Source organism: Salvia miltiorrhiza, chromosome 2 (genome assembly GCF_028751815.1).
Source record: "Salvia miltiorrhiza cultivar Shanhuang (shh) chromosome 2, IMPLAD_Smil_shh, whole genome shotgun sequence".
Taxonomy (NCBI): domain Eukaryota; kingdom Viridiplantae; phylum Streptophyta; class Magnoliopsida; order Lamiales; family Lamiaceae; genus Salvia; species Salvia miltiorrhiza.
Genome location: NC_080388.1, coordinates 3,202,669 through 3,274,167, shown reverse-complemented (window position 1 = coordinate 3,274,167; position 71,499 = coordinate 3,202,669). Strand labels below are relative to the sequence as shown.

At 36.6% G+C, this 71,499-nt stretch overlaps 6 protein-coding genes and 1 long non-coding RNA gene across 19 annotated transcripts; all 7 read left to right on the top strand.

Annotated features, from left to right (window-relative positions):
* Positions 1–3,528: 3,528 nt before the first annotated feature.
* On the top strand, positions 3,529–8,325 carry LOC131012655 (uncharacterized). Its single transcript, XM_057940644.1, has 6 exons — positions 3,529–3,665; positions 3,778–3,942; positions 7,013–7,142; positions 7,212–7,520; positions 7,606–7,707; positions 7,794–8,325. The coding sequence occupies exons 2-6, from the start codon at positions 3,785–3,787 to the stop codon at positions 8,064–8,066; spliced, it is 972 nt and encodes a 323-aa protein (XP_057796627.1). The 5' UTR covers positions 3,529–3,665; positions 3,778–3,784; the 3' UTR covers positions 8,067–8,325.
* On the top strand, positions 4,332–6,557 carry LOC131012656 (uncharacterized). 5 transcript variants are annotated; one of them, XR_009097410.1, is made up of 6 exons: positions 4,332–4,715; positions 4,872–4,967; positions 5,071–5,547; positions 5,962–6,021; positions 6,162–6,258; positions 6,354–6,557. It is a non-coding gene; the product is annotated as an uncharacterized LOC131012656 (long non-coding RNA). The 5 variants fall into 5 exon arrangements; XR_009097411.1 differs by having other exon boundaries at positions 4,350–4,715; positions 4,851–4,967; XR_009097412.1 differs by having other exon boundaries at positions 4,350–4,715; positions 4,915–5,547.
* A 17,243-nt stretch (positions 8,326–25,568) lies between the features above and the next one.
* On the top strand, positions 25,569–27,303 carry LOC131007842 (F-box protein CPR1-like). The gene is made up of 2 exons (XM_057934756.1): positions 25,569–26,635; positions 27,057–27,303. The coding sequence occupies exons 1-2, from the start codon at positions 25,569–25,571 to the stop codon at positions 27,301–27,303; spliced, it is 1,314 nt and encodes a 437-aa protein (XP_057790739.1).
* Positions 27,304–36,001: 8,698 nt separating this feature from the next.
* LOC131007840 (uncharacterized) lies at positions 36,002–37,216 on the top strand. Its single transcript, XM_057934755.1, has 2 exons — positions 36,002–36,914; positions 37,014–37,216. The coding sequence occupies exons 1-2, from the start codon at positions 36,002–36,004 to the stop codon at positions 37,214–37,216; spliced, it is 1,116 nt and encodes a 371-aa protein (XP_057790738.1).
* A 355-nt stretch (positions 37,217–37,571) lies between these two features.
* Positions 37,572–40,456, top strand: LOC131012654 (F-box/kelch-repeat protein At3g23880-like). Of its 8 annotated transcripts, none has more exons than XR_009097407.1 (3): positions 37,649–38,100; positions 38,370–38,390; positions 38,549–39,048. XR_009097407.1 is itself a non-coding variant. In XM_057940643.1 (3 exons), exons 1-3 carry the CDS (start codon positions 37,862–37,864, stop codon positions 38,931–38,933), a joined length of 774 nt encoding a protein of 257 aa, XP_057796626.1. In that variant the 5' UTR covers positions 37,652–37,861; the 3' UTR covers positions 38,934–39,048. The 8 variants fall into 8 exon arrangements, 4 of the variants coding, with proteins under 4 accessions (XP_057796623.1, XP_057796626.1, XP_057796624.1 ...); XR_009097405.1 differs by having other exon boundaries at positions 37,652–38,100; positions 38,208–38,791; positions 38,868–39,048; XM_057940643.1 differs by having other exon boundaries at positions 37,652–38,147; positions 38,370–38,791; positions 38,868–39,048.
* Positions 40,457–57,322: 16,866 nt separating this feature from the next.
* LOC131012653 (peroxisome biogenesis protein 22-like) lies at positions 57,323–62,789 on the top strand. 2 transcript variants are annotated; one of them, XM_057940639.1, is made up of 9 exons: positions 57,323–57,638; positions 57,978–58,205; positions 58,285–58,332; positions 59,232–59,288; positions 59,375–59,476; positions 60,326–60,391; positions 60,712–60,813; positions 61,826–61,939; positions 62,026–62,789. In XM_057940639.1, the coding sequence occupies exons 1-8, from the start codon at positions 57,546–57,548 to the stop codon at positions 61,928–61,930; spliced, it is 801 nt and encodes a 266-aa protein (XP_057796622.1). In that variant the 5' UTR covers positions 57,323–57,545; the 3' UTR covers positions 61,931–61,939; positions 62,026–62,789. The 2 variants fall into 2 exon arrangements, with proteins under 2 accessions (XP_057796622.1, XP_057796621.1); XM_057940638.1 differs by having other exon boundaries at positions 61,826–61,944.
* A 3,096-nt stretch (positions 62,790–65,885) lies between these two features.
* LOC131012652 (uncharacterized) lies at positions 65,886–69,222 on the top strand. The gene is made up of 9 exons (XM_057940637.1): positions 65,886–66,355; positions 66,558–66,605; positions 66,930–66,989; positions 67,569–67,652; positions 67,774–67,878; positions 68,197–68,310; positions 68,411–68,511; positions 68,616–68,727; positions 68,915–69,222. Exons 1-9 carry the CDS (start codon positions 65,936–65,938, stop codon positions 69,041–69,043), a joined length of 1,173 nt encoding a protein of 390 aa, XP_057796620.1. The 5' UTR covers positions 65,886–65,935; the 3' UTR covers positions 69,044–69,222.
* The last annotated feature ends 2,277 nt before the right edge of the window (positions 69,223–71,499 follow it).

Here is a 71,499-nt window from a genome sequence, read left to right as displayed (position 1 = left end):
TCTCGGCCGCTGGAAAGGCACAGCAGCGCAACCACGCCGCCGCTCCGTCGCCTCCGCCTCTCCTCCATGGCAGATCCGCCGCCGCCGTTCAACGCCACGGATGTTCACGGCCATCGCCTGGCCGTGGAAGAGCACGGCCGCCGCCTGCCCGCCCTGATTCTCTCTCTCGGTTTCTAGATCTCTAGATCGGAACAGGGCATGCGCCCTCTCTGCCGGAGTCCAAGCCAGGCCGCCGTCTCTTCGTCCTCCATCGCTGCCGTTCGTCGTCGGATTCGCTGTGAGGAGCCGAGCACCGTCTCACAAAGGTAAGCCCCGGATCTCCCTATTCTCATTCATTTTAAATTAAAAACTGAAACTCCTCTTTTCCCTTTCTTGGCAGATCGGAGACAACGGCAGGTTCACCGCCGCCGCTCCGTCGCCGGCGACGAGCCACCGCGGCTGCCGCCTCCCTCTGATTTCGACTCCACACACACAGTAGGTTCAAGCCACAATTTAGTTCACAAAATAGCATAGGATTTTGAGCAGAAATCAAATACTGTAAATGCTTATTGAAATCTGAATTTCTTTTCTTGAAACTGAACTAGTCTATAATTTCAGTTCATATGTGCATATGTAAACATGTTGTGAAATATTAGAACAGCCGTATGAATTGGTATGAATTGGTGGTTCCCTGAGGGTGATGATACCTTGAGTAGGTGGATAATAGTCTCTGCAGATATTGTATATCACAAAAAATTAGAAATCAATTTGGGAAGAGAATGGAAAGATGCAGAAATTTCTTTGTTGCATTACCTTAAATTGGCTGTGAAATTGGGCTGCAGTAGTTGAAAATGGTGGTGTGAGAATGGTGAAAGTGGCTGTGGTTTTAAAGAAAAATGGGGTGGTTTGGATGGATGAGGATCGTGGAATTTTTTTCAACTTACAGGTATGAATACTTCAGCTGGTATGTAAGACTGAAGAATTTCCTTCAGCATGCGTTCAAAATTCTTCAGCATGCTTTAGGATTCAGCATGCTTAAGATTATTCTAATTAAAATATCCAAGAGATTAATATATAATTATAAGGTTCCAACTCATTTAAATACATTAAGACATATAAGCCTAATTCTTATTGAAGCATAAAATCCATTTGAGCTTGCTTCTAACATAAAATAAATTCTCATGGGCTTAAGTAAACAATCGATAAAAGATTCATATTTAACACTTCAGTGTTAAATTCTCCACAATAAATTAATGGACTCAAAATATATTTTGAGTGCATCATCTATTGAAAATAAAAAAAAATAAATCATCACATATATAAATTATCAAATTCATATAAGTTCGTATTTTATTAATGGAAGCTGAACTCTAATTACCATAATAAATCCTTAAATCAGTAATTAAAAGTATATAATCCTTAATAAAAAGTCGGGTCATTACAATATTCAATATAAATATTAAATTAAAGATTACGAGAAGATTTTTAATTCAATGCAAGATTGGAAAAAATGAATTTGAAATGATCGTCTAAAATGTCAAAATTAATATTTGATATCTCTCTTATTTTTAATACTATTGAACATCATACTCTTTTTTATTTTGTTGGTGAAAAAATAAGTAGATACCATTTTTTTCTTTCAAAAAAGTTTTCATGATTGTTTAAGTATAATTATCTTAAGTTAAAATAATTTTAAATTGTAATGCAAAATAAGGAGAAGAAAATTTGTATAATTTTGATATGAACTTTTAAATTAAAATGTATTATATATATCTTAAAATTAGAATTTAAAGTATTAAATAGATCTATTTAATGTCTGACGAATTATTTAATTTTTATATAAACATTTTTATTGTTATTTTTTTATACTATTCGTTTTTTTTTTCTAATTTTTTTAATTAATATTAAGTTGTTTAAATATGAATTTTTAATAATAACATTGTTTGGACTTTAAGAGCTGAAAATTGTTACATTAAATTATAGTAGTTATTAGTTTTATTATATTGATGATGTAGTTACTAGCTCAAAATGAAATTGACTTAAATTATTTAATTTATAATTAATTAATTTTAATTATTATTATACAATACTCATTAAATTATATAAATAAATATTATACTCTTGAAGTTGATAATATTGTTATTGTACACTATTTTAAATTAAATACTAATATTTAAATTAACATAAACCTTTTTGTTACCAAGAAATCTAACTCATAATGACAATTTGACATTTTTACATAATTTTAGATTTTAAAAAAGGATAAATATACCATGAAGTATGCATAGCACGAGATGGTATACTAGTTACACATAAATACATATACTTTCACTCCATGGTCCAATTATCCTCTTCTAAATATATAGTTTATGTTTGAATTTAATACCTTTTTCTCATGTTATTTTTTGTTTATTAATAGAAATATTGGATTACAAACAATTTATAATATTGCAGACACTACAACAACGCATTCTACGCTCGAGTTGGTGGGGTGAGCAATTCGGAACTAAACAAGCTAGAACTCGAGCTACTTTTTCTGTTAGATTTTGATGTTACTGTTAGCTCTCGAATTTTCGAGAGCTATTGCCAGCATTTGGAGAAAGAAATGCTCTGCAACGATCTTGTCGAAAGGCTACCGGCGCCGGGGATAACCATCTCCGTTGACGATGTCACTGAGATTTCTGTGGGAGACGCACAAACTTCTTCACCACCCATCCTAGTCGATTCATAGATAAGATAACTTGCTTTGATTTTCTTTTTCTTATTTTTGCCCTAATCTGTAAAATATGCCATATTTTTTTCAATTGAGCTGATTTACAAAAGTTGTAATAGTTGTGTACCCCCTCCATCCACGAAATGAGTACCCATATTTTCTTTTTCGTCCGTCCACGAAATGAGTACCCATTTCCCTTTTTGGCAAGTGTACCCCACACATTTCTTTAATTAATACACTAAAAAGTGGGACCCTTAAACTATATCACTACAAGAAATCGCCAGATTAGCTACTGAATTTAACTACGGAAATTATTCCGTAGTTAATTAGTGACGGATTACTAACGGAAACATATTAATTTGATCGATTTTTTAATTAATTTTAAATATTCCGTTATTAACTGTAGCTAAATAGCCGTTAAAATATCCTGGGCGTTTGTTGGAGGTTGTGATTTTGGAGTATCCTGGGCTACCAACCAAAAAAACCACTTTGTTCAAGTGTCAATGGTTTGACCCTTCTCCAACTTGGACATTTGTGGATCGAGAATTCAAGTTGGTTTCCATCAACCAAACTCATTTATACAATAAATATGAACCATTTGTCCTAGCATCACAAGCTATTCAAGTTTATTACTGCACATACCCAAGTAAAAATGTGACTAGGCGAAACTGGTTGGCAGCTTGCAAAGTGAAGGCAAGATCGCTTGTAGAAGTTTCGAGCAATGAAACTTCTTTGCCTTTCCAAGAGGAGTTGTTTACCCAAGTACATCATACAATAATAGATGATGATCCGATTCCCGTTCATCCTGATGGTGGCTTGGTAGACATGGTAGAGGATGAGGATGGAGATGAAGATGCAATTCATGAAAGCATTCTGGAAACATCATCCTCTGAAGCCGATGATTTAGATGATATAGAATAGTTATTATTTTGTTAGTTCTTGTCAACATTTACTTGTCTGTTTCATTTTCAAGGTACAATGCATGTTATTACTAAGCAATCATTTTCTCTCTATTCTTTTTATGATCATAATAATTATTAATTATTATATCGCTATCATATATCACTATCATATACCATTTTTAGATAGAAGATGAGTAGTACTGCTTCGCATCCCACCGACTCAGACTCGACTGAGTCTCGTGCTACTGAGACCCGTGCTACTGAGACACACGTTTCTGAGACGCAGGCGTCGGCAGTCCGTCCAGAATTAGCACCTGACGGTAGGCAGATCTGTTGGTTGGAAAATGGGTATGTATATATGTTCACTACAAGAATTGAGCACATAGACAACACTAAATAGACAACATATTTTAATAAATGTGTTGTCAAATATTATATAGACAACAATTTTGGCTAATTCCGTTGTCTATTACCTTAAAAAAATATGGCCATAGACAACATAATTTGAAAACTGTGGCCTATTACCACTCTTAGACAACAGATTTTAAATTTGATTGTGGATTAATATAATAGACAAGTGATTTTAAATTCTATTGTCTTTATTCAACATATATAAACAATTGTTTTTAAAAAACTGTTGTGTATTATATCATTACACAACATAATTTTAAAACAATTGTGTATTTTAAATAAAAAAAATAAAACTTAAAAAAAAACTATAGGGAAGTTAATTTTCTATCAAATTTACTGCATCTCCCCCTTGCCCTCCCCCTCCCCCTCAATCGTCGCTGCAAACTTTCCAACCCCCAACCGCCGGCCGCCACCGCCGGCACCGCGTAATACCCCTGCTGTCGTGGCCTCCTTCACTAGCCCAGCGCCTCCACGATTCACCCTCTCTCTCTCTCTCCACGAACGGTTGTTCGCCTCAAACTGCCGCACCCGCACAGCCCCATCCGCCGTCGCTCGCCAGCTCGCCGTCCGCCACCATTACTGTCGGCATCAGCATCGCACTACTGTTGCCGGCACACTCACGCTCGGTGATGGCTCGGCTCCAGTATTGGCTTCAAGGAGGACGACAAGCTCATTTTATCGGATCCTTCTATTCCAAGACCAAAGCATTGGTCAGATTTCTTTCTACCATTTTTAATTACTATTAATTTCCTTTAGGTTTGCACGTATAATCTATAGATTTCCCAGTCCTAGATGTTTCTGAGAAGAGAATGATTCATGCAATAGCAAAATTGAAATTCGTGTAGGTTTATGCTCCTAATCTACAGGTCTTTGCATTTCTTCTGCTAATTTTCTTGGTGACTCGGGCAGATTCACTACAACAAAATCAACCTTTGGGGATGCTTTTATGAGGACTATATCAGGTTAAGAGTCCTATTTTGTATTTAATAGGACTCTTGTTCAAAACTATCTTATCTAATCTTCTCACTACTATGAATTATACCTATTTCTATGTTGCCAATGCAGTGAAATAGGTTATGGTACCAGACATGGAACCTAAAGTTTTTAAGGTGAGTGGATGTTATAGATTTAATCTGCTCTTTTTGGATCTAGCGGAGTAATTATCTTACCTAATAGATAGCTTTTGCATTTTGGTGACTTGTTATTTCTGCACTTTCTGTTCATTTCCATAATGGGGAATGTGTAATACATGCTAATTTTCTTTGATTCACAACATGCGCTGCTACACTTTATCTACAGAGATGCCTTGGCTGAAAATGAGCTGATAGCATCTAGTTCTTGTTCTACTCCTTTGGTAGCTGACACCTTAACTGCGAAATTGCTAGTTGCAGCTGATCATTATGACTTAGAAAGACTCAAAAGTATATGTGAATCTCATATGTGCAAAGATATATATATGGCGTCGCTCCACCGCCGTCGTCACCCTTGCTGGACTCTGTTTCTCACAAGCTTTTAATAATCAAAATCTTCGACCTAAATCAGGTATATAATCAATCTCTCTTGTATTCCCTTGTAAAATTCTTGTGGTGGATCAATCCACTTCCTATGATAAAGACTGTCGAGACGAGCAGTTCATAGAACATTCAGCTCATATTGTTGTTCCCATCCAAGGCCGAGGGCATACCTTCACTGAGTTGATCAAATAATTATAAACATCAATCACTAATGCATATGTATATTAAGGTATAATAGCACACTATTTAGTGTGAAGTTAGTAATCCATCTTAATATTTCGAGCTTGTAAAGATGGGTACTTCTTCACTCAATTCAAATCATAATAGATTCCCAAGCCTTTTAACTTTGCTGAATGTACTGATCTTTTTAGCTTTAATAAATTACTAAGGCTATGCATTTTGTTTTAATAAATTAACTTTTGGACCTTTTAATTAATGACAGCGAGCTGGGTGCCATGGTAGCTCATTAGCTGTTATGAAGAAATCATCGAAGTTTCTACTTGTAAGTAACAAATATTCTGACATATTTTGATTCCTCGCACTAAGGTTCCAAATTAACTTGCTTCTAAAATTCTTGCCCATTATTTAAATATTAATTATTTAAAATATTTGGCACATTGCTTACTATTTTATTTTTATTAGTTTTCCTCAATATTTTACTCTTAAGAAGAAGTCGATGAAGTTCGGAGAGAGGGGGCTGAGTTTGTATATTAATTTGTTGATAAGAGCGATGATGAAGGTACATTTGATATATATTTCTTTTGATTTGTTTATATTTAGAGATTCAGATGATTTTATATCTTAAAGTTGTCGTATTTTATTTTGTTCATGCAGGTTCAAACTAGTTGGATGGTTGATTTGTTGGATGATTGGTGGTGAATGAAGGCGTAACTAGTTGGAGATTTTATTAGAGCTTTTTTTTAGTAGATAAATGAAGGCGTATTAGAGACGATAATTGTGAATGTGAATATTAGTGGTTTATAAGTATTGTTTAATTATAAGTGGTTTATGATTATTGCTTGATTGTTTGATATTTAAGTATTTTAATTTTGTCATATATATTTGTATTATATAACAGGGATTTAAATATATTAGATTTTTTTTTTAAATTTTGTCATAGAATAGACAACTAATATTATTTGTTGTCTATAACCACTAGATCTATTATCTATATTATTATAGACAACATATAAAATATGTTGTCTATTGCCTTCCATTTGTTGTCTATATTTAAATAGACAACATATAATGTATGTTGTCTATTACCTTCAGTTTGTTGTCTACCTTTAAATAGACAACATAGAATCTATGTTGTCTATGAGCACCCTAGAATAGACAACACCGGCCTCAACAACAGACCTTTTCCATATAGACAACACTAATTATATGTTGTCTATGTGCTAAATTCTTGTAGTGGTTTGTCGAATTAAGTAAAATGTTTTGATATATTTAATTTGAGTTACTAATATTGAATTCAATACTTTATAATTCAGCATTTTGAGGCCGACTGAGAACATCCGACGTACAACTACTTCAAGCTTTCAAGGCTTCATAGATCCTGAAGGCGTCAATTGGAAGAGTTTGTCGCCCAGCACCATAGACATATATTATGATGAGTTTAAGGTATATTATAGTAATTATTTAGTTTAGATATCATTAAATTTATACTAACTTCAAATTCAAATGTTGTAGAAAGCTTTTACATGGGATGGGGAAGTTTACAGCTCGGACGTCATTCGTAAGACATGGATCTCACAAGCTAGGCATGCTTATAAAAATTTTGTCCATGGATGTAAGGTTATTATCGATGAAGGGAGCAGACCTCAATTTCTTCATAAAGACATTGTTACAAAGTGGAAGGAATATTGGGCGACACCTGAATTCCAAGTTAAGTCGCAGCAGGCGAGCAAGAATCGTCGATCTGAGCATGCTGGTCCAGGTACAGGGATATCTATCCACTATGGAGGCTCTCGCAGTGCTATTAGTCATGCTGAGCATGTGGTAAGTTATTGCAAACGTGTTTTTATCTTTTTAAAAAATTCAATAATTCAATAATTTAATTTTGAATCATCTTTCTTTATTACAGGCTCGAGAGAAGAACATTTCTATCGCAGATGCACATTATGATACTTTCATGAGGATGCACTTTAAGAAAGGACAGTTCGATGGACGGGCACAGACTCAGGGTGTAAGTAATATGAACATTTTAATTATTCTAAGCATTTAATTCTATTTTATCACATTTTAAGTTGTTTGTAATGCATCTAAATATAGCTTGAGATACATAGTCGAGTCGAGGAGTTACGCTCTACTCTTGGACGAGATGTCACTCTAGATGAGGTCAGTCAGATCTATAGGGAGGTGGTGACGCTAGATCCGAAGGGGCGTAGACTCGGATTGGGCATTATGTCTCAGATGCGTTCCACTGGTTCGACGAGCACTCATTCGACGTGCTCGTCTCAATTTCCTTCAGCAGCAGTCTCAGCTCAGATTGCACAGCTCCAGACAGAGTTAGAGCAGACACAACAGAGAGAGGTTACTCTATAAGCTACTCTACAGGCTGAGGTGCAGGAGCGACGACGAAAAGAAGCAGAAATGGAGACTAGGCAGTTGGAAATGCAACAACAAATTTCTCAGCTTATGAAATTCTTCCAATCATCCTCAGGGTCGTTCCCCCGTTCCTCGTCTCCACCCTAAATACATGTTTTGTACTTATTATATATTGTTATTAGATTTTTATTTAGATGTTTATGAATTTATTACACTAACAGGTATCCTTTATGATATTTTATTAGTTTGATTTTGAGATGATTATTAATTTAAATATTGCATTGATTTTGTATTTATTAGAAAAAGGTTTTACTGTGAAATAATAAAAAAATAAAAATAAAAAGTATATATATTGCTACGGTTTTACTACTGAATACTAAAAACAATGTAGGTATGTAGCTACGATTTTGCTACGGAACAGAAAAAAAATAAAAAAATACTATATATAGCTACGGTTTTACTACGGAAGGTTAAAAAAAATAAAAAAATACCTATATGTAGCTACGGTTTTGCTACGGATTATTAAAAAAATATAAAAGAAATCTATATATAGCTACGGTTTTACTACGGAAGGTTAAAAAAAATATAAAAAATACCTATATGTAGCTACGGTTTTGCTACGGATTATTAAAAAAATATAAAAGAAATCTATATATAGCTACGGTTTTACTACGGAAGGTTAAAAAAAATAATATGTAGCTACGGTTTTGCTACGGATTATTAAAAAAATATAAAAGAAATCTATATATAGCTACGGTTTTACTACGGAAGGTTAAAAAAAATAGAAAAAAAAACCTGTATATAGCTACGGATTATTAAAAAAAATGAAAATAAAATGTGTTTATGGTTACGGTTTTATGACGGAATGTAAAAAAATTACAAAAATGAAAAAGTAAAATAACGACGGTATATTCCGTTATTAAACCGTTGTTAAATTTAACGACTGAATATTCCGTAATAGGTGAACAGTACGACCAAGCATATCGCGACGCTTGTCATTCTGTGGTAAATTTTGAAATTTCCGTAGTTAATCATTTTTTGCTACGGTTTAGCTACGAAATTTTCCGTAGTTAATTTCAATTTTTTTTGTAGTGTATTCACACTACACTCCATATATTTCTTAAAACTCGTGCCGTCCACAAATGGGTACTCATTTCTTGGACGGATGGAGTATATTTCTATCATTATATATAGTTAATCAAATAAAGTTTGTATTGACGATTTATTATTAGAATAAATCTAGAGTAAAATTTTGAAGTAGCAAAAATGAAGCATAAAACACAATTTATGGCCACACATTGAATTTTTTTTTTTGGCTATTTTTATTGATTTTGACGTTTTTACCCTTAATGAGGCGGACCGGGTAGGATCAGGCACGCGAGTCGCGTGCCGGGTCGGGTTACACTATGGCACTAATAGTGTCATAAGTGCCAAGATTTTACTTTGATTTTATTTTGGATTTCCGTTGGTATTAGTGCCATAAGTGCCAACGAAAATCCAAAATAAAACCAAGTAAAATGATCCTTTTGGCACTTATGGCACCAATAGTGTCATAAGTGTCATACGTGCAACACAAATACAGAAACAACAACAATAGAATCAAGAAATCATAAATGGATAATCTAAACCCTAAATGAAACATCTATACCCTACGGGGAAGTGTTTAAAATGGTTCTTTTGGCACTTATGGCACTAATAGTGCCATAAGTGCTAACGGAAATTCAAAATAAAACCAAGTAATAAAATGATGCTTATGGCACTTATGACACTATTAGTGCCATAAGTGCCAACGCGCAGCGGGCGCTGTCTTTTCCCCGCGAGAGCGCAACTCACCCATAAGCTTCCAGCGGCCGCGCAATCATCCAGCGATCGCGCAATCACCCCAGCAGCCGAGTAAAAAGAGCAAATTAGACATACCACCTAATTAATGACCATATTTTGATGTTTTAAGATTAGGGGCCAAAAATTGATTTTTAATCTTCATTATGGCCATTTGACTACATTGTTTCTTAAAATAATACACACTAAAAAGGAAACAAAGTGAAAGAGCCGAAAAAAGGAAGAAAAAATAAGTTAAAAAAGCAATTTTCAAATCAAACGGATTGAAGAAAGAAAAATATTGCTTCCGTCTTATTATTATTGGTCTATTTTTTTTTATTTGATTGTCCCATTAATATAAGTATGTTTCTATTTTTAATAATAATTTTATATTTATACTATAAATAATATGGTCCCATACATCTTCATTCATTATTACAATAATTTTATTTTTCTAAATACATGTGCCCTATGTGATGCCCCGCTCTTTTAAATACATATTAGATTAAATATGTGCATTAGTTATAAAATTCTTTTAATTATTTATGGTGATTATTTTGTTCAGATAATATTATTTCAGCAAAAGTCTGTATAAGAGATACAGAGCTGCGATTTAATATTCAGTCATGAATGAAACCAATAATTAAATTTATTGGTTTAACTATACGTTTGAGACTTTGTTTTACCAGTTTATTGATTTAATCAATATTATTAGAAAATTTAGATTTATAACCGATTTTATAAATCGTGTTATTTAAATCAAATTGCTAGAATTATAACTTGAGATCATATGCATAATAATTTTATTATTTCGCATTATATGAGTTAAGGTATTAAGTCGCGAATTAATTCCGACTTTCACGTATTAAATCTCAAGATTGAGGATTTAATTTATATAAATACGACGAGTATTTATTAAACGAGAATTGGAGAATTATTACAGGAACTAGGAGAAACTAGATCACGGCACTACACGTATGTCTCGATTTTTCATCCAACACATCAATTCCTACACTATTTCCTACACTATTCCCTACACTATTCCCTACACTATTCCCTATACTATTCATCTTCCCCTCCAATACACCATTACTGCATAAGGAGATTGTAAAGATTGCAGATTTCTTCCTGTAGTATATCTGAACTCCATCACACCCCAAAGTCTCCTGTAGGAGAAGAAAATCACGCCAATATCCACAATTTTCAAAAGCTTCAGCACGCCGAGAAAGAAATTTCACGGTAAGATCACAATTGTCAAAGGATGTAAATTTTCAACGATCAAATCTTCAAAAGTTGCAACTCCAGGTACCAAAATTTCCACCATTTTGATTCTGTTGTCTGCAGAAACTCCTCTATAAATTGAGGAGAGTTCTGCAGAAGGAAGAAGTGCAGCGAGCAAGAGAGAGTTTAGGAGATTTGTTTCTTTTACTTGCAAGAGCTCAAGTGAGCTCCCTTCGCCGGGCCATTTCTTCGTCGACCGGCCACTAGGCTCTGAACCGAGAACGTGTACTCGTTCCTCCATCTTTAGGCTACCAAACCCAACAATCGAAAGGCCGAAACCTTCTCTATATTTTCCCGACCAAAGGCCACAATATCCTTCGGAGGCCAACGTCGAATTCCCGACTTAGCCACCGGCCAACTTACGGCCTTCGTTTCTCACTATCCTTACGACGAAAAAGGATCGAGAAACCACCGTTGTGTAGCCTGATCTATCTCGCACGAGGAAAACTAAGTCGTAGACCTTCGCGGCTAAACCCCATCGCGGAACGACGACCAAAAAAAAACCCCGGCGAACAACTTCCATTAGTGCTCACTTGGACAAGGGTAAGTTGACGCCCTTATTTCGATGCATTCCCGTTTCTATTATATTATGAGAAATTTCTGGGGTATAGATGGGAGTGTGGTAAATATTCGTACAAAGTTTCATATCATTTGAACTTCGTTTACTACCCTTTTAAAATTCGAGAAGTCTACTGCCCGTATCTGCTAAAACTGTCGTGAGGCAGATGATTAAGTTAATTATTTCAGTAACCATATGTTGATATTTAGCTCTCAAATTTTTATTCTATGAAGATATATGTGTTAGCTATCTACATATAAAATTTGAGCTCATTCAGGTAACGTTTGCTATTTTTCAAAAATCTGGACTTTCAGTTGGCAGAAACTGCCGAATCTGGTAGGCGATGGGAAAATCGCTATATCTCTTAAACTACTTGGAGTTTTTCAACATACTTTTTTTTCAATTAAACTAGACTCAAAGAGGTTTCTATTGATATAAAATTCGACTCCATACGAGTTCGGAGTAAAAGCAGTTTATTAGTTGAAGTTGAATCTATACAGTTTTGTTGAGATTGAAATGTTTCTAAATAATTCTTATTAAGGATTTTAAAGTTTTATTGTTGATAAAATATCACTTTTAGTTTATAAATGAGCTATTGAGATATATAAATATTCTGAGAAAGATTTCATGAGAACTTGTTGGTAAAATTATATTAGATGGAATAGTTGATAAATGAAATATTAAAGATTTATTAATTAAATGGTTAAAATATTAAAATTATTAGATCTTCTCGAAAATTTCTTTTATAGTTAACTCCTTTTATTATTTTAAAATATTTTTACAAATGTTCCTAAAATCTCACAATGAAATTTTCATCAGGAATTAATATTTAGAATTTATTAATGACTTATTAGTTCTTTTAATAGTAGCAATATATATATATTGATTGGCATTATTAAATGGGGAAAAGGAAAATATTTTATAAATTATTCTTTATTTATAATGGATAAATAAAGGAATAATATAAAATGGGCTTTCCTACATCCTCAAAGGTACATGAAGTATTTCGATAAAAGAAGAACGATTGTATATGAGTTAGATACAGTCGTTTAAGGAAATATGGGTAGTTAGAGAAATGAGTGAATAGTGATTCACTGCATTTGTTGTTATCTTTTCTATTATTCACTCGAACACATGTTTCGTGTTATCAAAGGTTCAAATAAACAAAAGCGCCTGAGTAACCTATCGCGCTAAGGAAAGAGAATCATTGTCTTAAGTAGCAAAACACTGCAATCAGGTAGGCATTACTTTCATATATATCAAATGAGTTTAACTGTTACGTTCAAGCAAGTTATTTCATGACAAAATCTTTAATTGAAGTTATTTCAAGTATTGTCTTGCCATAAAATGTTTTAATTTCAGTATGATATCTATCTGATATGGCTTTGCCAGTTATCATGTAATCGAATTCGGGTCTTGAGCAGTTGATAGCTATCCTGCCTTGGCTAGTGTACACCAGTGACCGTGAGTCATCTAGCGGGTTGGCCGGTCAAGTGACCGTGAGAGGTGGCCACCTCTCCGGCACACAGATTCAGATATGATAGATTACAAAAGAACTTAGTCTGATCAGACGAACTTTAGAATCACAAATGAATTTAGTATGCTTAGGGCCTTTTTAAGTAAAAACCCTTGGTTATACTATTGAAATGGCATGACAATTTACATTTATTATGTATGTATATGATTTTCGGCATATGTCTACTGAGTACTTTGTACTCAGCCCTGCATGTATTTCTAAATGTGCAGGTTGAGCAGTGATGAGTGATGATGGGGTGTCGTGCGGAGCTTTGTCATATTTACTAAATAAACTCTTGGCGATACATGTCTTCATACATGTATCACGTTCTCATTTCCGCTGCGAACACTCAGTTATGATGCAGTTTATCCTATTATGTTGGATTGTCAAATCAAGTTATTGTATAAACACTTAAATCGGATACTCATGACCGATTACTCGTTATTATCTATATATATGTGTGACTTATTCTCATATGATGTCTAAATCTTAATTTAATTCATTTATAATTATTTATCACCCCTTTCTGTCCCCTCTCCTAATTTCCCTTCCCTAGTCACGGTTTCCCGGCTTACCTATCCTTAGTTAAGTCCGGTCGTGACAGAATGGTATCAGAGCAGTTCGTTTGCTCTGAACCCAAGAGTTATCCCAAAATTTATTCTTTACTGAATACTAGTGTTAGAAAGGTCAGTTGACAAAAGCTCAGCACCTCATCACAACATCCTGCTCAACAGAGAAACAGAGGTAAATATTTATTAAATGTTGAGAAAGTTGTATTTTCAAATGTTTGTACAAGTGCTTAAATCTCATGCTATATGATTGAGTAGATTCCTTGATGAACTTAGATGCGTTAGAAATGTTTGATCACTCTTACAAAGAACATAGAAGCAAAACATATACATGAGTTTAGTTATCATTCATTACAGTTGAAATGAAAAACACAATAGAAGAAAGAAAATCAGGCGTCACTCGAGGATGTATAAAGATAGAGACATGACGGAGCGTGTCACTCATGATGATACGGGCATAGTCCGAATTGTTCAAACATATCAACTATTGCTTTACCCAATAAATTTATTTATTATATAGCTCGTAGTGACAAAAGTGCATTGAATGATTTACTATTTGTGCAATGAGTTGAATCTCTTTCAACCCTTAAAATTTCAATACATATGTAAGTATTGGGATTATGACTGCACGATCTAGGACTTGTGAATTATTAATTATGCATAAGTCAGAGATTAAGACCAATATTACTTATGATATGATCACGACTTGTGTTGTTAATACATGAGAGTAATTAGAAACCTACTGCTATAATAACTTATTATGAGTTTAATTATAGAACGTCATTCTTTCAAAGATGGCAAGAACACGACGCACCGCTAGAAAGCAAATGACGAGGCGACCAAGTCCTGAAAGTATCCTCAGGGAATACCGAACCTACACACGTTGTTGGAGAGATGACCTAGGAGAGTTCCTCGCCCATTATTATCGACTGTGGAAAGCTGCACATCCCCATGGAGCCACTGGTTATGACGGGATCATGCGCTTGATCTTATTACTTCCACCAGACTGGCAGGGATGGGCTACAGAGCTCGCAGGTGACTACGTACACACTGCAGAAGAGTCGTTTGATCCAGAAGGCGATTTTCCACGGTTCATCGCAGCAATTCACTACACCTATGATGCCTTTGGCAGAGCATTCAGGGGACCATATATGAGGCCAGGAGACCTTGCTCCTGTTGGAGTTCGTCCGGAAGAAAGGACCCCACTTATGCCTACTCAGGCTCCTATAACAGCAGATCCACCCATCCCAGTGCAGAGTGTTTCCCCACAACTGTCTGTTCTCGGTCGTCGATGCCGAAACGACTTCGAGGCCGGGACATCACGTCCAAAAACCCAAAGGAAAGAGACTCCACCACCCCAATCACCAGTCGGTACACCCCCGATACAGCCACCTCCACCAGGGGAAGAGGACCCCATTTACAGTGCGGCCATGAAACAATTAGAAGAAGTCTTGCGTCAAGCACGCGAACTTATTGATAAGGGCAAAGCCCTGGCATGCACTGACAACGATGAAGGTGAGATCTTGCGCCAGGCACTCAAGACTGCTGAAAAGGGGAAGCCCCAGCCCACGATGACACTGGGGGAAGTAGGAAGAAAACTCCAGGCAAGGCGAGTTGGAAGCCACTACCTGCTCAGCCTTTTTCCCTTAAGAAGGGTGCTACGACCTCCGATGCAGGAACGCCCTGCAAGGATGTGGTGAAAATCCGACTTCTCGGTGGTCGTGTTCAGCTCGGGGCAGAGGGTGAGGAAACAGAGGACTACTACCTGGATATCGACTCCGAAGAGGATCCGGAGGAAGACCCAGAAGAGGATCCGGAGGAAGACCCAGAAGAGGATCCGGAGAAGAGCAAGTCTGCTAGCTCCCATGGATCGATAGTCTAGGGCAGTTGTATTTGCTTGTATGATGTATCTCGAACTCGTGGGTTGTAATATTCATCTATCTAGGAAGTTGTTACTACAGGAACGGTAACTACCTATGGACCGTTCTATAACTCCATATTATTCGAAGAGGCCTCTATGAGGCAGAATCTTTAAGTACTTATATATAAATTCACGCCTTCAGTAAATTCGTGTGTTAAGTACTTATTATATTTCGTTGATTTAAAAGTTTTGCATACGATATAGCTAGTACAAGGAATTGAAGAAGCAATGAACGAGTGTTAGAATACATCTACCATGTACTAATAAACATATTATATTGACTTATCAGAATGCCACCAAAGAGAGGACGTCCAAGAGGTGGGAGAAGAATCCCACAAAATGATGAAAGAGGTCCAGAACCAGGGCCAGAACCAGAAATAGCTCCACAACCAATACGGCCAGAACGTAGAATAGAGGAATTGTTTTTACGTCAAAACCCACCTGTATTCAGCGGTACAGGAGATCCAGCTGAGGCTGAAACTTGGGTGCGTGCAATCGAACGCATCTTCAACTTTCTGCGCTGCACCGACCAGGAACGTTTAACCTGTGTATCTTTCCAACTGACGGGATCGGCTGACTTCTGGTGGGAAGCCAGAATGAAGACAATGACAGCTGATCAACTAGAAAACCTCACCTGGGAGCAGTTCAAGATTGGGATATATGATAAATATATACCCAAAAGTTACCGAAAGAAGAAAGAGATGGAATTCTATAACCTGAAACAGGGGAGGATGACGGTTACACAGTATGATAGGATGTTTTGCGACATGTCCAGATATGCCCCAGAACTAGTTGATACAGACGAGAAAATGGCTGAAAAATTTTGTGCCGGTCTGAGGCATGAAATCAGGATGGCTTTGGCTAGTCATGGAGGGTTGTCGTATACTGAATCCCTCAGTAGAGCTCTAGACATTGAGGCAGCAATGCCATGGGAATGACCAGTGGCAACACCTATGCCACCACCCCCACAAGCCCAATCCCAGAACTACAAAGGGAAACGAAAATGGGAAGGCAATTACAATGGCCAAACTGAGAAGAAACCATGGCAGGGACAACCACCCCAGCAACAGGGCTTTGGAAGGCAAGTTGCTCCTAATCAGGCGGGGAACAACCAACAGAAAACTTCACCCTGCCCAAAGTGCAACAAAAACCATGGTGGAATCTGCAAGGCTGGCAGTGATAGTTGTTACATCTGTAACCAGAAGGGGCATTATGCAAATCGTTGCCCAAATAAGCAACACGGGATGAGCTTAAGGCCAAACCCACCATTCCAAGCCCCACATCTGAGAGCTATCCAAGCGCTACCCCAGCCACGTCATCTGCAATTGCCGCAGCCTCAACAATCACATCAACCACAGCTGCCACAACCACAGCCACGTCAGCAGCAACAAAAGATGCAACCGTATCACGCAAGAGCCTATGCTATCAAACAGAACCAGCCCGAGAAAAACCAGGGAAACCTGGCAGGTATGGGCATGCTACTCAACACACCTGTTGTACTTCTGTTTGATACGGGTGCTTCACATTCTTTCATTGCAAGTGCATGTGTGGACACCCTAGGACTCAAAATAGAAAGATCTAATCAGGACATGAGTATCTCTTCACCAATAGGAGAAACAATGACAGTAACGCATGTTTGCTCGAACTTAGAATTGAACATAGGATCACTAGAGGTCATAGCAAACAACGTATATGTTATACCGATGTCAGACGTTGATATAATCCTAGGAATGGATTGGCTAGCTGAAAACTACGCTACAATCTTATGCAAGGAGCGGAAGATCTCTTTCAAATTTCCAGAAAAAAAATGCTTGGGAATTTCACGGGACAAGAATGGGTAGGAGAATACCAATTATATCCACCCTACAAGCAAGAAAGATGATGAATAAGAAGGACTCTCATGCATTCCTCGTGTACCTAAACGGGAAAGCTGAGACAAAAAGAGCAATTGAAGATGTGGATATCGTACGAGAATTCCGTGATGTGTTTCCAGAAGACTTGCCAGGATTGCCACCTAATAGGCAAGTGGAATTTACCATAGACTTAGAACCGGGAGCGGCGCCAGTATCAAAGGCACCGTATAGGATGGCTCCAAAAGAATTGGAGGAACTAAAAATTCAATTGCAGGAACTACTGGACCTAGGTTTCATCAGACCTAGTGTATCCCCATGGGGAGCACCAGTTTTGTTTGTCAAAAAGAAAGATGGCACCTTGAGAATGTGCATTGACTATAGAGAGCTGAACAAGCTAACACTCAAGAACAAATATCCTTTGCCAAGGATAGAGGATTTGTTTGACCAACTTAGGGGTGCGAGTGTATTTTCAAAAATCGACTTGAGATCTGGCTATCATCAACTGAAGGTCAGACAAGAAGATATACCCAAAACAGCTTTTCGAACAAGGTATGGCCACTACGAGTTCGTAGTTATGCCATTCGGGCTAACAAATGCACCAGCTGTATTCATGGATCTCATGAATAGGGTTTTTCACCCCTACTTGGACAAGTTCGTCTTAGTGTTCATAGATGACGTCCTCATCTACTCCAAAAATGAAGAAGAACATAAAGAGCATTTGAGGACCACTCTACAAACGCTAAGGAATGAACGACTCTACGCCAAATTCAGCAAATGCGAGTTTTGGCTGAGAGAAGTCACATTTTTAGGACACATCGTATCATCAGAAGGAATCAAGGTAGATCCTGCCAAAGTGGAAGCAGTACAAGAATGGAAGTCGCCAACAAATCCAAACGAGATCAGGAGTTTCTTAGGATTGGCTGGCTATTATCGAAGGTTTATTGAAGGATTTTCGAAAATAGCAAGGCCAATGACGCAACTGCTCAAGAAGGGGATCAAGTATACTTGGACGGACGAGTGTGAGGAGAGTTTCCAAAAACTCAAGAAGATGCTAACTACTGCGCCGGTTTTAGCAGTCCCCGAACCAGACAAAGAATATGTAATCTACACGGATGCGTCCAAAAATGGACTAGGTTGCGTGTTGATGCAAGATGGCAAGGTAATAGCATATGCATCACGACAACTTAGACCTCATGAGTTGAATTATCCGACTCATGATCTGGAACTAGCTGCAGTAGTACATGCATTAAAAATCTGGAGACATCACCTATATGGAGTTAGGTGTGAGATTTTTACTGATCACAAAAGTCTGAAGTACTTTTTCGAGCAAAAAGATCTAAACATGAGACAAAGGAGATGGCTCGAATTAGTAAAGGACTATGACTGTGGTATTAACTACCACCCAGGCAAGGCTAATGTAGTAGCCGACGCATTAAGCCGAAAAGTCTCGTCAAAATTAGGACATCTTCTCACGAGAGAAGTTGAGCTTATAAAAGAATTTGACAAGATGAAGATAGAAGTGATTAAACCACCTGGAACTATAGCAGGCGTTGTTGAGACAATACATAGTTTAAGAAAAATGGTGCTAGAAGCACAAAGAAAGGATGAGAAGATGGAAAAATTACGGGAAAAGATAAGATTAGGAGATCTCAAAGATTTCCAAGAAGCACCAGACAATGCCATACTCTTTGAAGGAAGGATATGCATTCCTCAAGATGAAGAACTTAAGAATAAAATCTTGAGCGAAGCCCATGATACCCCTTATACTGCCCACCCGGGAAGTACTAAGATGTATCAAGATCTAAAAGAGAATTTCTGGTGGGAAGGAATGAAACGAGATGTAGCCTCGTTTGTTGAACGATGTCTTGCTTGCCAGCAAGTGAAAGCCTTACACCAAAGGCCTTACGGGGAACTACAACCCTTGGAGATACCAGAATGGAAATGGGATGATATAGCAATGGACTTCGTCACAGGATTGCCAAGATCCAAGCGAGGTAACACGGCTATATGGGTCATTGTGGACAGACTTACGAAGTGTGCGCACTTTATACCAATCCCAATCACCCATGGATCCGACAAGTTAGCTCAACTTTATGTTAGAGAAATTGTGCGTTTGCACGGAGTGCCAAAGTCAATTACATCGGACAGAGATTCCAAGTTCACATCCAGATTCTGGATCAGTTTACAAAAAGAACTGGGCACAAGATTGAATTTTAGTACAGCTTTTCACCCACAGACAGATGGTCAGTCTGAAAGAACGATTCAAACATTGGAGGATATGCTGAGGACAGTAGTGCTAGACCAGGGTGAAAACTGGGAGCACATTTTGCCACTCATCGAGTTTGCATATAATAATAGTCACCAAGCGACTATCGCTATGGCACCCTACGAAGCACTGTATGGGAGAAAGTGTAGATCGCCACTTTATTGGGATGAAGTGGGCGAGAGAAAAATCCTAGGGCCAGACACAATAGGTGAAATGATTGAAATCGTTCGCCAAATCCGACAGAGGATTAAGGAGGCCCAGGATAGACAAAAGTCATATGCTGATAAACGCCGAACTGACTTACAATTTGAGAATGGAGAAAAAGTCTTTCTGAAAGTTTCTCCATCAAAAGGGATCATTAGGTTCGGAGTTAAAGGGAAACTTAGACCCCGATTTATAGGACCCTATGAGATCCTAGAAAGAATAGGCCCAGTGGCTTACAGGCTGGCATTACCGCCAAGCCTAGGAAATGTCCATAATGTTTTCCACGTATCACAACTTAGGAAGTACGTTTTCGATCCAAAGCACGTGATACACCAAAATGAGATGATCCTTAATCCAGACCTGAGCTATGAAGAAAGACCCGAAGCGATTTTAGATAAAAAGGTGCAACAACTCCGAAATAAATCAATCACCTCAGTGAAAGTTCTTTGGAGGCACCATGGACAAGAAGAAGCTACGTGGGAGCTCGAAGACAAGATGAAAGAAAAATATCCAGAGTTGTTTAACGAAGGTATGCAAATTTCGGGACGAAATTTATTTTAAGGGGGGTAGTATGTGATGCCCCGCTCTTTTAAATACATATTAGATTAAATATGTGCATTAGTTATAAAATTCTTTTAATTATTTATGGTGATTATTTTGTTCAGATAATATTATTTCAGCAAAAGTCTGTATAAGAGATACAGAGCTGCGATTTAATATTCAGTCATGAATGAAACCAATAATTAAATTTATTGGTTTAACTATACGTTTGAGACTTTGTTTTACCAGTTTATTGATTTAATCAATATTATTAGAAAATTTAGATTTATAACCGATTTTATAAATCGTGTTATTTAAATCAAATTGCTAGAATTATAACTTGAGATCATATGCATAATAATTTTATTATTTCGCATTATATGAGTTAAGGTATTAAGTCGCGAATTAATTCCGACTTTCACGTATTAAATCTCAAGATTGAGGATTTAATTTATATAAATACGACGAGTATTTATTAAACGAGAATTGGAGAATTATTACAGGAACTAGGAGAAACTAGATCACGGCACTACACGTATGTCTCGATTTTTCATCCAACACATCAATTCCTACACTATTTCCTACACTATTCCCTACACTATTCCCTACACTATTCCCTATACTATTCATCTTCCCCTCCAATACACCATTACTGCATAAGGAGATTGTAAAGATTGCAGATTTCTTCCTGTAGTATATCTGAACTCCATCACACCCCAAAGTCTCCTGTAGGAGAAGAAAATCACGCCAATATCCACAATTTTCAAAAGCTTCAGCACGCCGAGAAAGAAATTTCACGGTAAGATCACAATTGTCAAAGGATGTAAATTTTCAACGATCAAATCTTCAAAAGTTGCAACTCCAGGTACCAAAATTTCCACCATTTTGATTCTGTTGTCTGCAGAAACTCCTCTATAAATTGAGGAGAGTTCTGCAGAAGGAAGAAGTGCAGCGAGCAAGAGAGAGTTTAGGAGATTTGTTTCTTTTACTTGCAAGAGCTCAAGTGAGCTCCCTTCGCCGGGCCATTTCTTCGTCGACCGGCCACTAGGCTCTGAACCGAGAACGTGTACTCGTTCCTCCATCTTTAGGCTACCAAACCCAACAATCGAAAGGCCGAAACCTTCTCTATATTTTCCCGACCAAAGGCCACAATATCCTTCGGAGGCCAACGTCGAATTCCCGACTTAGCCACCGGCCAACTTACGGCCTTCGTTTCTCACTATCCTTACGACGAAAAAGGATCGAGAAACCACCGTTGTGTAGCCTGATCTATCTCGCACGAGGAAAACTAAGTCGTAGACCTTCGCGGCTAAACCCCATCGCGGAACGACGACCAAAAAAAAAACCCCGGCGAACAACTTCCATTAGTGCTCACTTGGACAAGGGTAAGTTGACGCCCTTATTTCGATGCATTCCCGTTTCTATTATATTATGAGAAATTTCTGGGGTATAGATGGGAGTGTGGTAAATATTCGTACAAAGTTTCATATCATTTGAACTTCGTTTACTACCCTTTTAAAATTCGAGAAGTCTACTGCCCGTATCTGCTAAAACTGTCGTGAGGCAGATGATTAAGTTAATTATTTCAGTAACCATATGTTGATATTTAGCTCTCAAATTTTTATTCTATGAAGATATATGTGTTAGCTATCTACATATAAAATTTGAGATCATTCAGGTAACGTTTGCTATTTTTCAAAAATCTGGACTTTCAGTTGGCAGAAACTGCCGAATCTGGTAGGCGATGGGAAAATCGCTATATCTCTTAAACTACTTGGAGTTTTTCAACATACTTTTTTTTCAATTAAACTAGACTCAAAGAGGTTTCTATTGATATAAAATTCGACTCCATACGAGTTCGGAGTAAAAGCAGTTTATTAGTTGAAGTTGAATCTATACAGTTTTGTTGAGATTGAAATGTTTCTAAATAATTCTTATTAAGGATTTTAAAGTTTTATTGTTGATAAAATATCACTTTTAGTTTATAAATGAGCTATTGAGATATATAAATATTCTGAGAAAGATTTCATGAGAACTTGTTGGTAAAATTATATTAGATGGAATAGTTGATAAATGAAATATTAAAGATTTATTAATTAAATGGTTAAAATATTAAAATTATTAGATCTTCTCGAAAATTTCTTTTATAGTTAACTCCTTTTATTATTTTAAAATATTTTTACAAATGTTCCTAAAATCTCACAATGAAATTTTCATCAGGAATTAATATTTAGAATTTATTAATGACTTATTAGTTCTTTTAATAGTAGCAATATATATATATATTGATTGGCATTATTAAATGGGGAAAAGGAAAATATTTTATAAATTATTCTTTATTTATAATGGATAAATAAAGGAATAATATAAAATGGGCTTTCCTACATCCTCAAAGGTACATGAAGTATTTCGATAAAAGAAGAACGATTGTATATGAGTTAGATACAGTCGTTTAAGGAAATATGGGTAGTTAGAGAAATGAGTGAATAGTGATTCACTGCATTTGTTGTTATCTTTTCTATTATTCACTCGAACACATGTTTCGTGTTATCAAAGGTTCAAATAAACAAAAGCGTCTGAGTAACCTATCGCGCTAAGGAAAGAGAATCATTGTCTTAAGTAGCAAAACACTGCAATCAGGTAGGCATTACTTTCATATATATCAAATGAGTTTAACTGTTACGTTCAAGCAAGTTATTTCATGACAAAATCTTTAAATTGAAGTTATTTCAAGTATTGTCTTGCCATAAAATGTTTTAATTTCAGTATGATATCTATCTGATATGGCTTTGCCAGTTATCATGTAATCGAATTCGGGTCTTGAGCAGTTGATAGCTATCCTGCCTTGGCTAGTGTACACCAGTGACCGTGAGTCATCTAGCGGGTTGGCCGGTCAAGTGACCGTGAGAGGTGGCCACCTCTCCGGCACACAGATTCAGATATGATAGATTACAAAAGAACTTAGTCTGATCAGACGAACTTTAGAATCACAAATGAATTTAGTATGCTTAGGGCCTTTTTAAGTAAAAACCCTTGGTTATACTATTGAAATGGCATGACAATTTACATTTATTATGTATGTATATGATTTTCGGCATATGTCTACTGAGTACTTTGTACTCAGCCCTGCATGTATTTCTAAATGTGCAGGTTGAGCAGTGATGAGTGATGATGGGGTGTCGTGCGGAGCTTTGTCATATTTACTAAATAAACTCTTGGCGATACATGTGTTCATACATGTATCACGTTCTCATTTCCGCTGCGAACACTCAGTTATGATGCAGTTTATCCTATTATGTTGGATTGTCAAATCAAGTTATTGTATAAACACTTAAATCGGATACTCATGACCGATTACTCGTTATTATCTATATATATGTGTGACTTATTCTCATATGATGTCTAAATCTTAATTTAATTCATTTATAATTATTTATCACCCCTTTCTGTCCCCTCTCCTAATTTCCCTTCCCTAGTCACGGTTTCCCGGCTTACCTATCCTTAGTTAAGTCCGGTCGTGACACCCTAAGAGCATCAGCAATGGGGAGCTCAATAGTGGGTGTGAGCCCCCACCAATGCTGCACCCCCGGTGCGCGAACTCGGAGCACCCCTCCGCTCCGGGTGCAATGGTGAAAAAGGGGAGGGCGCGTGCAAGCCACTCCCCTATCATCCACGTGGCAAATTATAATTGGGAAGATAGGTTTGTTTTAGAGAGCCAAGGATGAGTTCTCCCATTGTGGAGAGTGGGTGCAATAGTGGTGGGGACCACAATTGTGAGCCAAGGTGGGCTCACCGTTGTGGATGCTCTAAGGAAATAAGCAATTAACAGTGAAATTAAGGAGGTGATTGGTATGATAAAATGGAATAAGGGTGGAGTGGAATGGAAGTAGGAATTGAATGAGTGTGGAAAAAGAACGACAAACCTTAGGTGATTCCTATGCTTGGTATGCACAAGGAATACCAAAGAAATGGAATTGTCATACTTTGCTTAATTTAATTTCTATGATAATTCTAAAAAAAATCAATTCATATGATTGGTAGCTAGAAATAAAGTTTAGGAATTGAATGAAATTAGTTTATTTTATTAAATTACCTTTTACATCACTTTAAAAGTATAAAAAAATATAAATATAATTGAGTAGATAATAGTTTATTGATGTATTTCATGAAGAACATTTGCAAAAATTTAAATTAAAATGGTAATTTTGTGGATGTAATATATATGAGACTATTGCTTATTTAAAGTTGATAATATTTTATTTTAAAAAATATATATTTTTTAATGAAAAAATATTTTATATATTATAATAATAATAATAATAATAATAATAATAATAATAATAATAATAATAATAATAATAATAATAATAATAAAAATGATGCATGTTTTATACAAATATACATGTCAAAATTTAAATTTAGATGGTTTAAGAATGAAATGAAATGGCTAATACATGGTAGATGAAAGAAATGGTCATTCCCATATGTGAGAATGGTGATTCCACACGAAATGATGATTCCTGCAAAAAGAACATACCAAGCAAAGAAATGGAATAAATGTAGGAATTATCATTCCATTCTCACCTCCATTCCATTACCAATCACGATAAGGGATTAATGAAAAAATGTTAAATTGGAAAAAGGTAGCAGTGCGGGCCACTGCATCAGACTTAAAGGTTGATGCAAGATAGGAAGTGGTTTCTTCGCTTTATGTGTTGAAAACTGGTGTTTCCATTCCTATGCAACGATGCTTCCCAATTTAAGAAACTGGAAAAAGGCTGTTCAAGAAAGGTGCTGTTCAAGCCTCCCTAAATTGTGTGATAAAATCTTTAAGATATCTTTCTTCTGAAACCGCATGTGATAAAATCTTTATGACTCTCCAATTATTATCTGCTCCATGAATTTGTTCGACACAAGTCTCAGATTGGAGTTTCTATTATACTCTTGAAAAACCCTCTCAATCCATCCCAAAATGAAGCCAGATTTCTTCAAAAATCTACCACCAGAAATCATCACCGAGATCTTCTTAAGGCTACCTGCTGTAAGCATTCCAATAAGCAAATGCGTTTGCAAGCGATGGCTCCATCTGCTGGAGCCTGATGATTTTATCGAGTCTCATTTTGCCAGATCCGCTCCGGCCCTAGTTGTTTTGGGGGATTCAGGTGGGTTGAAAGTTTTGGAATTGGAAGGCGAGCTCGATCTCCATCTCGATCCACTCACCCAGTATGATTTCCCTTACCACCCAAGAAAAATAATAAATTGTGTTAATGGTTTTCTTATTCTAAGAAAGTGTGGTTTTGGTGTTCTAATGGAGAGTGTTGATTGGCTTTGTGTATGCAATCCGATCACTCGTGAAGTTATTAAGCTGGATCTTCCTCCTCTAATGGATTCGCAGCATCCGTCTTCAGAAGAAGTAGTTGCTTTTGGATTTGGGGCAAGCAAAATCACTGGCCGATACAAGGCGGTCATTATTAAATCTAATGACTATGATGAAGAATCGGATTGTCATGTATACACTCTTGGAACAGGATCTTGGCGACGCCTTGAAGGTATTCCGGGTGTGTACCAGTTTGGTGAAGGTGCATTTGTTAATGGAAATCTCTATTGGAAAGCATCCATTCGAAAAGAAGCGACATGGATTTCTTGCTTTGATGTTGAAACAGAATGTTTTAGCTTCTTTAAAGCTCCTCCTTATGATGCTCAAGGATTGCCCTTCTTAAGAGGAATGTGCATTTCTGCTATGAGCGGTTGCCTATGGTTTTGCAAGGTAGCATCCGAATATGGATACGGAAATGATGGTGGGCGACGCGAGCTTACTATATGGATTATGAAGGAATACGGAGTGGACGAATCTTGGAGCGAGGAATATGTGATCCCCATTGATGATGGCATGAGTTTTGTTGAGCCCATCGAAGTTTTCGAAAATGGCGACCTATCGATGTTAGTGATGGCATACAGCAAATCCCGGTGCCTTTTCCACTACTCTAACAAGACTAAAACTATGCAAAGGATTGATTTGTTTGGTGCTGACGGTGTCGAGTGTGGGCTTTTCACTCCCACCCTTGTTTCACTCAAAACTTTAAGTTTAGGTGTGGAGAATGTAATCTCATTCTGATTGTTTGCATTTTCATAATGCTACCATCAACTCAATGTATGTTTGAAGATTGAGTTAGTTATGAAGCATATCATTTAGATCAAGGAAACTATCTTATATATATTATGGTTCCTTTGGTACATTTGTTAGTGGCAATGCCAATGATGCTGCTCCTGCTTATATAGTTTGAGGGATTACCTATGTTTTTTTGTGATGAATCATCTAATGATGAGATTGTTGTTTGTGATATATGGATTTATGTAGTGATATCTGTCAATATGAAATAATTGCAAGATTGGATAAATAAACAAGAATAGAGGATAGCATGTGTAAAGATTAATGAATATGTTATGTCTCTTGGAATAGGTGGTTAACATTTCCACTCACCCAGTATGATTTCCCTTATCACCGAGTAAAAATAAAGAGTTCTGTTAATGGTTTGCTTGCTCTAAGGATGTGTGTTGATGTTGATCTAAGGGTGCCTGTTGATATGCTTTCTGTATGTAATCCGATCACTCGTGAAGTTATTAAGCTGGATCTTCCTTCAAATCCAGAACTACCTTCAGATGGAGTAGCTGCTTTTGGATTTGGGGCAAGCAAAATCATGCTTTGATCTTGAAACATAATGTTTTAGCTTCTTTAAAGCCCCTCCTTATCATGCTCAAGGGTTGCCCTTCATAAGAGGAAGGTCCATTTCTGCTTTGAGCGGTTGCCTAAGCTTTTGCAAGGAAGCATCCGAATATGAAAATGGTGGTGGGCGACGTGAGCTTACTATACGGATTATGAAGGAATATGGAGTGGACGAATCTTGGAGCATGGAATATGTGATTCCCCTTGATGGCTTGAGGTATGTTGATCCCATCAAAGTTTTCGAAAATGGCGACCTATTGATGGTAGAGACGGTATACTTTCCAAGGCGCCTTTTCTACTACTCTAACAAGACTAAAACTATGCAAATGGTTGATTTGTTTGGTGCAGGGTAGTCCTCTTACCGTGTCGACTGTGGGCTTTTCACTCCCACCCTTGTTTCACTCAAAACTTTAGGTTTTGGTGTGGAGAATGTAATCTCATTCTGATTGTTTGCATTTTTGTAATACTACCATCAACTAAATGTATGTTTGAAGATTGAATTAGTAAGGTAGCATATCATTTAGATCAAAGAAATTATCTATATACATGTAAAACAAAATTATGGTTCCTTTGGTACATTTCTTAGTGGCAACGATCAATACAATGCGTAGAAATCATAGAGAAAATCAAGAACCTCCGAAAACTGGTTCACAAACTGATTCGTGAGATGGAAATTGAAAGAGAGAAACTGAATCTCCCAATTACACAGCCGATTGTTTGAGATTTGTGGGAAGATTCGGCGCCGATTGTTTGAGAAGAAGCGAGAGAGACCATCGAATTGTTTGAGATTTGTGGAAAGATTGAGACTGGAAAGTCATATTGTGAGAGAAATTGAGACTTTGAGAGATGTAACCGCTGAAGCCATGGATGGAGATTTTGAGAGATGTAACGGCTGAAGGCATGGATGGAGATTTTGAGAGGTGGCTTTTGAGAGATGTAACGGCCGCAGAAGGCTTTGTAAAATTGTGAGAATTGTGAGTAAAAAGCCTTTCAAGATAATGTAAAATAAAGCATTGTGAGTGTGTCATGTAGGAGAGAGAAACAATATGGGGGTTAGAATATTGCTTTATAGAATTGATAGATTTTAGTCTCCTAAATACCTGTGCCCAAAAGAAATGAGACGGAGGGAGTATATTTTATATGGAAGATTGAAAATGAAAAATTAATTATATTTTGTGAAGGAAGAGAGAGTACAATTTTACACCTTAAAATAATACACACAAAAAGGATTAATTGCTTATAAACACATGAACTATAATTAAATTTTTATTTTTTTGCAATTCCATCCACCATTTTTTTTTTCGATCGCCCAAGTGTTGAATTGGAGCATACGCGAATTAGCAAAGACGACGTCGTTTTTGTGAAGCTTAAACTACGTCGTTTCATACAATTTCAATGAGAAATTTCTCCAAATTAAGAAAGGATTGTACATGTATTTGCACCATAATTTTCAAGATTTAGTAATTTTATTGCAAAAGATGATGATTTAATTCACGAAAACCCCAAATTTTATCCATCTTGATTTTTTGAACTTGTTTTGTATGAACTTGAAAATATGTTTGACATGTATTTTTTGTAATTTAAATGATATTATAATTGTGTTATTATTTATTTTTAATTTAATTATTAATTTATTTTTTAAAAAAAATTGGACCCTCCTGAATTAGAAGTATGGCTCCGCCCCTGTGTGTATTAGATGAGTAGAGAATGTGTCCCCACAAAAAGTGAAGATCGTAAAAATAACAATGTGCAATTATTTTTATAAGTAGATTAGAAAGATTATTTGGGGACGGACGAAAATGGAAAGAGAGGAAGATGTTCGAGGAAAGAGGGAGTATTTAACATTTTTCGCCTTTGGATGATTCCCAAGTATAAATGATTGTAAAAAGTAGGGCAAATATTCGATTTTGTCTCATCATATTAGTATATTTTGCTGCATATGGCATATTTTATTAGTGTGGTGAATGTGCTACGTAAGTTGTGAATGTGAAATTTCGGCATTGTACGTCAGTATTTAAGTGCTGATTTTTATTTTATTTTTTGATACAAAAATAACCAAACTCTGAAACGATGGGTACTTGTATGCACTTATCCTTAAGTTGTGACATTTTTATGAAAACGCTAATACGATGGGACAAAATTGAATATTACAAAAAAAAATTACTACGTAAATACTAAATTTTAGGAATGGGCGAAAAAAATATAAATTTTGTATGAACAACAGTTTAATTAATAAGACGTTTATATTTAATTATTAGATTAAAAATTTGAATCAACACAAAAGTAAAGGATAAATTATTATGGGTAATTTTATTCATAGCCCCCATTTTACTCACTATAATCCTCTATTAAAAAAATAATAAAATTAATAAAAAATTGACTACTTTGAGAATTTTGTTTACTTATATTATCTACCATCAACCTAGAAAAGAAAAAAACATAGTGAAATCAAATTATCATTTCATTGATGGATGTTATAATTTCAACAAATAGAATCCATCAATCTTCTCCGACATATCAATTATGCTCATCATCAATTTTACCTGAAAGATGTGGAGATCCATAAACAGAAGCACACACTTGATGTTGAAGAAAAATACAGCAGTAGAAGCTTTTTTTACAAATCGCAGAACATCCTTCGTTGCAGTCATTTATCTTGCATATGTGTTGGTCTTGCAATTTTTATTCGCTGTAACTGATGCAACAAGCAAGCAATGATGCAATAATGTAGGCCAAAATAATCACTTCTGGGAGTCTATTATCTTGTAGGAATTCTTAATGATGTTGGACACTCTTGGAACAGGAATTTCGAGTGTGTGCCAGTTTGGTAAAGGTGCATTTGTTAGTGGAAATCTCCATTGGACAACATCCATTGGAAGAGAAGCGTCATGGATTTCTTGCTTCGATGTTGAAACAGAATGTTTTAGCTTCTTTAAAGCTCCTCCTTATCATGCTCAAGGATTGCCCTACTTAAGAGGAATGTGCATTTCTGCTTTGAGCGCTTGCCTATGGTTTTGCAAGGTAGTATCCGAATTTGAATATGGAAATGCTGGTGGGCGACATGAGCTTACTATATGGATTATGAAGGAATATGGAGTGGACGAATCTTGGAGCATGGGATATGTGATCCCTCTTGATGATGGCAGGGAGAGTGTTGAGCCCATCGAAGTTTTCGAAAATGGCGACCTATTGATGTTAGTGATGGTACGCTTTTCTAGGCGCCATTTCTACTACTCTAACAAGAATAAAACTATGCAAAGGATTGATTTGTTTGGTGCTGACGGTCGAGTGTGTCACTCCCACCCTTGTTTCACTCAAAACTTTAGGTTTAGGTGTGGAGAATGTAATCTCATTCTGATTGTTTGCATTTTCATAATGCTACCATCAACTCAATGTATGTTTGAATATTGAGTTAGTAATGAAGCATATCATTTAGATCAAGGAAACTATCTTATTATGGTTCCTTTGGTACATTTGTTAGTGGCAATGCCAATGATGCTGCTCCTGCTTATATAGTTTGAGGGTTTACCTATGTCTTTTTGTGATGAATCATCTAATGATGAGATTGTTGTTTGTGATATATGGATTTATGTAGTGATTTCTGTCAATATTAATTCATCTAAACAAAATATAATAAATAAATAAAAATATGGTCTATAGGGAATGAAATTTTCAGATCCAACAGGTATCATGTTATGATGCACTAATATCCTCTGACGGCTCGGAGAAGTTGCCGGAAAAATGTGGTCGGTCATGAACTACATCATTTACAATGACATACGGATGGACACATTTTCGGGACCACTTTGTCGGGCATTCAGATGATGTTTTGTGCATTTTATCATGTATTGTCAAGAAATTAGTGTCTATTACTATAAGAATAATAATTACTGATTTATTCCTTAAAATATGTTAGAACGCGCTCTATTTCATATATATATTCCTTATAACTTTGCTTTAAATAATAAAAAATGTTAAAATTTCACATATATAACTAATTTAAAATTTAAATGATACAACATTCTAATTTATTCAATAAAATATATCTTGAACAATAGCGAAGTCCCCAATTAGAATTATGTAAATTGAGATTTTATCTAAATGAATTTATTTTCAATAGTGAAATCTCGCATTTCAATTGATTTAAGAAAATGTCTGGATGACACAACAATTTCATTGTATAGATATCAAAATTATTAACATAATATCTATACATTATGTCTTGGTTGCCCAATTGAATGCCTTAACCTCTTTGGTTTGAGATATGGTTATTTACCCCTGGGGTTGGTCTCTTCTGATGAGATTGAGATAAATATATATAATATTTTCTCACCCTCTCTTGTCTTGACTTTGTGGCAGATAAGAGTAAAAATGGTTGTGATGATAAACTCAAAGAATAGCAAGCACTTCCCTATAGTGACATAAAGACCATAGGGCCAAAGGTGGATATGTGGAGTGTTGGCCCAATGCTCTTTATTTCTTTTATCTGGCCCAACTCATGGGCCCAGACCACCCAACCCTAAAAGCCCACTACCCATCCCCTAATATAACACCCAGTCCTCCTCGGTCTCTCCCTCATTTCCTCCGCCTCCCTCACCCTCTCTCCTCCCCACAAACCCTAAATCTCCCGACCCCTGATCTCCTGCTCTCTTGAGCTCCCCACCATTAATGGCTTCCTCCTCCTCCTTTCCGAAGAGATTAACTCCACCATTCCCTTCTCTTAACCAGGCTATAAAGCTTATCGACCAGGGGAAGTTCTGTCAAGCAAGTACCATCTTGAAGGCTCTGCTATTCCTTCGTGGTTTTCTGGCTTCCTGTTCTGGATTTCCAGTTTGTACCTGTTAGTGAGAGCTTCCTCCTGTCGTGAGCCTTATCACCGGATTCCTGACCTTAAGTTTCCTGATTGGTGATAAGGGTAGGTGTTTCTGAGCCTCCATAATCCTGACCATCAGATTCCTGACTTTGGTGGCTGTGCGTGTGAGGGTTGAGTGCTGATTCCCTCTGTCCACCATCAAATCCTTTGGTCTTTATAGCTGCCGGAAGTGCTGCGCCGTGGGAAAATTGAGCCAAACTGTGTCCCGAGGACACCTTTTCCCACTCCCATTTTCTCTGTTTCTTTATTTCATTTTCTTTTTCTTTGTACCTTTTTACCTGTTGTTTTTCCTTCTTGTGGAACAGGTACTTGAAGGAGAAGAAGAAGGAAGAGGAAAGAGAAGGTTACAGAGGTGCTTGAGCGCCTGTGGAGAAGGCAGGACGGTCGGGAACCAAGTGGTGAATCCTTCGGCTAGGCGAAGATACCCAACAATTAGTTTGAAGAGGGGGAGGAGAGGAAAAAAGCCCCAAAAGGATGCCCACAATTTTATTAGTAACAAAAATACTGTATTTATCACGATATAATTATAGTATACATAATAAATTAAATATCATATCTATAGAGATTGACAAACGAAATACTATGAATAACTCAATACAAATACCTATTTTCGAACTTTGTGGTCATTTTTCCCCAACTTAATTGATCAATTCTAGGGCTGGGAATCGGGTCGGGTTCGGGTACCCTACCCGAAAAAATCGGGTACCCGAACCCGAAAATCCCCTAAACCCTATACCCGACCTCGACCCCGACCCCGAAATTGAAATCGGGTACCCTAATACCCGACTCGAGTACCCGAGTCGGGTATTCGGGTACCCTAAATTACCCGAGTCGACTCAGTTTCCCGTTTCCATCGAAGAAATCAAAACTCACAACGAAATTCCACCAAAATTCAACCCCCACCGTCGATTTGTAGCAACTTTCAAATCTGTACAGAAATTCATTTTTTTTGCTCAATTCTCAAACCAAGACAAAAAAAAGCATATCTGTTTATTTAAAAAAAATAAGAGGAAGAAGAAGAAGCGGCATCGCCTGTTGGAGCTCGGAGGCGGTGCGGCCGGCTGCTGCGGGGCGAAGTCGTAGGCGGCGGCGGAACGACGGGAACGACTGGCGAGGGTCGAGGGTATTGGAAACGGCTGGGCGACTGAGCAAGGGTCTCGGATCTGGGGGCAATTGGCGAGGGTTGCGACGTCGAGGAGACGGGAACGGCGGGCGGGCGAGGGGCGCTGGGTGGGAGGCCGGAGATTCTCTGGAACAGCAGGGCGGGAGGCGGAGACGGAGACTCTGGAATTTGGCGAATAGGGAATTTGGACGAATTTGGGAAAGGAAGGGAAATAGGGAATTTGGTGGAATTTGGGCGAACTGGCGAATGGAATTAGGGAAATAGGGAATTTAAAATACATTTAATTAAATATTCGGGTATTTCGGGTATACCCGATACCCGATCGGGGGTATCGGGTATACCCGATACCCGATTTTTTTAGACCCTAAATACCCGATCCCGAACCCGACCCCTAATTTTTTGGGTATAGGGTACCCGATACCCGATTTTTTCGAGTCGGGTATCGGGTACCCGATTACCCGATTCCGAAATTCCCAGCCCTAATCAATTCTTAACAACCAATTCACAGCCAATAGTTGCATACGCCTCACCCTTGGATTTTGATTCAAAGAAACAAAGTCATCGCAACAAGTGGACAAAACCTTCGTACCGGAAGAGAGGGAGTGTACTCTAGATCTTTAATTTTATTTATTTTACCTTCCCCCCCCAAAAAAAGCGACGAGTATTTGGAAAGAGGGGAGGCTGCAGACGGGGGAACAGATGAGATCCTCTTTCCCACTATTTTGTGTGTATCACCGTGTACTACTTCTAATTTATTATAATTTTTAATTATATTTTCTTCAATTCCAATTTATTATGTTTTAATATTATAGAAAGATAATTAACAAGGGTTTACTCATCCAATTAGAGTTTATAATTATTTTTTACATTTATTTGAATTAATAATTGATTATTTGGGTTCATTAATTCAAAGTTAGGGTATATATATTTTTTTTAAATTTCAATTTTTAATGATAAATATTAATTAATGTTTATAATATAATACTCCATCCGTCCACCAAAAATATGCCACTTTACTTTCGGCATGAGTTTTAATAAAATGTGAGTAAAGTTGATAGTGGAGTAAAAGTCCCACTTTAAATGTGAGTGGAGTTGTGTGGACCCTATTACTAAAAATGAATGCGGCATATTTTTTGTGGACGGACGAAAAAAGAAATTGTGGCATATTTTTGGTGGACGGAGGGAGTAATATTTTTTATTTTTATAAAATACAATTATAAAATAGATAAATTAAGAATGGCATATCTTAATTTAAAAACTAAATTAAAACTTTGTTTAAATTTGAGGATAACCCAACACAATAACCATGGTACATCCATTTAGGGCGTGTTTGATAAATTGTTTAAGGACATTTAAGGGCGCTAAATGGGCTTATTTCTGTGTTTGATAAGTAATCTCCTTAACATGGGAAGCCCGCAGAAAAAGTTCGGCCCTTTCCAAAAACACTGTTCCACTGCGGAACCAGGCACGAGGGTGACCCCCAGTTTGCGTTCCTTGGTATCTACAGTACTCCTGCTTAAAATTCCATTTCTCAAAATTGCCCCGGTGGTCCTTTGCGAAAAAAATTCAAAATTTGCCTTTGTCTGCGCAATTGCTCATTTGCTGTTTCAAATTGGGGGCTCTGGAGCACATACAACTACAATTGCAGAGGGTGCGCCGCGGCGATTTCGCATACCGCCGATTTGCTCGACGTGCCGTTGAAATCATTTTTGTGCAGTGTACCTCTGCTCGATTCAAATTTTGAACCACCAATTATATATGTTGGTGTTGGGAAATCATTGGCGCATTCAACCGATTTTTTAATTTGACATCGAATATCACCTTTGATTTTGATTCGTCTATTACCTCTTGGTAGGGTTTGCCGGAAGTGCAAAGGATACGGTTTGCATTTCCAGATTATTGATGAGGTTAGTTTGGTCATTACATATTCTAATCCAGATTGCAGTGTTATTTATCAAACAATCGAACTTTCCTAACACGCTTTTAAGCTTGGTCCATCAAACAGACTCTTATAAAACGTAACCAGCCAAACCTTATACCCCTTTCCTTTAGTTTGCCTATAAGGCCTTAACATTACCGATTAATCAAACATGCCCTTAGAATAAAACATTTTGTTTTAATTCATTTGCTTTTCAGAAAAGTACATTACACGTGGACGGCAGATTTGGGGGGGGGGGTTGCAATGCATGGGGTTGCAGGATCGAATTTCCCCACAATATAAGAGCATCCACAATGGTGGGTGCGATGGCCGGATCGAACCCGGCCTATCGCACCCACCACCATTGCCGCTCCCGGGTGCGATGGAGGGGAGGCGTGCGTTCGCACTCGACGAATGTGGGAGCGAAGGAGGGGGCGTGTAAACACGCGCCCCTTTCCGAAATTAAAAAAAAAAAAATTAATTTTAACGGTCAAATGACCGTTGCCTTCAACGGTCTTCGGCCGATTTTTTTTGTTTTTTTTTTTCTTTTTCACCTATATATATCCCCTTCAATCACAAACACAATTCATCCAACAATTCTCTTCAACTCCTAAAAAATGTCTTCATCCACCAATTCTTCCAACAATAATTCTTCCTCAAATTCTTCATCCGAAGAAGAAGTTCATGTTGATCCCGCACAACTTCCTCCTCTTCCCGATCCTACTCAAGCCCCCGATTTATTTTTTATGAGATGTGCTGTGAATTTTATGCAAGTAGCAAGTTCATATCGGTTCGATCCACCTCCACAACGCCCAGCGAAAAAGCGGGCAGTGGTTCGTCGTGACCGTGAAGGTGGAGCCGAGCGCCTCCATCGCGATTATTTCGCCGTCGAGCCTGTTTATGGGCCACAATTCTTTCGCCGTCGATTTCGCATGAGCCGGGAGTTGTTTCTACGCATTGTCAATGCGCTAGAAGTCGATCCTTACTTCCAACAACGTCCGGATGCTGTTGGCCGGGTGGGCTTCTCCCCGATCCAGAAGTGCACTGCCGCTATTCGACAATTGGCATACGAAAATTCTGCTGATTGTTGTGATGAATATCTCCGTATAGGAGAGACGACGGCGTTGGAATGCTTGAAGAAATTTTGCAAGGCCGTCGTTCGTATCTTTGGCGGCACGTATTTGAGGCGGCCAACAACTGCCGATGTGCAATGCATCACTGCAATGCACGAAACCCGCCATGGGTTCCCGGGAATGTTGGGGAGCCTAGACTGCATGCATTGGGGATGGAAGAATTGCCCCGTTGCTTGGCACGGCGCCTACACTCGAGGGGATCAAGGCGAGCCAACAATTATATTAGAGGCCGTTGCTTCACAAGATTTATGGATCTGGCATGCATTCTTTGGAGTCGCTGGGTCCAACAACGACATCAACGTGCTCCACCAGTCCACGCTATTCAACGATGTTTTAGCGGGGCATGCAGCGGCTGTGCACTTCCTCGCCAACAATTCTCACCACACTCGAGGATACTACTTAACAGACGGCATCTATCCGGACTGGCCGGTGTTCGTGAAGAGCTTCCAGTTTCCGAACGATGAGAAGAAGCGGAGGTTCAAGGTGATGCAAGAAGCTGCAAGGAAGGATGTGGAACGAGCTTTCGGTGTTCTTCAGGCTCGGTGGGGTATAATTAAGGGACCGTCACGTTTGTGGAAGTCGGAGCAAATGAGTTCGATCATGTTTGCATGCATCATATTGCACAACATGATCATTGAGGAAGAAGGTGGAAATGCAAGTAATTTCGACGGTGACGACGGCGATGGACCAAGTTCTACTCCTCAAACACAATTCAATTCCGGAGCACCACCGGAGTTCGCCGCCTATTTGGCACGGAATGCAAGCTTGAAGGATGCACGATTGCATGCTCGCCTCTGCGACGATTTGGTTGAGCATATATGGGCACGCTTTGGTCCGGTTGACCCGTAGTTCGACGGCTTTAAATTATTCGAAAATTGGATGTTTTAAATATTTGTTGTTTTTTTTTTAATTTTATTTGTAATGTTTGGATTTTTAATTGAATGAATTTTATGTTGTTAAAATTGAAGTTGTTTAATTTAAATTGAAAAATGAATAAAAGTAAAGAGAAAATGAAATTAAAATCTATTGCACCCGGGTGGGTGCAATACCATTGTGGGAATGGGTGCAATAGAAGTGGGACCCATGGTATTGCACTAACTATGGGTGCAAGCATTGTGGATACTCTAAGTCATTTAAATAGCGCATTAACTCTAACACTGTGCCCCATTTTCAAATCAGGCGATAAATTAATATATGAAGAAAGAAAAAAAAATGTTAAATTCGAAAAAGGTGGCAGTGGGGGCCACTGCATCAGACTTTAAGAAGTGCGGTGTTGAAAAGTGGTGTTTCCATTCCTTTGCAACATTTGTTCCCAATTTAAGAAACTGGAAAAAGCCTGTTCAACAAAGGTGCTTTTCAAGCCTCCCTAAATTGTGTGATGAAATCTTTATGACTCTCTCCAATTATTATCTGCTCCATGAATTTGTTCAACACAAAATGAAGCCAGATTTCTTTTTGTTATACTCTTGAAAACCCCTCTCAATCCATCCCAAAATGAAGCCAGATTTCTTCAAAAATCTACCACCAGAAATCATCACCGAGATCTTCTTAAGACTACCTGTTGTAAGCGTTCCAATAAGCAAATGTGTTTGCAAGCGATGGCTCCATCTGCTGGAGTCTGATGATTTTGTCAAGTCTCATTTTGCCAGATCCGCCCCCGCCCTCGTTGTTTTGGGGGATTCAGGTCGGTTGAAAGTTTTGGAGTGGGAAGGCGAGCTCGATCCACTCACCCAGTATGATTTCCCTTACCGCCCAAGAGAAATAAACACTTCTGTTAATGGTTTGCTTTTTCTAAGGCTATATCTTTTGCTTTGTGTATGTAATCCAATCACTTGTGAAGTTATTAAGCTGAATCTGCCTTCAGATCCACAAAAATCTTTTTCAAAAGTATCTGCTTTTGGATTTGGGGCAAGCAAAATCACTGGCAGATACAAGGCGGTCTGTTTTAAATACAATGACTATGATGATAAATTGGATTGTCATGTATACACTCTTGGAACAGGATCTTGGCGACGCCTTGAAGGTATTAATCCGTATGTGTACCAGTATGATAAAGGTGCATTTGTTAATGGAAATCTCCATTGGACAGCATCCATTGGAGAAGATTCGTCATGGATTTCTTGCTTTGATGTTGAAACAGAATGTTTTAGCTTCTTTAAAGCTCCTCCTTATCATGCTCAGGGATTGCCCTTCACAAGAGGAAGGTCCTTGTGTGCTTTGAGCGGTTGCCTATGGTTTTGCGAGGAGGCATTCGAATATGAAAATGATGGTGGGCGATGTGAGCTTACTATATGGATTATGAAGGAATATGGAGTGGGTGAATCGTGGAGCTTGGCATATGTGATCCCTCTCGTTGATAATGACACGTTTCTTGTTGATCCCATCAAAGTTTCCGACAATGGCGACCTATTGATTTTACTGGAGGTATGCTTTTCCAGGAACCTTTTCTACTACTCTAACAAGAATAAGACTATGCAAAGGATTGATTTGTTTGGTGCAGGGAAGGCCTCTGACAGTGTCGACTGTGGGATTTTCACTCCCACCCTTGTTTCACTCAAAACTTTAGGTTTAGGTGTGGAGAATGTAATCTCATTCTGATTGTTTGCATTTTCATAATGCTGCCATCAACTAAATGTATGTTTGAAGATTGAATTAGTAATGTAGCATATCATTTAGATCAAGGAAATTATCTATATATATTATGGTTCCTTTTGGTACATTTCTTAGTGACAATGATGCTGCTCCTGCCTGTATAGTTTGAGGATTACCTATGTTTTTTGTGATGAATCATGTGATGATGAGATTGTTGTTTGCTATATATGGACTTATGCAGTGATATCTGTCAATATGAAACAATTGCAAGATTGAATAAATAACAAGAAATAAGAAATTGCAATTGATTAAAACATAAAATAAATAGGATAATAGTGGAACACCAGAAACCAGAATAAAGGGTAGCATGTGTAGAGATTAAAGAATATGTTATGTCTCTTGGAAAAGGTGATTAACATTTCGGAAGCCATATATTTGACTTGTACCAGGTTTAGGCTTCAACACCATTCATATATTTCAATAACTTGTTTCAAAGTGTTTCCGACTCTCTTTCATGCCTCCTCTATCAATGTTAAACTTAGACTTCATGTTTTATTATATGCATAAGACATAGTACTGATTTAACACCAAGAATCTTACACTAACATAAATGTAAGCTGCAACGCAAAATAAACAGAGGATTGTGGATATGGATACAGAGAGACCACATTATGTTCTCCGATCTTTTGAGATCATTACAAGTGTGTGAAGAGTGCTGAGAGAAATATTCATGGCAGGGAAGAAGTGTATGTGGGTGGTTGGAATATTTCTTCACGAAATTATTTTGTAATTGAAATTGTCTATACCATAACGTCAGTATGAGGTAATTTATTGTGCCACTAACGCTGATTTGATTTTGATTTGTTCGTTAGTCTCTAGTCTCATGTTATTGATGAGATCTCAGAGTAAAATGTAGCAAGTACTTATGAATTCTGATACTAAAACAATAATTTATCTTTGATACAAATCCCGGTGCCTTTTCCACTACTCTAACAAGACTAAAACTATGCAAAGGATTGATTTGTTTGGTGCTGACGGTGTCGAGTGTGGGCTTTTCACTCCCACCCTTGTTTCACTCAAAACTTTAGGTTTAGGTGTGGAGAATGTAATCTCATTCTGATTGTTTGCATTTTCATAATGCTACCATCAACTCAATGTATGTTTGAAGATTGAGTTAGTTATGAAGCTTATCATTTAGATCAAGGAAACTATCTTATTATATATTATGGTTCCTTTTGGTACATGTCTTAGTAACAATGATGCTGCTCTAGTTTGATGGATTATTACCTGTCTTTTTTTTTTTTTGACTGCATTAGACATTTAGACTTGAAGGTGGATGCAAGATAGGAACTGATTTCTTGGCTTTATGTGTTGAAAACTGGTGTTTCCATTCCTTTGCAACGATGGTTCCCAATTTATGAAACTGCTGTTCGAGCCTCCCTAAATTGTTTGATAAAATCTTTAAGAAATCTTCCTTCTTAAGCCGTGTGGGCATTGAAGGGTTTCGAAGACTAGCAGGCAGCTGGTAAAGCGGACTAATCGACTATCTCCCAACATATCATATAAGGCCTCGCCTCAGATATTGGTTCCCTTCATTAGCCAGCGGCTTGCAAGATCTGGAAACGACCGGCGAATAGAAAGCTCTATGTAAGGTAGATTCAATAGCTGCTGATGCTGCTGCCTTTAGAATATCTGCTGATTCAATAGCTGCTGCTGACTTTAGAATATCCTCTCCCTCGAAGCAAGCTAGGCTCATAGCCATCTCTTTAGCATCGAATCCCATTTTTCAACCTCAACCAATGAATTAAACAACATCGTTCCACTTAAGAATTTAGAGAGGTGACTCAGTATCCTGTCGTCAAATTTTATATAATGAAACATTTTTTGAAAAGGCGCTAAAAACTAAGTAGAAAATGAAAATTAACATTTTCTAAAAAAACACTAGAAGTTGAGGACACAAACATAAGGGTACTCGAATTTATAAAAATTACAAATATAACCTAAACTTATTTGCATTATTCATTTTATAGCCCGAGTCAAAATTTCACTGCAAATGTCATTGTTTCTGTTGATGGTGCATGGACGCATGCATGGAGCTGTCGTAGAGGATCATAGCCAACTAATAACAGAATAAGAGTTTTTTATGATTTGCTGGTTTTATCTCTTTACTTTTAGCTGTTAGATGTAGAGTATATATCTCAGTTTATTCCTTGTAGATTGGCTGTTGTTCATTCCATGATTGAGAGTGAAAAGCGAGAGTTTTACAGAGAGAGTTAGAGTGCTAAGCGTAGCTAATTCTGAGCTCGAAGCACCATTGTTATATTCTGTGAAACTTCAAAGTAATAAGAGTGAGTCCATCTGCCGTGGACGTAGGTCGTTAGTGGCCAAACCACGTAATCGCCGTTGTTCTTTCTTTCAGTTTTCTCTTGATTCTTTGTGTGTTACTCGATTCCTCACAATCCCTACAATTGGCGCCGTCTGTGGGAAGGGCGTAGAGGAGGAATCAAACTCACGACAGCATCTGAAATCAATTCAGACTTGATGTTTACAAATCTTGAAGGCATGAGTTCAACGAGATTTGATACTGAAAAATTCCACGGCAAAAATGATTTCGCCCTATGGCAAATCAAGATGCATGCTCTGCTGGTTCAACAAGGCTTGGATGAAGCTCTGTCTCCATCCAGATTCAAGCTCAAACAAGAAGATCTATCTGCCGATCAAAAGGCGAAGGTGGAGCAGATTGACAAGAAGGCTCGCAGCGCGATCATTTTGTGTTTGAGCGACAAGGTTTTGCGAGAGGTGGCGAAAGAAAATTCTGCTGCTGATGTGTGGATGAAGCTTGAGTCATTGTATATGACAAAGTCCCTCGCAAATAGGCTTTACATGAAGAAGAGGTTGTATTCCATGAGATTCTTGGAGGAGTAAGTATCTTCGCAGAGGTCCTTGCAGCGCACACGAGCTTCCCACCTTTGCCCTGGGCGGAGCTCAATGTTGTGAATTTGCATTCCTATTGCATATTTGACAGAGGCATACAGCTCCCATAGTGAGAGCTTATGTCAAGAGGCCAACCAACAAGAGAAAAGCTTCAGGAGCTAAGACCAATCTCAATCTCAAATCAATAGACAGCTAACAAAATATTGTTAGTGCTCTCATGTAATCATGATCAACTGTGAAGTCTTCACTCCCACCACCTATATTATTGATTTACAGTGCACCTTCTTGTTTTTCATATCGAATTTGTAGCACTCAGCTTCCCGGAACTGAACATCATACTTTTTCTGCCACCAGGAAACAACATACATATAGCAGAGTCATCAAACTTTTGCTGCATTATATATTGATGTGTGTGTGAGAGGGTATACTCGTCATGACAAGGAGCAAAAGAGAGACAACCTCAGGATCAATCTTCGTTGGCGATGGTGATGTTTGAATCTGATCTAATTTTACAATTAAACTCTACAAAAATATGATCAACATCAAGGAAAGTCTAGGAAATATGCATCTATTATTCTCCAAAGTCACATAGAAATCAGTAGCAAAATTACATGTAACAAGGCTTTAAATCGACAAATTTTTGAAATGTCTACATGTTGTAGCAAAGTTTGCGCAGCTTAAAGCATACACCACAACAAGATAAACAGTTAAGATACATATATACAGGGGCGGAGCTAGGGGTGGGGCAAGGGGGTCACTGGGCCCCCCTGGGATTTTAAAAAATAGTAGGTATATTTTCGTAATTTTAGTATTAAAAATAAAAAATATATATAAATTTATCTTCATACAGTTTTCGTGAGGTCTAAACGATGTTGTTTAGTTTTAATTAAAATTTTCTTTAAATAAGTAAGGGATGTATCATGTATTTGCACCATAATTTTCAATATTTAGTAATTTTATTGCAAACTATTTTCGTAACATGAATATTATGTGGATAATTAATCCACAAAAATTCCAAGTCAACAATCTGACGATCATAAAAAATTGCGAGGGACGAACTTGGAAAAATTGAAAAGATGGTGATTAATTCGCCACATTTAAAAATTCACGTTAAAATTGTTAAATTCGAAATAGTTCATGATTTTATTTGCCAAAATCCCAAGTTTTATCCATCTTCATTTTTTGAAGTTGTTTAGTATGAACGAAATGTATTTTTGTAATTTAAAAGATATTTATAATTGTGTTAGTATTATTTATTTCTAATTTATTTTAATTAATTTATTATTTTTATTTATAAAAAAATGGACCCCCCTGGAGCGAAAGTCTGGCTCCGCCCCTGCATATATATATATATATATATATATATATATATATATATATATATATATAGGGTTGCGCTAAAATAAGACTTAGTCTTAACCTATAAAATAAGACACAATCTCAGCGCTTCATCTCACTAAAATAGACGGCCAGATGTTGTTTGAATGGATTAAAATGTAATCAGCCGAAAATGTAAAACAAGGTTAACAATGTCATTACATTTTCATTAATTAATTGCATCCCACAATTTAAGGGATCACGTTGATACACTTTACAATTTCATATCTTTTTCATTCATCCATATTTTCCCACGTCCGCTAATAGAGGTAAAGGATTCGAGTGTCTTCACGCTAGCAGCCTTCCAGATAATTTGGAAAATCCATGTTTTCATGAATTCTCCCAGAATTGATTTTTATTTTTGTTTTTTCGATGACTTCGATACCTGTAAGTAAGACATGTTGTTGCATTATTATATATACTGTTTTACTTCTCTGAAAATCCTTCCACTAATATCAATGGTTGTTTTATTGCTTCACAAAATATAAAACCAAATACGATTATTAAGAGTTTTGTTTGTTTAATTTATTATATAAGCGGGATTTTTATTTCACGATTATACACGTAATTATTCATACCGAGAGTATATTTTGATTCATTAATAAGATTAAAAATCATACCTTGTAATCATGTATTGTTTGATTTGTTCAATAACAGCGTGTTCCAAGGATGATTCCTATACGTATTAAGATCAAAGATTAGCTATTTAGATTCATGCACATACAACTTTTTATTCACGATGTGAATAAGTATTGATTCAGTAATATATCTCATAATATATCAACTGTACGAACTTTATTTCATATTAATGGCCATCAATATTGGATTGTTTAAGATATGTAGCGTGCACATTGAAATATCTAAATATTTATACTATATATTTTATCACAAAATATGGATATGATATAATTTTGGTACTACTTTTCAGTTAATTCATTAACCATTTTTTATGCTTCACTCATCAAGCTTTTCACCTGTTATGTTTGCTAATACAGTTGTTTTTTGAACGATGAAGGCTCTCAAAATGGTGACCACTTACATTTACCAATTTGTGATGAATCTATGAAACCATTTGTGGGTCAAGTGTTCAACTCTGAAGAAGATGCATTTCAGTTTTATAAAAAATACGGATATTCATCTAGATTCGATGTTCGTAGAGGATCCTCTAAGAAGGGGAAATATGGTCAGATTATATATCGCCACCTTGTTTGCGCTAAAGAAGGGATTAATCCCGGTACACGTGATGAGACATCCGAATCACAGCCGAAGAAAAAAAAAAAGAGACGTCGTAAGCCATCTACTAGGAACGGTTGCAAGGCACGTGTTATTGTCATCATAAATAACGAGAATCAATATTGCATTAACAGTTTTGATGAAGCTCACAATCACAAACTAGTAATCCCAGAATGCCGCCACTTGATGAAATGCAATCGGAATGTTGATGCGGCCCATCACATGATCATGCTGAAATGTGCAAATGCGAATATTGGACCATTCAGGGCATTTAGAGTGTTTAAGGAGTTGGCTGGCAGCTACAAAGATGTTGGATGCACAAGCCTGATATAGTTTGCCCAGTAGGTAGAAGAATATCGCAGCGCCTGATATTGAATGCATCCAAAACCCAGTAACTAAGTCGACCCGGGAGATCTTGGATGTTCAGATCTAGAAGATGCTCAAAACCCAGCTTGTCAACTAAATGGTGCTGGAGGTCATTCATCTCCGCAATCCCTTTCACAAGAACACATGTCGTTGTGCGTGTAAACAATGAGGCGTAATCCTTCTCAGGCTTGATTACTTGTTGCTTGTAGTTAACTAACGTTTCCTATCTCTTTTCGTGATACGTTTTCTTCGTAACAGCAATAGGAGAGACGGGAGCAACCTTTGCCTCAGTCTCAGCAATTTCTCTAATAACCACTCCCTCATTACTTGGTGCAGTGCCATTAAGCTTCCTCTTTCTTGCATCTCCTGCGTACCACACGACCAAAACAAACAAACATAATTAACTGATTATATTTGATACATAATACATTCATTCAATAACTATATAATATTCATCCATTCAAACGACAATATTCATCCTAATTATATTTCCCATGTAATACAATACAAAAACAACAAACACTGTCATATAAACAAATAAAAGATAATCATGAAAAAAATGCATACAAATACTTATAATTTATTCATATAGATACCAGACTTTGGCTTATAAAAAAAATGCATACAAATACTTGGATTGATTCATTACGATAAAAAAAAGAACAACATCTGAAAGTTATACATTAAAAAAAAATTCACACACGGCACACTTAAAATTCATTTACATCGTCTAGAATATTCAGACTTTTTATATAAAAACCAAAATAAAATTCATACAAAAAACATGCCAACACATGTATAGCATTAATAAGTTCTCATGAGACAGTTACACCAATACATTTACTCCCTCCGTCCCGCTAAAAGCAGCCACGTTTGTTTCGACACGGAGATTAAGAAGGGGATTGTTATGTTTTAATTGAGTGTGACCCACCAAAATTAGTGAGTAATTTTTAGAAAGTGGCCTACAATTGTTGACCAAATTAGTGAGTAATTTTGGCATTTTTAGAAAGTGGCCTACAATTGTTGACCAAATTAGTGAGTAATTGTTGACTTAATTAAAGTAAACTTTTGCCATTTTTAGAAAGTAGCCACTTTTAATGGGACACCCAAAAAGGAAATGTGGCCACTTTTAGCGGGACGGAGGGAGTAGTTATTTATGTAGTTAAAACCTATCCCAAGATATGTCAGCATTACAATCAATATTTCATACATTAAATTATGATACTCTCTGCATTGTTTCAAACACTAATTGTTCACAGAAAAATTAATATACCAATACATGTATTTAAATAATAGGACAATAATAAAGTCCAACAACTAACCCTTATTAACCGGAGAGTCAGGAACAACATTTGCCTCAGTCCCAGTATTTTCTCTAATAACCACTCCCGCATTATTTGGTGCAGTGCCATTAAGCTTCCTCTTTCTAGCATCTCCTGCGTACCACACAACCAATTTAACAAAACAAACTAACATAATTAGCAACAAAATAAAAATATTTACCATTATTTTTGTCACAATTAATATTATATGCTATATATGTTTAAAATGATAAGCAATACCAGAGAGGTTACTACTTTATTTTTATAATGCAACCATAATGAACTGATATATTATGTTTGATGTAGAATCAATTCACTCAATAACATTATAATATTCATTCAATTAAACAACAATATTCATCCTAAATATATTACATATATAATACATTATAAACGAATAATACACTATAAAAAAAAAAAACACTGCCACATTTACCTAAAGAAGAGTATCAGGAAAACAATCATCAAAATACTTATAGTTTTTCATATATATATATATATATATATATATATATATATATATATATATATATATATATATATATCAAACCTTGCCTTTATAAAAAATACTTACAAATACTTGTATTAATTCATTTCCATATCAATGAACAAAATCTAGAATTTATAAAACAAAAAAGATTCACACACCCACCAATTAAAATTCACTCACATTAACTGGAATATTCATACTCATCCCAAAATAAAATTCATTTAAAAAACATGGCAGCACATATATAAGATATAAAACATTATCCTGCATTATAACAATAGGACATTCATATTAACAATAATTTAATTGAAAATAATACCTTAAGCTATTGTCTTTACAAACGAAGCAAATATTGGATCATTCCGATATTTTGATCGAACTGGAAAGTCAATAAAAAATAAAGTATTTAAAACCACATAGTGCAATTAGATATTGCGCCCCCTCACAAGTCACATGATTTAATGATTTACCTTCTGTTAAGATATTGCTGGATTCACCAATGTCCAAGCTTTTTCCAGCTTTATTCCTTAAAACATTTCCCACCACACTGCACAATCAATAAAAATAAATATTCATTGATGCATACAAAAAAATGCATACACAAATCAAATGCGAACTAATAAAAAACATTCCCACCGGTCCTTATCTCCCTTGGCTCTCCACGTTCTTTGACTTTCGAAGCTTTACGACGTGTGTAGACTGCCCCTTCATAATCTCCTAAACAGCCAAAATCCATTGGAAAAAAAATCAAAAAACCTAAACTAGAAAAAACTAAAAACACAAATAGGGACCACAAAAAAAATATAAATCGAAAAATTATGCATTTCTTCTACTAGATCTAGCCATCTCAAACCCCAAAAAATATTAAATTTTACAACACGTGCTATCGGATCTATGCACCCAAAAAAACACAAATAGGGACCACACATTACTTCAAAACCCCACAATCTATATGAAAATTGAATTTTACAAAAGTATGTAAGGAAAGCAAATGAACCCAAATACAAAAAAGTTTATGGAAACCTCAAACTTTACAAATCTAATCATTATAGAACAGATTCGCTCATCTCACCCGGTGTAGAAGCTTTAGTTCGTCCCATGGCAATCGATATTTTCGCACAATTGATGAAGGAAAACCCCACTCCTCCTTCGGCGGTCTTGCTTTGCTTTGGACATAATGAACTTAATTTTTTTTATTCAGAAGATATTAACTATTTTGTGTAGATACATAATATTTTACTTCAAGTTTTAATTCATCAGATGAATTTTTAGGTAGGAATCAATTAATTGAAAATCGTGTAACTCCCTTGAAAATAACGAGTTGTAATCATGGCAAATCTTCACTTTCCTATTTTTCTGCTGCTTGAGAATCGGAAGGGAGAAAATAAAAAATATGGAAGGTCAAAATCCAATGTCTATAATACCCTTACGTTATCATGTCTGCTGAATATTATATTTAATGGCATGAATTATACAGCCCATTAAAAAAGGTAATCCAGCCGTTGGATTTATTTAATAGAGGGTGTTGATTTAGTCTTATATTATAGACTAATGGAAGACCATTGAATAGCACTACCCTATATATATATATATATATATATATATATATATATATATATATATATTCACAAGTAGATACACTTTACTACACTCTCTCTCTCTCTCTTAGCAAGGCAAGATGAATTCATACAATGTGGAGAGCGGTAACAGTATTGGAAAGAAGAAGGCAAGTGAAGGTTTTTCGTATCGAACTGAACAACAACATACTTCTTCTGCAACCAGGAATCAGCATACATATGTTATAGCGGATTCATCAAACTCCATTTAAATTTTTCATCAAACAACATACATAAGTATATTTAACAAGGGGGCCGCTCCAATGAGACCCCCTAATTTTAGTGAGATCTAGGACACGATCTGGTGCGTTTATTTTATCAATCATATGGCTCATATTGTATCTGGAGGGTGATTTTTTTTTCGCAGGGTTCGAATCCTGGAGGGAGCAGAATATTTTAAATTTTGTTATTCATCAGTATATACTGCATTGTTCATCAGTATATACGGCCATGTTCATCAATATATATGTCTTATTCATTACGAATTTTTTAAATTTTATTTTTCATCAGTATATACATCTTGTTTATTAGATATACGTTTTGTTCATTAGTATTATATGTCTTATTCATTGTACCCATGTTACACGAAAAATAGGGGGTCTCACTGGAGCGCGCCCCTATTAAACAAACACTAAGTATAAGCATATCAATATTATTTATGTTCTTCAAATGCAATAACGAAAAATAGTATTCTGGGATGTATACAAATCATCATAGAATTTTATCAACGGAAATATCAAATTTACCTTGAAGTCCTTAAATTAATCCGATGATGCCGCTTACGTGTTGAGGATATGGTCACCAGATTGTATCAGTGATATCTCCACGAAATCTTTAACCGACGGGCATATTTTGACCAAATCCTCGTAAATGAAATCATGAAGCTCCGCAGCGAATTCCATACCCGTTCGACCTCCTCCTATCACGAAATGGAGGTTGAGTCCAAGTGTTAAAAGTCAAGGCTGCAAAGTATTTTATGGCACTAAACACAAATCATATCGAGCCACATTTTATAAGTGGTTGTCTGTGAAAAACTTCATTTTTCAAGATTACCACTGCTAATTGATTGTCATGAAATTCGGACTTCAACCTACTCCCAAATCCCAATCATCCTTCAACTAAATTTCTTGAAAGTGTTGCTTCCTTCAAACTTGGTGTATTGCACTGTGTTAAGGCAACACGAGAGTGCACACAGAGATATATTGCAGCGGAAACAAAAACACAAGACACAAAGAGATGGAAAAATTCTTCAAGTTATAAATTATAACTTGAAGACGCCTCATGGCAAAATAACTAAATCGAAAATGAACAACTCACGTTCAATACCTTTACAACGACATAGGTATTGAACATACGACACTCTCACTAAAGAACAAAACTCGGTTCAAGAGTAATACTCAAATTAAACAACGAGTGTTGACTCTGATGTCATCCCAACATACAGAATCACACTCATACACAATTGCCCTACATGGCTTGATTTCTCTCTGTAAGCTCTGGTTATGACTAGGAGCTCTTCCTTGGCATTTATAGGCGTCACCAACTTGCTCTCCAAGGCTTGAAAGTCGTGGATAGGTGATTTATGCCTAATTGTTCTAAATTCGAGGGTTTGCATGTGTTAATTTTAATCTAAATATCCTGGAAATTGGTGCGTTTATACGTTTGTTTTATGCATTGCAGGAGATTTAGATTTGATAGATGGAAGAGTGTAATTTTGGAGATTTTGGGTTAGAATGGCGTACTTAGGCGCAAACTGGCGTCCAGAGCTGAAAAGCCCGCGCCAGAGCAGAGCTGCGCGGATGAGTCTGTGCCAGAGCTGCGCGGATATGCCAGAGCTAGAGCTAACTTCCATAGTTAGAGCTAACCATCTCCAGAGCTGAACTTCACTATCAGAGCTGAATTCTCCAGAGCAGAACAAACTTGACAGAGCAGAGCTAAATCGACAGGGCTGACTTTACATGCAGAGCTGAATTCCAGAGTCAACAATCTCCTTATCCAGAGCTGACTTCCAGCTCTGCCATACTTGCCAGAGCTCGCTAATGGCAGAGCTGACTTCCAGCTCTGTCATGCCGTTCCAGAGCTTGCTAATGCCAGAGCTGACTTCCAGCTTTGTCATGCCGTTCCAGAGCTGACTTCCACTTCCAGCTCTGACTACCTTTCCAGAGCTGACGCACCAAAGTTCGCTTAAGTTCCAGAGCAGAGTTACAATTCTCGCCAGAGCTAAGATTACTTGCAGAGCACGATCCAGCTGGACTTACCTTTGAATGCACGATTCTATTTCCTTAAAAGTCCAATTTTGCAAGGCGAGTTTGATGATAATCAGGATTGGAATGAAGTCTATAAAAGGGGGCTTGAACGTGAATGAAGAGATCATCTCCTGCCTCCGGCACTTAGTTAAAATTTAATCTTTGCCCTAATCTTTAGTTTCCGCCTAGGTAGCCAAAGTTTAGGTTTTTACGTGTTTTCTTAGTTCTTATAGTTTTAGTTACTTTTTGTTCTAGTTTATTTTCAAGTTTAGTTTACTTTAGTTTTGTTTCGAAGATTGGGATTGAGTGACAGCAATTTCATCTTTGTGACGTTTACGGTATTTTAGTATTTAATTTAATTTACTTGCTTTGTTACGTATACGTGTTTCTTTAAATTATGCAATTTCAATTCTGCAATTTCAATTATGCGTTTTCATGCTTTCCTTTAAATTCTGCACTTTAGTTTATGTTCATTAGATTAGAAGCTTTAATTTAAGTCATTTAAATTCTGCCTTTACTTTATGCGTTTCATTCTTGCCTAGGGTTTAATAGTTTCTTGCCTAGGATTAATTTTTATTTCCGCATGCATGTTTATGTTTGTTTTTTCTCGCCTAGTTAATTTTAAGATTAAGTTTTAGTTAAGTTTAATTCATAAGCTTTAGTTTAATTCATTTTCTGCCTAGATAATTCTTTAATTTAAGTTTCTAGTTAAGTTTAAATTCCAAGCTTTAGTTTAATTTTACTGCTTTCAAACTCCGTAGTTTACTGCTTTCTCGTGACATAATTAAAAGCTCTTTAAGATCTTCCTTGAGAGACGACATTGGGTTAACTTACCACTGCTAGAGTGTCCTTGTCCTATTGCAAGTCAATCTAGAGGTGTTCTAGTTGAGTCAATAGGTATAGGAGAGAGTGGTGGTATAGGTTGTTGAGGTTAGTCTACAAAGACCACTTCTCCCTTAGTTTTAGGAACTGTTTAACCACCTTTTCTCTCTCACCTTTATCTTTTTCTTTAGCTCCCTCTCTTCCAGACAATGGCTCGGTCAAAACACCTACACAAAATATGGACAAAGGCAAAACAACTCCATCTAAAACAATGCATAAACGTGAGTTTATTATAGAGTAAAAATTAACTCCAACAAACTCCCCCTTTTTGCCTTTCTTCACAAAACCAATCTCCATTAAATCTCCCCCTAAACGGATGGTCTCCCCCTGCATTTGTACTTCTTGAAAGAGCAATTTGCACCATCCAGAATTGGTGGTCGCATAAATCTCAAAATGTTGGAATCCATGTTGAAGCAACTGTTCTGATAACAACGAGGATCACACTCAGTGTATCGAGTGACCGCTCTGATACCACTTGAAAGTGTTGCTTCCTTCAAACTTGGTGTATTGCACAATGTTAAGGCAACACGAGAGTGCACATAGAGATATATTGCAGCGGAAATAAAAACACAAGACACAAAGAGATGGAAAAATTCTTCAAGTTATAAATTATAACTTGAAGACGCCTCATGAAAAAATGACTAAATCGAGAATGAACAACTCACGTTCAATACCTTTACAACGACATAGGTATTGAACATACGACACTCTCACTAAAGAACAAAACTCGGTTCAAAAGTAATACTCTGAAACCTTACAAAATTAAACAACGAGTGTTGACTCTGATGTCATCCCAACATACAGAATCACACTCGTACACAATTGCCCTACATGGCTTGATTTCTCTCTGTAAGCTCTGGTTCTGACTGGGAGCTCTTCCTTGGCATTTATATGCATCACCAACTTGCTCTCCAAGGCTTGAAAGTCGTGGATAGGTATAGGAAAGAGTGGTGGTATAGGTTGTTGAGGTTAGTCTACAAAGACCACTTCTCCCTTAGTTTTAGGAACTGTTTAACCACCTCTTTTCTCTCACCTTTATCTTTTTCTTTAGCTCCCTCTCTTCCAGACAATGGCTCGGTCAAAACACCTACACAAAATGTGGAGAAAGGCAAAACAACTCCATCTAAAACAATGCAGAGAAAACCTATTCCTAGAGATGTGGAATTGGCATCTGAAGATGAAGAGTACCAATCAGTCTGAAGGAATTTGAAGAGAAAACCTATTCCTAGAGATGTCTTTGATAAGCTAGTAGGTCAAGTTGAAGATGATGAAGGCATTGAGGCTGAGAAAGAACCTGTTGTGTCAGATTACGAGGACAGTGATGGTGAGATAAATTCATCCTCCACTAAAGATGAGTTTGAGGCAGCTAGGAAGAGGTCCAAAAGACTGAGGTATGGTCCGAAATGTAGTCATAAGAATCTTAACGTTGTACTCGAGATGAGATTTGAAAGTGGATGACAAGCAAAGTTTCCTTTTGAACAATTTGAGGTACCAAAAATATGGTTGCTCCCTTTCTTAACAAGAATAAAAATAATGTTCTATCCCATACTTATAATTTGGTTTATTATAGTTTTGTATTTCAATTATTTTGGTTGATTGTATTTTATAATTGTTTTTAGTGATTTATTTGATAATCTTGCTGAAGATTTTAAACCTCCTTTTTGGCTCTGAAATTTTGAAGAAAAAGGACAATATAGAAAAGATATCTTCAATAGATAGTCATTTTTTTTTGTTCATTTACATTTTTGTTTTATACTTTTTATGAGGTTTTTGAATATCAATGTTGCTTGAGCGAAACATCACCTTAATAGACAAAAATGTCATATTCCTTAAGTTGTATGTTAAAAATGCCCTACTTTATAAATTTAAGTATTTTATGCCCAAATTTAAGTGAATAGCCTATTTTACCCTTTGATGTGATGGATTTGCTTGATTTTTTGTGAAAGTCTTACACATTTGACCGATTTGACAACTATCAGTCAGCAATTTGACGGCTATCACTTAAGAGTACATTTGACCGGTGGGCGCGACTAGATCATCTAAGACTTTCACAAAAAACCAAACAAACCCATCAACATCAAGGGTATTTAAAAAATAGGACATAAAATGCTTATATTTATAAAAGATGACCTTTTTCATATGTAACTTAAGGAATATGACATTTTAAATTTTTTACTCTTTTATGAATATGATTAACTTTTTTTTTCTTTACGTGAAGGATTATGAAGCTAGGGGATATATCACTCAAAAAGTTGAAGTAGCGGTAAGAATGATCGAATATATCAAGTAAAATAAAGTTCATCCGCAGTTTTGTTCTGAAATTTCAGTTTTGAGGATTTCCAAGCTCCATTGAAAAAATTAGTTGGGCCTACGAGAAGATCACCTCCAGATGATAAAGTTGATTGTAACTTCACATTATATATATATATATATCTATTTAATTTGCCAAAAATACATACACAATTACACATACATAGGTATCCATCCAATGGACATGTAGTTTTGCCTATGTAAACTACGACTGTTTTATTATCTATTTGGTAGTAGTATTGTTTTTTTTTTTGTATTTACTCCCTCCATTCCATGAAGCATGACACAGATCTTTTTGGCACGGAAATTAAGAAATTGATATTTTGTGTGTTAAGTATGATAGGTGAAAAAGTGAAAATGTGAATAAAAGGTAATTTTTTTTACCATTTTTAGAAACGTGTCATGTTTCGTGGGACAGACCAAAAAGGAAACTGTGTTATGCTTCGTGGGACGGAGGGAGTATTGTTTAATTATGTATACTTTGATTACTATGATTCTTTTGTGGAATGCATGGATGAAGAACTAGAAAATAGATTAATGACCAAAATTTAGAAATAATAAAATATAATTACGGATTACACAATTGAAATTGAAATTTAGTGTTTGTAGATAATATAGATCAATGATCAAAAAATTGAGTTTGATTGTCTCATGAATAAATTGTATTTGAGCATGATTAATAAATTGTAATGATTATTTTTAATCTAAATGAAATGATGTTATAATGACTTTGTGCATCGCACAGGTGGATGTACTAGTTGTATTTTGAAGGAAGAAAATATGCAACAAAAAGATACTCTATATATTCTTCTTAGTATTTAATTTGATACTCTACGTCACAGAGGATAAAAAATATGCATCCCCAGAAGATAGAAAAGTCAAAATAGATTTGGTTCAAATTATCCCGAAACAGCGCTCCCGGATCCAACCTTATCCAAAGAATTTCGAGTATTTCGACATGAAGGAGATCAAGGTAAAATACAAGATAGATATCAAGAGTTATAGTCCAATTATAAGTCTAAAATGACTAAAGGAGTCATTTTCCTACTATGATTCATGATATTTTAGCCCATAAGTACATGTAAAATCTCATTGTAAAATCATTATTCCCAAGCTCTCAATTATTGAAAGCCTCACGCAATATTCAATACAAAAGTTCTTTATATTTTCACAATCTTCATGTGTTATATTTTCGCAATCTTATTCTTTAGCTTTCTGTTATAGGTGATATTTTTTGAACACAACAATGTCATTGAAAAATTTGTCACAATTTTATTTTTGATTTGTGCGTAAAAAACTTGTGACTTTACAATTCCACTTACATTTTAAGTGAGACTTTTAATTCACTAGTAACTCTACTCATGTTTTATTAAAATTCGTGTTATTTATAATGTGATAAATATTTTATAAATAAAGAAAATATAAAATATTGCAAAAAAAATTAGAGAACAAAATATAAAATATTTAAAGAGTAAAATTTTGAAGTAGCCAAAATGAAGCATAAAATACAATTTATGGCCACACATTGAAAAAACACAAAATTTGCCCATTTTTATTGATTTGGATGTTTTTACCCTTAATGAGGCGGACCAGGTAGGATCAGGCACGCGGGTCGCGTGATGGGTCGGGTTAGGCACTTATGGCACTGCCAATATTTTACTTTGGTTTTATTTTGGATTTCCGTTGGCACATTAGTGCCATAAGTGCCAACGGAAATTCAAAATAAAACTAAGTAAAATGGTCATTTGGGCACTTATGGCACTAATAGTGCCATAAGTGCCATACGTGAAGCACAAATACAGAAATAACAACATTATTTAACCCTAAATGGAATATATAAACCCTAAGGGCCTGTTTGATATGGGTTTATAGGTAGGATAAATTAAATTAATACAGATTAGTGTGATGTTTGATATCATGTGCAGTTAATATGGTCAACTCCTACTTAATCCCACTTCTCCATGCTATTTTGTGGGAATAACCCATACTAATAATCCGCCCCTCCCCCCTTGGATAACTTTAATACTGCGAAGTTGGATAAAATTTCTGCTACCCTTCCTCACGCATATCGATGCAAATGTCCAAGTAATGATGGACACACATGGTATTTTTAAAATTATATGAGGATAGTTTTGGTATTAGATAATATAATCCAACATAATCCTATGGATATCAAACACAATATAGGATTAAGTAGCCATGATATCAAACACCCATGAAATAGTATAAATCCACACTAATCCACACTAATTTTTCAAGATAATTTTAATCATAATCAATCCTAAACTGCAAATCAAACGGACCCTAAATGGATAATCTAAACCCTAAATGGAACATCTAAACCCCAAATGGATAATAAAACCCTAAATGAAATATCTAAACCCTAGGGAGAAGTGTGCACTTATGGCACTAATAGTGTCATAAGTGTCATACGTGCAGCACAAATACAGATCAGATCAGATCTGCCTATGGCTGAAATCGAAGGAGGCGGAGATCAGATCTACTGATGGAGGAGGCGGCGCAACGATCAGATCTGATCCACCGCCGCCGCCTCATCGATTAGAAAAAACCGACTCTCAAAATCCTGCCTTCCTCACCGGCGGCGTAGTCAGCCTCCGACTCCGCCGTGGTGGCGGACGATCTCACCACTCCGACGCGGCGAAAGCGGCGCTAGCAGATTAAACTCCGCTTCGTGAGAGCATTCGACGGCAGGCTCAGAACTCCGCGACGGCAATTGAAGGACGGAGGATAGTGGAGCAGCTCGGCGGTTTCACTTCGGAGGCTGTTTGAGTTCAGCACGGCGAAAGAGGCAGCCATTGGAGTGCAATGGAAAAGGGGCAAATTAGGCATACCGCCTAATTAATGGCTAAATTTTGATGTTTTAAGATTTGAGGCTAAATTTTGATTTTATATTTAAAATGGGACAGAAAAAGAAAGTTTTGGCGAGGGTAGCGACTAGGGATGGCAACGGGCCGGATCTGGACCGGGTCTGGCCAATACCAGATCCAGATTCGTTTTCATATACTAGATCCAGATCCAGATCCGTGGATCTGAAAAATTTTGGATCCAGATCCAGATCCGTCAGATCCGCGGGTCCACGGGTCCAGATCCATGGATCTACTATTTTTAAATTAAATTAAAAAAATTTCACAAAATCAACAACATCTAATTTTCATCATGAAAAATATAACACAAAATACTTTTATCTAATTACTTTTAGTTTTTATTCTTTTGAATATAATTTATTTATTATTTTTAATTTAGTTAATATTATTAATAAACTAAATATAAAATATAAAATATATATATATAAAATAAAACGGATCCACGGGTCGGATCTGGGCCGGATCCGAATCTAAAATTTCAAGATCCAGATCCAGATCCGTTTTCAAAACTGAGATCCAGATCCAGATCCGTCGGATCCAAAATATTGAGATCCAGATCCGTAAAAACGGATCTGGATCCACGGATCTGGACCGGGTCCAAGATCCACTGCCATCCCTAGTAGCGACGATGAGGTCAACATCTCACAAAACTTTTTCTAATTAAAAGGCAAATATAAATCATTTTATTTTAATTTATTATTGAAAGAAATCCTTTTCTTTTCCTTTTTTTTCTTTCAGATATCCAAACTAACAAAAATAACAAATTGACCCCTCTGCAGTCTCTCTTTCGATCTGCTATCCTTCGCCACTCTGCAATAAATCATTCTGCTACAAATGCAACTTCAATTTTAGCGCGAGCAACGAGGGTTTCAATCCGTTTTTGATCAATTGGTATAGGCAGAGCTGAAATCTCCGTGAAATCGCGATGGCTGATAATCCCAAGGACGATCTTCTGCAGTTGATCAAACGCGTTGGAGCTTTTCTCTCCGTCAAGTTTTCCAATTTCCCCCGCGACCTGGTGCGTTTTGATTATCTCTCATCTAATTTTCGTTTAATTGTTTGTTTATTCCCGTTTCTTCTTGACTTATTGCTAATTATCGGGCATCGTTTCTGTTTATGAATTTGCGATTCGAGCTATCTGTTTTGTGGGGCTCTTTCCCAAGATTGGATGCTGGTGTAAACTGTAATAAAGTGAGGATCAGTTAATTTTATTATGTATAAAAACGACTAAATTGGTATACGGAGGCTTGATTGCTTGATTATGTTAAAAACTGCGAGCTTATTTCTTGCTTTGGAATTTGTTTGGCTAACAAAAGATCAGAATGTTTGGCCAAATGATGTGTTGAATGTGTTGCAGGATTCACGATCAGTTGGGGCCATAGCAGGGCTAGCATTTGCTTTAGTGTTTACTTGGAGACTATTGAGAACACCTAGTGAACCTGAAAGAAGGCAATCTAAACGGCCGGCGAGTAGTTCTGGTGTTAGTAGTGCTGAGACAGTGAATGCTTCATCCTCGGGGGCTAGCAATCCTTCAGGGGATTCAACAACCCAGAATGTTATCGATGAGTTCTTTCAGCCTGTGAAGGTAGGGTTTTTCTTCGCTTTTTTCAGTTATACATTGTTGGGGAAGAGCAAGAGTGACATTTTTTTTAATCCCACTGCAGCCGACCCTTGGACAAATTGTTAGGCAAAGGTTGAGTGAAGGAAGGAAGGTAATATTTCGAACGCTAGATTATCTGCTTTTCATTGGCAGTGTAGCCAATCACTACTTAAAAGCAATAGCAGGCTTGTATTCCTAATACAGGAAGAATGTTCTTTTTCTAGTCTGTGCATTTGATATGTGTTATGTGCTTACTGAACTTTCGACCATTGGAGTCTCTTTCTTGTTTTGTTTTAACTTTATCTTTGCCTAATATATTTATGCTTCCTTAAAATATAATCCGAATAGTTTGATATGGTGTCTTGTTCACATTTTAATGAACCATTAATTTGGGATGACTTGTACTAGCATTCTGCTATTGTTATGTTGTATAGTTGATAACTTGATAGATCTCTAAAAGTTGAAAAATTTTGATTTTGGGCCACTTAGGAGTTAGGACCATTTTTGAGGTCAATAAAGCTCGTAGAAAATAAGATGGACGGACTTTTTGGTAACTTTAAGCCATGAAAAGACTTTCCTAGACTGACTGTGGTAATTAAGTTACTTGGAGAATTTTTATTAGGAAACTTTGAGATGGTTGTACGGCTCAAGAAATGCTGCCCAACATATGGTTATCATCTCTATTCAGATGATATCTCACTATGTAGTTAACTAAATGACAATCTCGTCATAATAAACCATGGTGTTCAAGATTCATGCCCCATAGCTGAAATGCTGTTGCATTTTTGGTCTGTTAGGGACAGGCTTTCTGTCAATTATCAATCAAGTTTGATTGTCTCTGTGTGTGTGTTTTGTGTCTGAATCAAGCAATTTTTTGGGTTACTATAATACAAATGGTGTTAAATGTCTGATTAATGTCTGACTCAGTAATACTGTGGTTTGGGATTTATGAAATACTTACCACCATGTAAATCACATTCAACTTTTCTTTCCATTGCTTAAATTGTGCAGGTAACGTGTAGGTTGCTTGGTGTTATTCTTGAGGAGAGCACTCCAGAGGAACTACAGGTTGTTACCTTCATCTTCAAGTCTATAACATATGATAATCATTGTTACAAATCACTGATTCTTGTGGTTAATGGATTTCTTTCCAGAAGCAAGTGACTGTAAGATCATCTGTGCTGGAGGTGCTGCTTGAGATCACAAAGTTTTGCGATCTTTATCTGATGGAAAGGGTTCTCGACGATGAGAGTGAAGTAAAGCATCCTCTTTTCTTGTTTACCATTCATTTATTTTCATTTGATGGAAGTCTTTTTCTATGATAAGTGAAGAACTTCAACATATTGCAAGCCATCATGTGGACTTACATCTCACTCTTCCTGTTTATTATGGTGTCACAGATATCCTATTTTTTGTTTCCTGGCTTATGCTTTGTGCTCTTACATCAGATTAGGATGTATGCTTTCAAAAACATTTATTTCTGGGGTTCACTTACGAAGAAAGTTTAACTAGTTTCTGTTATTGATCACTTGAATTTAGTTTCACCACTTTTATTTCTTATAGATTGTATAGTTGCTTTGTTATAACAATTTTGTTTTGTAAGATTGGTTGTATTCACCATGCTATATTTAGATGGTGACATGTTATACTTCTACAGATCTACTTGCTAGATTAAATATTGATGCCTCTATCCATTCATATTGGAAATTATCTTCCTTCTATAATCTAGTCCTCTAAAACAATCTCTATTTATTGGGTTTATTTATTCTGGGTTCCAATTGCACATGAACAAATAATTAGGCTTCTTGGTTTTTTAAAAATGTGTTTTTTTTGTTTAACTTTTAGGAAACAAAAAACAAAGAGATATGGTACCTTTCAATAATCTTTTATTGAGACATGCTAGTATCATTCGCTGGCGCTGTGAACCACCTTTAATTACAAGGAAAATATTATCTTGGATCCTATATAAATCGGAAACAAATCATCACGACTCCAAAGTTTGGTCTGTGCTGCTTATTTGTCATTATGTGGCGTATTTTTCATTTTATGTTTGCTATATGGTGCAATTTACTCCGAGATTACCAATTAGTTTTTTGTCATTGCAGAAGAAAGTCCTCGTAGCTCTGGAAGATGCTGGGGTTTTTACATCAGGTGGCTTAGTCAAAGATAAGGTAACTGTTGGCCTTCATTTATTTTTCTTAATATATAAATGCTCCTTTGAGCTATAATCTGGAGTACCCCATGATTTAGGGGATTATCTGTTTGAGAATCAACAATGGAAGTTGTCAGTTGGAAAAAATGTTATGTGCTTATGTAGTTACGGAAAATTAATGTGCATTTTATGTGGCATTACATTGTTGTTAGAAATGTTCTTATTCTTGTCCACAAGGTAAGTTTGTAAGCTAATGTTAAGTATTTTGTAGTTTGGAAAATCTAATGTTTTCCATCTGCCTAGTGCCTACACACTACTTTAACTGAAGTGAGCTTGCAGGTTCTTTTCTGTGGCACGGAGAATGGACGGACATCTTTTGTCAGACAATTGGAACCAGATTGGCATATAGACTCCAATCCTGAAATTACTACCCAATTAGCTGTATGTTCTAACTCTTCCTTATCTTTTGTTATCTTCTGTTCTATTCAACAAAATATAAGTATTTATCTTGGTAACTTAATAAAAGCTTGAAGAAAATTGTTAGACATATAAGTTAGGGAGCCCTAACGTAACCCAAAACCATGGTCAAGGGTAAAGGGTTGACCCCCTCCAATATACCATTCCACACTTTCATGTGGAACCGATGTGGGATATCGTAACAAGAGGAATCCATGAAATGTGCGTTATTAGATATATCCTTCAATGGTACATTTTAGTCATTACAAAGTAGAAACACCTGCTTGTTGCTTGATGTCCTTTTGATTGATTGGTCTAAAGTAATCTGAAGCTTAGATTTTAGATTGTATTTCTTACTTGATTTTGACCATCAACAAGTTCTTATTCTTGCAATAAGTTTATTAATCAGTTTTGTCTTTTCATCTAAGTTGAAGAAAGGGGATAATATCTTGTACGATTTTCCCCCTAAGTCAGGAGGGTTGAATCTCTGTTCTCTTATCTGTGGATGTTGTGTTTCTCTCTCTGGTATGTGAGCTGTGACGGGAAAGAGGGGAAGACATGTCTTGACTAATTGATATACTGTCTATTATTGTGCATTGTTTAAACTATGTTCTTTTCAGAATAAATATTATTAGTGTCATATTATCATTGGTACTAAACAATATGTATCCTTTCTTGGAAGGGGATGCCGAATTCAAGAAAATCCTATATTCAACAAAATACACATTTTGAAATGGAATTAAGATGTTAGATTATGATTTGCGTTGTGTTTCTGTGCATGCTACAATTCTATTGGAGGAAATAGATAGATATAACTTTGTAGGATGGCTTTTATGCTTCACATTCCCCAACTTCGTTTCTTGAAAAGATCGTTTCACATCATAGCTTGGAATTGGTTGTATTTGTTATGCTTCATCCATCATTCTTCCACTTGTTTATTTGGAGGATTGTTTCACAGCATTGCTTGAAATTGATTGTTTTCTACATCATTTTTCAGAGATTCATAAAATATCAGCTTCACGTCTCATCTGTCAACCTCGAACGACCTGCCTCCAATGTCTTCACAGCTCCATCCTTGGAACAATTCTTTGGATGTGTCTAATGTGCAATAGTAAGGTATTTTTATTTATTGATTTAGTTTTATTCTCTCTCTGGGTTCAATGGTAGTTACATTGTTTGTTCGTTGATCACCTGCAGTTGCTGATATTCAGACGGACAATACTTAATTCAGTCATAGAAGCGAGAAACCTTATGATACAAACAAGTACAGAAATTCACCTAGAATTGATTCTTTTTGTCCTCGAAGCCTTCAGAAAATTTCATCTGTGTACTTTTATACGGTGTATTATGCTTAGAAATAACTTCGTTCCGTTTTTCCAACCTTATAACATGTGTTAGGATTTAACCCCTGTTGTATTTCGTATCACCATCACCTATACCATTCTGATTGGCGTCCATTCAGCACATAACGCCCTTCCTAGGAAGTTCGTGTGTTAGTGTTGAGTTTGCTGTTTCATCGAGAGGTGAAACCCAATGTCCTCGTCTGATGCATCAGGAAAGATCGACATTAGCAGGATGCCCTCTGCCATGAGAAGGATCAGCACAAGGCTGTATGGATGAAAGGCGCACTCCCAGGTTATGTTTTTGTTAAAGTTTATCTGTCTCACGCTCTCTGCCCCGTTTCCATTTGTTTGCTCGAGATTGTCCGTTGATTATCGACTTTCTTGTTGCTGGTCTGTGAAAGCCCTTGTAGAGCATCACATGGATTGATTGGAGTTTGAATGTTAATGTTGCCTTACTGTTTCTCTTTGCCTAGACTGAGCTGCTGCTTTTGTGTTAATGGTGGTTGTATAGATATGAGGGGTATTTCATACGTATTTTGCATTATATACATATACTTTGTTGGGATATCGTTGAAGCACTTTTCTTGTGTTTTTCCAATCCATTTTACTGCAACTAAATAGTGCTTTGTATTTATGCAACATGAGTGAAGGGAAAATCAGTGTTGAAGTAGACAACGAAGCGTAGTTCAGATGGTAAGACGTCTCCCCTCCAATAGGTCGAGGATTCGAGTCACTAAGGGTGGAAATGGAGAACCATTATTGATAATTTTTTAAGAAAGAATCAGTGTTGAAGTAAGGGTTCAATTATTATTATTACTATTAATCTTGTATGAGACTATTTTACCGTGAGATGATCGAGAAATTCAAATTCATATTTAATGATATATTTATAAGAGTTTATTTTTAAATTCCAAATCGAGATAGTAAAAATAAAAAGTACTTCCTCCTTCCCAGCTTCTAGTATCCAGTTGAGAGGCACGAGTTTTAATAAAGTGATTGAGTGTGTTGTGAGTGGAATAAGGGTTCCACATTTTATGTGAATGTTAAAATAATTAAATTGGAGTAAGGGTTACTAAAAATAGAAATGGATACTAAAATGTGGGACGACAAAAAAAAAAAAAAATTGGATACTAAAAGTTTTCACTAAAAATAAAAATGGATACTAAAATGTGGGACGGTCAAAAAAGAAAAGTTGGATACTAAAAGTTGGGACGGAAGGAGTATTTATTAATATAAAAAATTAAAAATAATTATACTTACTATTTTATCTTCGTAATTCACAATTCAAAATAATTTTGATTGTATTTCGAGTTTTATGCTCTAACTTATAATTTAGATATATTTAGTTGTGAATTTGAGTTTTGATGTTATAATTTATTATTTAGAATATTCTTGATTGAAAATTTGAGTTTTTATACAATAATTTACAACTTGTGATACTATTAATGGTGAATTTAAGTTTTTATACTATACTAATTGGATCAAATATGCCATGTTGATTTTCTGATAGGAATTTGGATCTTTCGATATTTCTAATAAAACTTCGAAGCATTCCATACCAGAGTTAGGGGTGTAAGTGAGTCGAGCTAGCTCGCGAGCTACTCGGGATCGACTCGGAAATCACTCGAAATCGACTCGATGTTAATCGAGTCGAGCTCGAGCTCGAGCTACTCGACTATATACCGAGCCCGAGTTCGAGTTTCTTGATACTCGACTCGTTAGGCTCGCGAGCCTAATCGAGCTCAAATAATTATATATATAATATATAATATATAAGCCCAAAATTAAATATATTTCAGAGCCCACAAAGAAGGCCCAATTCATAAGCCCATTCTAACACAACTAATGAATTTGAATTACCAAACCCTAACTCACAACAGCTGCTGGCGCCGCACACGACACACCCCCAATCTCTCATCTCTCTCTCGGCTCGCTGGTGACACGCAGTCCGGCACTCGACGCCACGGCGGCTCGGCCTTTCCAGCGAAGGTCCGGAGAGCTTAACAGCAGCAGTAGTGCAGCACGCACGGTTCAGTGCGATTCTGCGCTGCACGACCTCCATCCACCATTCCCGCCGTTTCTTCTCGCCACCAGACACCTTTCCACCGTCGCCCACTGTCATCTCCGTTCACTCTGCTCAGCGCGGTCTCTTCTTTTCTGCGCTAATCAGTCGGCCGCACAAGACATCAGCATCATCTGGATCGAGCTTGCTCCTCCTCCGACTGCCATTTCCCAGCCCACCGCGACAGCAGCAGCGACGCCGCGACGGCTCTGCCCTCCTCGACGCGACAGTAGCAGCAGTGCAGCAAGTATGTATGAAACGAGCTCAAACGAGCTCGAGCTTGAGCTCAAACTCGAGTAAGACTCTACAATCGAGCTTAACCGAATCGAGCTCGAGCTCAAAAAAATCAAGCTCGGCCGAGTCGAGCTCGAGCTCGAGCTTCCTCAAAATAGTCGAGCTCGAGTCTGAGCATAGCAATACTCGACTCGACTCGGCTCATTTACACCCCTAACCAGAGTAAAAAAGTAAAAATTGAAAAATTGCACTAAACATATTGTATTCACCGTAAAATTAACTACACTTAAAAAAAAATGTTTATCATGATATTTGAATTCAAGTGCTACATTCACTCATCAAAGTACTACAGCTAAGCTCTAATTTCGTCGAAAGTTAAATTTAGGTGTAAGTTACAACAAAAATTTAAATATAATGGAAGGATAATATTATTCCTCCTTCAAATAAAATAAAAAAGGAAAAATAGTGAACTTCTCTTTTGTATAAAATGTGGGAAAAGAAAGAAGACATTTAAAGGCATAAATTTTTGTTACCCCTCCTTTTCTTATGATAAATTTATCCATCAAATAATAACAATATTATCAACTTAATGAGTATAATAATAAATTTAACGAGTATTGTAGGGTCATGTCCCAAAAAAAAGTGATACTCTCTCCGTTCCAATTCAATAGGCCTTCCTTATTCAGACGTCTCAATTCAATAAGCCACTTCCTAAAATAAAAATTCAATATATAACAAATATTCCCATATAACTCATTGTTTACACCATTATACGTCATACATAATTATCTTTTCTTCATCTCTCTCTACTACTTTTTGGACACATATATCGTTAACAAAAAGTTAATTTCTCTCTTCTATTTTATTATAAATTATCCGTTTCTTAACATCCATTTTCAAGGCTTGTGGCCTATTGAATCGAGACGGAGAGAGTATATTTTTTGTGGATGCTTAATTGGGGATCATAGAGCTAGTAATAATTAAATCCGTATAACACTAATTAAATTTATAGATTGTAAAACAAATAATTTAAGTCACTCATTTTGAACAAATGATAATAAACCATTAATATAATAAAAAATATGTTTATATAAATAAATAATTCATACACATAATTAATAAATCTATAAAATATTTTGAATCGAGATGAAGGAAGTATATTGTTTGTGGACGCTCAATCGGAGATCACGGAGTTAGTAATAATTAAATTCGTATAATATTAATTAAATTTATAGATTGTAAAATAAATATAATTTTTTAAAAGATTTCATATTAATTATGATATTTAGTGAAAGAATTATTATTATAAAAATTGAACTCAAGATCTCTCACAAAAAAAATAAAATTTGGTGACTAAGCTTTGCAGCTCGTCGATGTTAAAGTTGGTAATATTGATATGCAATATAATTTTGGTTTTTGAGTTAGAAATGCGCACAATTTATCCCCAAATTGAAAGTAGCTGCCACTTATGTACGGAATAAACCGACTCATTTCTCTAAGTCATCTGCTCGCCGTCGCCACCGCAACCGCCACCGCCACCGCCACCTCCGCCGGCCCCTATTCGAAACGGTCGCTCCGCCTCAGTCCACAGTTCAGATCTATTGCCATCAAGCACTCCTCCCGCCGCCGCACAATGGACCCTCCGTCTCCCGCCGCGACCGCCGGGATCGATGATTTTGTGAACGTCGGAGAGGATGGTACGATCCTCGGCGAAGACGACGAGGCTCTGCCTGCAAATGACAGCTCGATTAGTGACAGTTACAGCAGTTATGAGAGGAGAGTGCTGCCACCGGAGCTCTCGAGGAGTGTGGCTATGCTCACGTGCGAGTCGGCTGCGGATGGCGGCGTCTGCGATGTATATTTGGTTGGAACCGCCCACGTTTCTACGGTAATTTTGGTGTTATTTTGATGTATTTGTTTTGAGATTTCCATGATTATACAGTTTAATTTCTAGATCTGAATCAGCTCTTTTTACCATTTTCCAACTGTTTTTCTCCTTCTGATTACTGCTGGGAATTTTTTTGCATTGTTCGGATAGAAATTGGTTATTAAATCAGAATAGCTTAAGGGAATTGCTCTGTCATTTTCAGGAATCTTGCCAAGAAGTTCAGGCTGTGATAGAATTCTTGAAACCCCAGGTGCTTTTCTTTTGATTGATTTAACTACTATGTACTAATACTCTTTTCTCTTAGTGGTAGTATATGATAATTCATTGTTTGCGTCATGGATTGGAAATTTGGATATCCCATGACCCTTGATAATTTCTATAACTTGAGCTAATTTTGTTTAATTCATATCCTATTGAAATGATAGGATTGGAGAAATCCTAGTAACAAGGATAAAAATACACAATCATGAAAAGTAAACCCCTTCTTAATGTACTTTGAGGTCTTCTGCTATTATTATTATGCACCATTTTCCTTGTCACTACCCAAAATAGCAATGTTATGTGTCTATTGCAGGTTGTCTTTTTGGAGCTGTGCTCTAGTCGCGTTGCGATTCTTACGCCGCAAAACTTGAAGGTTGGTCTGTATTTGTATTTCTATTCTCTCTGTGGAATTAATTGAGGTCAGTGTTTGTGATTAGTCAATAAATATTATGAAATGATAGCTTTAGAGCCATGTAGTCTGCTTTTGCTCGGTTTCTTGAAGATGTACATGTATAGGACCCAAGCTTCGTCTGAGGTGAGAGAAGTTAGAACTGCTTGCAATGACCCTTTACTCTCTATGAATTTAATACCATATGGCTGAATGATTGATTTGAGAAGATAATTAGCACAATGAATTCTTGTGAACTTTGTTTCAAGTCCTATAAGGCCAGGTGATACTGAAATAGATACTCGGTGATACTGAAATAGATACTCGGTGAGATCGGCAGCTAGACTTGAATAGAAAGCTTCTTGTATTCTTGTTGCTCAATAGACTCTGAGAATTAACTTAATCACAAGAGGTCACCTTTGACTTTCAGAACAGCAACTAATGATCTCGACTTGTATGAACGCTTCCGTAATCTGACTTTCTCATACCTTATTCAATACATGATGATGGTTCTTTTATATGCTCATGGTTAACTCAAATTCACAAATAAGCCATGTTTTGCAGGTGCCAACCATGGGAGAAATGGTGGACATGTGGAAGAAAAAACAAAATCTTTTTGGGATACTCTACAGCTGGTTTCTTGCTAAGGCATGATTCTGTTTTTCATTTTATGCTAACTTACTAGAGAAACTTCTCGTTTTGGCTTCTTCAACAAACAACAGATAAATCTGGCGACTTTATAGTTTTTCTATGATCTGCCTTTTTCTAGGTCGCTAGTAAACTTGAAGTTCTGCCCGGTGCAGAGTTTCAAGTGGCATATGAAGAAGCCATGAAATATGGTGGCAGGGTTATACTGGGCGATCGACCTGTTCAGGTACTTTTCTTCTCATTTTACTATTCTAAAGTAACACAGAAACCAATTTGGGCAAATTGCTAGCTTTGTTGTTGCTGTTTCTGCCTCCGTAGTCAATACTGTTTGTGCATTATGAACAGCTGTTGCTGGCTATCGAGTTTTGTTTACAATAATGCTTTTCTCTTAATTAATAGTAGCAAGTTGTGTCATCCCTTTCTCTTAATTAATAGTAGCAAGTTGCCTGTAGCCAGAAAATCATGCACGATTAAATTTGATTTGTTGTTAGTATTGTTTAAGCTTTTCTTCCTTTTCAGTTTCTAGTTTTTTCTTCGTTGGTAGATTACGTTGCGGAGAACATGGGCCAAGATGCCTCTTTGGCACAAGACAAAATTATTGTACGCGTTGCTGTTTCAAGCAGTTTTCTTGCCAAGCCCAGAAGATCTTGCCAAGACGGTATACTAACTCACCGTATAAGACTGGCATATATTATCTTCCTTGTATCTGGAGAAGTGAACTTTACTGATGTTAATAGGTCTATTTTTCCTTTGTGTAGCTGAAGGAAATGGACGATGTTGACATGCTAACTCTAGTAATTCAGGAGATGAGCAAGAAGTTTCCCACTCTCATGGAAACCCTCGTCCATGAGCGCGACCAGTTAGTATTCTCATACTTTCTAATTCTTCTCTATTATATTCTAGGTTTCTTATCCTTGTAATATTGCATGTTTGATTGTTTTCATTCCATATTGCCGTATGTAGATATATGTCAGCCACATTACTTAAAGTAGCACGTGAACATAACTCGGTGGTAGCCGTTGTGGGAAAGGGCCACTTACCAGGAATCCAGAAGAACTGGAAACAACCAGTTGAGGTAAAGAAGTTATGCCATTCGTTGATTACATTGTTCAGATTCGCTACTTGATGTTCACCTTCTACATAGGAGAAATCGCGATTTCTTAAATAATGCCCCGCTGTTCTAACTCGGCTTAATTGATCGTTCTATGCTGTGATTTCAATTATATCGGCCCGATGTAACTTTACTCACTTGAATGTTTTAGGTGAAGCAACTTCTGAGCATGCCAATTGAAAAAAAGACGATAACAGTGACCAAGATACTTAGTTCTATTGGAGTAACAGTCGCTGGAGTTGCTATAATTTCTGGCATTTATCTCTCCATCAAGAAATAGCTCTTTCCATCTCATGAAACAAAAAACTCTTTTCTTTCAAATTTGTTAGCATATTTCTTTACATTTTTATTTTATTTTCTTTCAAATTCGTTAGCATATTTCTTTACATTTTTGTCAGGTCGTCCGCACTGTATGGACACCCGACCTTCGTCCCATAACAAGTGTTCTAGTTTTCTTTTTGAACTGTCCATAACAAGTGTCATAGTTTTAAAATAAGAAAGCGGGCTCCACCACATTTGACATTTTTACCTTTAATAATCTCTGCTTTAATTCTATTTATCTAACAAAACAAAAGTGGGTTCCACTAGTTTTTATTTTGTGTTAATAGGCAAAAATGCCCACTTCCTTAAGTTTTTTTGTAAAAATGCCCTAAGTTATCATACAAAGCATTCTATGCCCTAATTATGTGAAGTACCTATTTTACCCTTTGATGTTGATGGGTGTGCTTGGTTTTTTGTGAAAATCTTACACATTTGACCGATTTGACAGCTATCAGTCATAAAAGTCAACGATTTGGCAGCAATCAGTCAAAAGTGCATATGACCGTGGGTGGCTAGATTATGTGTCCGCCCGGCCGGACACATGATTTTATCGGGCGGACACATCATTTTATCGGCCGTACACATGATCTGCCACCCAAATTATGTGTTCGACAGATAAAATAATGTGTCCGCCTGGTGAAATTATGTGTCCGCCCGGGCGGACACATGATCTAGCCGCCCATTGTTCATATGTATTCTTGACTGATAGCTGTCAAATCGTTGACTTTTATGATTGATAGCTGTCAAATCGGTCAAACGTGTAAGACTTTCACATAAAACCAAGCAAACCCATCAAATCAAATGGTATTTAAAGAATAGGGCATAGAATGCTTTGTATAATAAGAGAGGGCATTTTTACAAAAAAAGATAAGGAAGTTGGCATTTTAAATTTTTACTCTTTTGTTTTTCTACTCTTTATCATATTCACCTAAATTTTCATGTTGAAACAAATTAGGACACTTGTTATGGGACGAAGGGAGTATAATATAATTATGCTACAATGCATGGAAGCAAAGTCTAGTTTTTATTTAATTCACAAATTGGCTGAACTTCGGATTTATCAAATCGAGGTAATTTAATCAAATTCAAAAAATAGACTTATTGCTTAAATCACTAATAAGAGCCTCTTAGAGGTTCTCTGCAGAGCCACCTATTTATAGAAGCACCCTCTCTTCAACATGTGATTCTATTTCAACAAAAAAGAAAACTTGAATTTTAAATCAAATAAACATAGAAAATTTTATTAGATTTAAATTTGAAAATTACAATAACTAAAATTAAAAATATATCAGAAATTGTAAATTTTATAAATTGCATCTACGGCTTCATACGGTTGAATCCTGCCCAAATATGCTTGATCAAATCTTGTTTGTGACAGTAGTGGACTCATTTATCGCGAATACTTATATCTTCAGCCAAATAAACTCGGAAATTCTAACTTAGCTCCTTGCATAGCTTCATGAGTGCTGCTCGACGTCCCTTTGTTCCATTATCTCCCCATTCAGTAGCATATTCGCCTTAATTCTAGATTATCATATTCAGCAATGATAATATATTTATACACTCACTGCTCATAAGGTTCCCTTAAATATAAAATTATCTCTTTTTCAAGGAAGTGTTGCTCGGAAATTTGTACCGTCCACTCGAATTTTTTATTATGTCATAACAAACGAGGTATAAGGTGGTAGATAGAGCATATCTCTTTCTTATACCTCAAAGAAAATACACCCTAAATATAAAATAAGTTTGAAAAAATTAATACTAATAATTCAAGTTTATTGAAGATTGAAAGTTTAAAAATTTACTTATTTATTATATATATATATATTTTAATAAAAATAAATAAACATTATGGGGTGCGTCCGTCCCTATCGAGGATAATCGGCGGCTCTCCGTAATCGCCTCGGGTGTAAGCTCCTTTCTACGCTGTCGGACAATTCTTTCAAGTTCACTGCATGCAATTGAGGCTCCGTGGCACATCTAGCCAAACATCAAGTGTTTCATGAGAGATCCAAACACATTGATCTCAGGCTTCATTTTATAAGAGATGAAGTTGACAAGGGTGTTTTCAGATTGGTTAAAGTTCCTACTGAGCATAATATTGCTGATATGCTCACTGAGTCATGCGGGAGGGACCTGCGGGCAATTATGGAAACTTAAAAGAAGCTACTTGTTATTCATACATCAGTTATATGCATCACATATAATTCAGCAAAGCACCTGATGATCAAAGTGGTAATACATCAACGGCTGTGATCAAGATCTGAGAACTGAGTTAGATTCTTTTAATCTTTTGTTTTTCTTTTTGCGAGTTTAGAGGTAGTTGTTCATCAAGAGCGAAGAGAGAGTTGTGTAAACTGTGGAGATTACAGTCTCTTGTATACAGGGACAGAGGCAGGAATTAAGTTCGGGGGA

Coding starts and splice junctions, on each gene's coding strand:
- LOC131012655 (XM_057940644.1), top strand. CDS start 3,785: ATGAGTAGTACTGCTTCGCATCCCACCGACTCAGACTCGACTGAGTCT. Junction 3,943..7,012: donor ATCTGTTGGTTGGAAAATGG/GTATGTATATAT, acceptor TTTATAATTCAG/CATTTTGAGGCCGACTGAGA. Junction 7,521..7,605: donor TTAGTCATGCTGAGCATGTG/GTAAGTTATTGC, acceptor TCTTTATTACAG/GCTCGAGAGAAGAACATTTC.
- LOC131007842 (XM_057934756.1), top strand. CDS start 25,569: ATGAAGCCAGATTTCTTCAAAAATCTACCACCAGAAATCATCACCGAG. Junction 26,636..27,056: donor TTTGGTGCTGACGGTGTCGA/GTGTGGGCTTTT, acceptor CTCTTGGAATAG/GTGGTTAACATTTCCACTCA.
- LOC131007840 (XM_057934755.1), top strand. CDS start 36,002: ATGCAAGTAGCAAGTTCATATCGGTTCGATCCACCTCCACAACGCCCA. Junction 36,915..37,013: donor TGTTCTTCAGGCTCGGTGGG/GTATAATTAAGG, acceptor TTGAGGAAGAAG/GTGGAAATGCAAGTAATTTC.
- LOC131012654 (XM_057940640.1), top strand. CDS start 37,862: ATGAAGCCAGATTTCTTCAAAAATCTACCACCAGAAATCATCACCGAG. Junction 38,792..40,306: donor ACCTATTGATTTTACTGGAG/GTATGCTTTTCC, acceptor GATGCAAGATAG/GAACTGATTTCTTGGCTTTA.
- LOC131012653 (XM_057940639.1), top strand. CDS start 57,546: ATGGCTGATAATCCCAAGGACGATCTTCTGCAGTTGATCAAACGCGTT. Junction 58,206..58,284: donor AGTTCTTTCAGCCTGTGAAG/GTAGGGTTTTTC, acceptor ATCCCACTGCAG/CCGACCCTTGGACAAATTGT. Junction 58,333..59,231: donor GGTTGAGTGAAGGAAGGAAG/GTAATATTTCGA, acceptor TAAATTGTGCAG/GTAACGTGTAGGTTGCTTGG.
- LOC131012652 (XM_057940637.1), top strand. CDS start 65,936: ATGTACGGAATAAACCGACTCATTTCTCTAAGTCATCTGCTCGCCGTC. Junction 66,356..66,557: donor GAACCGCCCACGTTTCTACG/GTAATTTTGGTG, acceptor TGTCATTTTCAG/GAATCTTGCCAAGAAGTTCA. Junction 68,512..68,615: donor CTCGTCCATGAGCGCGACCA/GTTAGTATTCTC, acceptor TGCCGTATGTAG/ATATATGTCAGCCACATTAC.